This window comes from Mesoplodon mirus, assembly GCF_964341445.2.
Source record: "Mesoplodon mirus genome assembly, chromosome: 13".
Taxonomy (NCBI): Eukaryota; Metazoa; Chordata; class Mammalia; order Artiodactyla; family Ziphiidae; genus Mesoplodon; species Mesoplodon mirus.
In genome coordinates, this window is record NC_138989.1 from 47,297,438 (window position 1) to 47,358,385 (window position 60,948).

General features: G+C 39.5%; 1 protein-coding gene across 1 annotated transcript; it reads left to right on the forward strand.

The window, feature by feature from the left end:
• Nucleotides 1-3,441: 3,441 nt before the first annotated feature.
• On the forward strand, nt 3,442-60,584 carry MEP1B (meprin A subunit beta; the record flags this gene model as incomplete). Its single annotated transcript, XM_082640605.1, has 15 exons — nt 3,442-3,504; nt 5,545-5,563; nt 6,408-6,452; nt 6,537-6,580; nt 9,928-10,006; nt 16,222-16,339; nt 17,049-17,227; nt 19,004-19,222; nt 19,923-20,075; nt 21,428-21,643; nt 23,696-24,139; nt 25,622-25,801; nt 26,558-26,684; nt 27,309-27,513; nt 60,123-60,584. 15 exons carry the CDS (start codon nt 3,442-3,444, stop codon nt 60,582-60,584), a joined length of 2,553 nt encoding a protein of 850 aa, XP_082496731.1.
• Between the last annotated feature and the right edge of the window lie 364 nt (nt 60,585-60,948).

Below are 60,948 nucleotides of genomic sequence, written 5' to 3' on the forward strand. Positions count from 1 at the left end.
TCAGATTCCATGATGAGCTTGAAAAAGTTTCCTAGGGGTGGGGTACAAGTGAGGGAAACTGGAGGTGTGTTAGACAAGCCAAGTGTAGCTTCTGCATTAAAGAGCATCAATGACAACCCCAGAAAGAAGGAAATGTAAAAGATATCCATTAACTGTAGTCAAAACACATTATAGTTGGATTTCAGCCATGCCTCCATGACTATGTGAGATTTGTAAAAAGGCTCTGTCCATATGCTGTAATTAGGGTCCAAAACAGACTCCAACAGTCCTGTAGGAACTATTGCTTCTTATCTGCCGCTTCCAATTTGCTAACTTCGAATGTGAGCTGCTTGTCCCGACACATAGAATGCAGTCAGGAGTCTCAGTTTCACATCTCAGCTCACAAAAAGAGAATTATATAATAAATACCTTTATTTTTTTGTAACCATAACTATTATTTTGGGTCCCTATCCATATAAGTGAGAGATATTTAATTGCAGCCAATTCAGGATTTCCATCTTTTACCCCTAGGCTTGTGCCTAAACTTAACAGCTGAGGTCCCATCTGCTCCTGATGTCATGTGTCCTCACAAGCATCCTCTGAAACATCCATCTGTCTGTCTGGTCCCTTGTTGTCATTCTGTGCATTCTGCTGTGGAGACATTCTTTTTTTTTTTTTTTTTTTGATCTTTATTGGAGTATAATTGCTTCACAATACTGTGTTAGTTTCTGTTGTACAACAAAGCGAATCAGCCATATGCATACATATATCCCCATATCCCCTCCTTCTTGAGCCTCCCTCCCACCCTCCCTATCCCACCCCTCTAGGTCATCACAAAGCACTGAGCTGGTCTCCCTGTGTTATGCTGCTGCTTCACACTGGCTAACTATTTTACATTCGGTAGTGTATATATGTTGATGCTACTCTCACTTCACCCTAGCTTCCCCCTCCCAACCTGTGTCCTCAAATCCATTCTCTATGTCTACGTCTTTATTCCTGCCCTGCCACTAGGTTCATCAGTACCATTTTTTTTTAGATTCCATATATATGCGTTAGCATACAGTATTTGTTTTTCTCTTTCTGACTTACTTCACTCTTTATGACAGACTCTAGGTCCATCCACCTCACTACAAGTAACTCTATTTCATTTCCTTTTATGGCTGTGTAATATTCCATTGTATATATGTGGCACATCTTCTTTATCCATTCATCTGTCGATGGACATTTAGGTTGATTCCACGTCCTGGCTATTGTAAATAGTGCTGCAATGAACACTGTGGTACATGTTTGTTTTTGAATTATGCTTTTCTCAGGGTATATGCCCAGTAAGTGGGATTGCTGGGTCATATGGTAGTTCTGTTTTTAGTTTTTTAGAGAACCTCCATACTGTTTTCTATAGTGGTTGTATCAACTTACATTCCCACCAACAGTGCAGGAGGGTTCCCTTTTCACCACACCCTTTCCAGCATTTATTGTTTCTAGAGTTTTCGATAATGGCCATTCTGACCAGTTTGAGGTGATATCTCATTGTAGTTTTGACTTGCATTTCTCTAATAATTAGTGATGTTCAGCATCTTTTCATGTGCCTCTTGGCCATCTGTATATCTTTCTTGGTGAAATGTCTATTTAGGTCTTCCACCCATTTTTAAATTGGATTGTTTGTTTTTTTGATATTGAGCCCCATGAGCTGTTTGTATATTTTGGAGATAATCCTTTGTCTGTTGTTTCATTTGCAAATACTTTCTCCCATTCTGAGGGTTGTCTTTTTGTCTTGTTTATGGTTTCCTTTGCTGTGCAAAAGCTTTTAAGTTTAATTAAATTCCATTTGTTTATCTTTGTTTTTATTTCTGTTACTCTAGGAGGTGGGTCAAAAAAGATCTTGCTGTGGTTTATGTCAAAGAGTGTTTTTCCTATGTTTTCCTCTAAGAGTTTTATAGTGTCTCGTCTTTCATTTAGGTCTTTAAGCCATTTTGAGTTTATTTCTGTGTATGGTGTTAGATAGTGTTCTAATTTCGTTCTTTTACATGTAGCTGTCCAGATTTCTCCAGCACCACTTACTGAAGAGGCTGTCTTTTCTCCATTGTATGTTCTTGCCTCCTTTGTCATAAATTAGGTGGCTGTATGCTCGTGGGTTAATCTCTGGGCTTATTCCTATCCATTTGGCCCCTCAGACCTGGTAGCTTTCTTTGATACTTCTGGGCCATTCTTGGCTTCTTAGGAGTTATTCTCCTCCGCTGAAGACATGCTTTCTTTTGTAGAGTATTGCTGTTTCCTTGGATCTCTTTTTTAGTCTTTTTTTAAAAAATTAATTACTTAATTATTTTTTGGCTGTGTTAGGTCTTTGTTGCTGCACGTGGGCTTTCTCTAGCTATGGTGAGCGAGGGCTACCCTTCGTTGTGGTGCACAGGCTTCTCATTGCAGTGGCTTCTCTTGTTGAGGAGCATGGGCCCTAGGCATGCAGGCTTCAGTAGTTGTGGCACACGGGCTTAGTTGCTCCGTGGCATGTGGGATCTTCCCGGACCAGGGCTCGAACCTGTGTCCCCTGCATTGGCAGGTGAGTTCTTAACCACAGAGCCACCAGGGAAGCCCCTACATGTCTTTTCATATCCTTTTTATTAGCACGGAATGGAGCAAAGACCAATCTTGAGTGGGGAAGGACATACTGAGGGGAAAAATTCGTATTTCAAAAATATTACCCTGCATTACACTTAAGTTGAGAGTGAAAGTGTGGGAAATGAGAGAGTAGGTTGTCTCTAAAGAGAAATTACCCCAAGAGGAAAAAGAAAGAATTGAGAGATGGATTGGGGACACTAGTTTTTCAGAAAACCAGTGACCTTTCCTAGTCTTTTACTCTAACTCCCACTTGACTTTGCTTGATGGGAATTTTCAGGAGAGACGTATGTTGCTGTTTTGCTATTGCTACTTTATATGTGAATATCAAATATGCCAAGTTTCTAGGACATTAATGGATTTTGTATTGTAATTCAATACATTTTTATTAAATGAATGAACAATAAACAGCCATGGACATACATGGATATATTAAAGCAGCTCAGGGCTACAAGGGCAGAAAGAGCTTCACAAATGTTTCCATTTGAAAGATTGAGTTTAGAAATTAATTGAATTTTTTTTCCCTCAAATGGCACTTAATAATCTTGGCGACCAGTATTATACATTAGAGAACTTATTAACAGGTCTCAGCCAGGCACTTGGCTATTGAATGTTGACACAGGAGAAAAAAAAAACAAAAAACCACACACAAAAAAACAACCAATGAACTCTGCAGAACAGTGTTAAGGATTCTGGACTTTAACTTTTTGACTGGAGGTATTACTACTGCAGTGGGCTGACCTGCCAGATGGATCATTAAGATCAAAGGCTATACGTTATGATGTTTGCCTTTTAAAAAGTAAATGCTACTCTGAATTTCATAGTTTGCAACTTTCAGCTGGAAGTGACAGCATGGATTCTTGGTATCTGCCTTCATTTCTTTTCTTTGCTGCCCTCCTCCAGGTTTTTGGCTTGGTAAGAAAACAATGTATGGAAAACAACTAGAAAAATTGGGGGTAGTTGATACCGATTATTAAAGAACAATCTGTTTGTTCATTTTTTGTTTTTAAAGGAATTTCAAAGTGTCAGTGAAATAAACGTTTCTTTTTGGTGAGCAGGGACAGGCAGGGTACTGGGAGTGAGAAGAAGACCCACCAGAAGAAAAGTCAGGGACACTGACATAAAGTTATGTTTTATCTTCAGTTTCATTGTTGTGTGACAAGTTTTCTTTTCATAAGATGTAAAATGTGAAATTTGAAAATCATTCCATTTTTACTGTGAAATGTGACACATATTGCTGTTACAGTAATGTGAGACATGATGGAGTGAATGATGAATGTCACGGGCACAGCAAATACTTACGTTTTGTAGCATGGGATTTGTTTTCTGCTTCTTCATCAGGTTAGACCTATCTTTCTACAGTGACAGGTAGTTGGTACCACAAACCGACTTGAGGTTTGTTTTATTTATTTATTTTTAATTTTTATTGGAGTGTAGTTGATTTACAATGTTGTGTTAGTTTCAGGTGTACAGCAAAGTGAATCAGTTATACATATATATACAGCCACTCTTTATTTACTTTTTTTTAAGATTCTTTTCCCATATAGGTCATTACAGAGTGTTGAGTAGAGTCCCCTGTGCTATACAGCAGGTTCTTATTAGTTATCTATCTTATATAGATTTGTGTATATGTGTGTATGTCAATCCCAATCTCCCAATTTGTCCCTCCCCACCTTATCCTCTGGTAACCATAATCAGGTTTTGTTTGTTTGTTTTCATAATCAGGTTTTAAATGAAGTTTCAAGTGCCTGGGGGGGAACCTTTAGTTGTGATTTTTAAATAACAATTATTATGTTGAGCTGATAGTCTGTGAACAGAACTACAGCAGTGAGAACAGGAGATACTATTGAAGACTTATTAAAACTGTAATTATGAACAAATACTCGCTGACTTTTTTCAGGAGGTGTGTTGGCATTCCTCTGTGAGTGTGTGCCTGTGTGTGGCCAAGTGTGAGGCAATCAAGGCTCTAATTAATATCAAAAAGGATGGTCATCATCCAACCAGTTATTCCCATGCTTGCCAAACACCCCAACTGATTCTAGTATCTAGATTCTAGTATCTACAGGTAAGTATTTAAATAAAATTGTACCTTACATTTGTATGACAAAGTTTACCAAGTTCTTTCACATTACATCATATAACCATCATAATACCCAGGCAAAGCAGGCACTGACCGTATTATACAGATATTCTAAGTATCAGGAAGGTGAACTGACTTGCTGTTAGTTGGTGGAAGCAGGAATAAAACCCAGACCTACTGTCTACCAGTCCTATGAGCTTTTTAAACTAGACTTCACTAAGAAATCTCAGGTTTACTTAGTTTATTCCGTTGGGTATGTGGTCTGGGTTTCATTTGATCACCTGTAGCGAATCTATTTTCAGAAGTTTTTTTTTTTTTCTTCCACTTGCAAAGTATAGCCATAGATTTTTTTTCTGGAGTATTTGGTATTGACTTTGAAGGTGGAGTCTTGAGAGAAATGTGAAAGTAAACCATGGTTAATGAGGTCTTCAATAAAATTTTCTTTTTAAAGGATCGTGAAAAATTATAATAATATTTCAATATTGGGAATAAATTATTAGGTTTTTCAAGCATAGCTCCATGAATTCTTTAGAATCATGTTCACTTTAAATCATGTTTAAAGTGAACACTTAATTGAGGGCAGGACACTTATGTTCTGCCTTCTTTTCAACCTGTGAAGTTGGTTTCTTGTTGCTTTCACCTTCAAATCCATACAACAGGCTGTTTAATTTTTTGTATGAAATGAGAAGACCCTTGGGTCAAAAAGTTATCTTAGACTCTGATTTAGCTCTCTTGGGTATATGCCAGAAAGTTATCCATAATATTAAGGAAAAAAGAAAACCCCACAAATGGTTAGATATAAATTGGAGTCAATAAGACCATTTATGTCACGGGCATCATAATAATATATCTTTTTTTATGTATTTGTTTCCCAGCCAACCCCAGAAATCTTTGGTGAGTCTATTTTGAGTTTTGCCCTATGTTATAGTAAAAAAAGGTTATGTGAATAATAGAACAACAGAACAGAAGAACTTAGGACACATTTAATGCTAAGCACAGTGCATAATTGCATATGCATTATTGCACAATTGCATTGAACTTTGATCAAGCGCTTGCTTCTTTTGACTTATTGAGGAACGTTTTATTGTTTCTGCTCCGGGGTTCCACCTACTCAGCAAAAAACAAAAAAAGTGGTATAAGAAAGTCCAAACACAGTGACTGACACATCGGCATCCCATAAAATGCCTACTATTATTATTTTTGTTATTTTGTGTCAAATCAAATGGACCTGATGTCTGTCCTATTCAGTTGTACACTTAGAGACTTGGCCATATTATCTACCCCTTTGCAACTTAATGATAATTCAAATATAAATTAGGAATTTTGCTTGAGAGTTCCAAGGTACACTATTAGCAAGGAATATAAATATATGGATAGATTGTACTGGTTTGACCAAATTTAAACATTTGCTTCCTATTTAATCTAGTCATCTAATCTAGTCTTTCAAATTAAGCTTAATATTATATGGAATGACCAATTTCTTATTCCTGAAGTTATTTGGCATACAAGGGACATGGGTAAAACCAGAGTATATATGCAAAAGCCCCATAGCCTCAAGCCTGGCTCATGGAAGGCCTCAATCAATCAATCAATCAATCAATCAATGTATGTTGAATCAGAGCCTTGTACTCTCTTATCTGAGGCAAAAGAACCTTGCTTACTTCTAATTGGTAATTGATAAAGGTTTTCTTCTTTCATAAACACAATGTTCAATGTGTTTTTGTTCTTTTTGTTAAAGATGTAGATGGTGGAATTGACCAGGATATATTTGATATCAATGAAGGTTTGTGGATTTTTTTCAAAATACTTTATTAAGTGGGGAGTTTGAATCCAATTTGATAACACAAATTTTTATCTTCCCTCTTAGATTTGGGACTGGATCTTTTTGAGGGAGACATCAGATTTGATGGGGTGAGTTGAAACAATGCAAGGAAAGACCTTCAATTAACCACTGCAAGCTAAAATAGAGTATCTGAGAATGATGGGACAGCATGGACTTTGTTAAGCCCAACTATCTCTAAGGGTGTAGAATCATAGTTGACACATTTAGTCAATGAATACTTTATACTCTAAGGGATTCATATAATAGTATCTTCATCATTCATTACTCAGATTTCTGTGTGGTTAAAACCACCAACACTCACCTGGTATGCTTTGGTCTTATTGATCTGACTGATTTTCATTATGGGAACAATATGATATTTTCATTTTTAAATAGAACCTCACTGATTAAAGCCAGTTGAAGCAAAATTAAACTGAATTTGTAAATTCAATGAATCAGGTTTTTACCATAAGAGAAAGGTTTTGTGACTCCTACTCTGACAGCTGAGAATAGTGTTGCCACATAAAGATCTTCCCAAACTATCATAAAGAGTACTGGTTCTTAACCTAGCCATCATGACACACAGATGAACACAGGTACCTTACATGTAGGTTTTTTTTTTTTTTTTTTGGCGGTACGCGGGCCCCTCACTGCTGTGGCCTCTCCCGTTGCAGAGCACAGGCTCCAGACGCGCAGGCTCAACAGCCATGGCTCACGGGCCCAGCCGCTCCGTGGTATGTGGGATCTTCTGGGACTGGGGCACGAACCCGTGTCCTCTGCATTGGCAGGCGGACTGTCAACCACTGTGCCACCAGGGAAGCCCTTACATGTAGTTTAAGGGAGCTTAAACATTCCTCAACCCCCACTGTGAACTTCAACTCAAGAAACAGAGCTGCAGTGTCTGAGGTTTAGTCCTTGGTCTGCTCTTCTCTCCTTCTTGATCCTACCCTGTACCAGGGCTTTAAATGTCATCTCTATGCTGATGACTCCCAATGTATAGCTCTGGTTCATTCCTTCCCCTGAGCTCCTGACTTGTCTATCCCAATGCTAATCCATCAGTTCCACTGGAATGTCTACGAGATACCTCAAACATAATGTGTCCTCAACTAAACTCTGATTTCCCATACAAGCTGTTCCTCCCCAGTTTTCCCTCTTAGTAAAGTCATCACCACTCCCTCTCCCCATTCCACTGAATAAGTAAAAAACCCAGGAGTCACCTTTGCTTCTTCCGTTTCCCTCACCCCACCATCCACTCCATCAGCAAGTTCTATCATTTCTATCTCCAAAGTATATATACTCCAAAGAATCCACTTTTCTCCTAATTTATCAGCTTCAAATGCTGCCCTCTTAGAATCTTTTCCACCCTGTCCCTGTCCCCTATCCCCCACAGCAAAGTGAACTTTTAAATAAGCAACACCACCATTTCACTTCCTGGCTTGAAACTCAACAGCTTCCTACCATATTTAGAATAATATCCAGATTTACCCACAGCCTTTAGGACTTTGCATGATTTAACTCCTGCCTACCTCTCCTCTCATCTCCTCTCTTCTTTGATCTCATCTCCTTAGGCCACGGGCCTCAAACATGCAAAATATACCAAGCATATTCCTACCTCAGAGCAGAGCAACTACTGCTTGCTCTGTCTGGAATGATCTTTCCAGAGCCCCTTTCAATACTGGCTCTTTCTTATCACTCTTATTTCACTTTCAATGTCATCCTTTCAAAGAGTCCTATCCTGACCTCTTTATCTAATACACTCCCCTAATCCCTTTATTCTTGTCCACATCTCCCTTTTTCATTTCCTCTGATACTATTAAATATATCCTGTTTAAACTTTTTAAAAAATATTTATTTATTTATTTGCTTGCGTGGGGTCTTAGTTGCGGCTCACCAGCTCCTTAGTTGCAGCTCACTGGCTTGTTAGTTGCAGCGTGTGGACTCTTAGTTGTGGCATGTGAACTCTTAGTTGCAGCATGCAGGTGGGATCTAGTTCCCTGACCAGGGATCGAACCCAGTCCCCCTGCATTGAGAGTGTTCAGTCTTATCCAGTGTGCCACCAGGGAAGTCCCTAGACTGTTTTCTTACATGCTGTTTGTCTCCTCTACTAGATAAGAGCTCTAGGAAGGTAGAGACATTGGTAGTTTGGTTACCAATGGATATCTGTTCTCTTAAACAGTGTTCATTTTGGTGGCTGGTTGAATACATTAATGAAACATTATTAGCTTTCTATTATAAAAATTGGGAGGGGGCTTCCCTGGTGGCGCAGTGGTTGAGAGTCCGCCTGCCGATGCAGGGGACACGGGTTCGTGCCCTGGTCCAGGAAGATCCCACGTGCCGCGGAGCGGCTGGGCCCGTGAGCCATGGCCGCTGAGCCTGCGCGTCCGGAGCCTGTGCTCCGCAACGGGAGAGGCCACAACAGTGAGAGGCCCGCGTACCGAAAAAAGAAAAAAAAAAATTGGGAGGGAGACACAAGAGGGAGGAGATATGGGGATATATGTATATGTATAGCTGATTCACTTTGTTATATGTATAGCTGATTCTGCTTTGTTAAAGCAGAAACTAACACACTATTTTAAAGCAATTATACTCCAATAAAGATGTTAGAAAAACATACTTGATAAAGAATGAATAGACCAGGAAAAAAAATTTCAAATACTTTAAAATTGTTTGAAAACTTTGGCCTAGCTCATGTGTGATTTTTTTTTCTGATATTATGAGATCAAGATGATTGAGGTTTTGCTATCACTTCCTTCTTGTATATTTTTAATCTCTAGTATAGGAAACTAGTCTATGAATCTACCATATTTATTGTCCAGTTTTCCAACAATCATTATTTACATGATTTTGCATGGAGCCTTCTTCAACTTTATCAACAAAATTAATGATAGAAATTAGTGATTTCCCATCAGCCAATCAGAGAATTGTGCATAAGCTGATCACATACCCTGCAACCACCCTCCCTCACCTGGCCTTTAAAAATGCTTTACCGAAACACTTTGGGGAGCTTGGGGATTTGGGGGGCCTGAGCCACCCATCTCCTTGCATGGCCCTGCAATAAACCTTTCTCTCCTCCAAACTCTGATGTTTCGGTTTGTTTGGCCTCACTATGCGTTAGGCCCATGAACTTGAGCTATTACAAGGATATGTAAAAATATGAATAATTGAAATGAAATGATAAGATTAAAGGAAATATTAATGCTTGTCATTCTCCTTATTAAAAAAAACAGAAATTAGTGATTTCCTCCTAAAACCTTTGTTATAATATGATAAAAGTAGGCATACACACACATGTGTATATGCACGCACACACACTGGCAATTTGTTTAGGCTGGCTGGGAAAGCTTAAAACTTCCTTTATTTCTAGATTAACTATTGATTGTTTCATAAATTTTTGACTGATAGATTCAATGAATCCTTTCCCACTTATTTTTGACAGGTACAAGAAAGAAATTCCATCATTGGAGAAAGATATAGATGGCCTCATATTATTCCATATGTTCTAGACGATAGCTTGGGTTAGTATGCACTTTGGAGTGCCCACAACTAATGTATGTTCCTGACAGAATATGATGACAGTATTTCCAAGGGAAGAATCACATGGCCTTTAAGGGTTTTTTTCTTTGTTGTTTTGTGTGGCTAAGTACACTTTAAAAAAAATAAGCAAAATGAAAAATGAACAGAACCTAAATGATTTTGTCTGAAATATTGACTGAGTTTTGACCAATAAAGGGATGAATTCAACCAATATTTATGGAGAGCCTACTCTGTATTGGATGCTTGGGACATAAAGATTAGGGAACTAGTCTTTATTTTAAAGCAGTGGTTTCATATATGTTCAGACTTTACATATGAGTTTGAAACATGAAACAACCAACCAAACAAGACTTTAGGAACTGTCATTATTTTACTAATATTTTATTTGGACAATTGAGGAACTTAAACAACAAGAACCCATTATCATCTTTTATCATCATTTTTTAAATAAAATAAATAATGTTTTAATACTAAAAAGTCAGAAGAACCTAATCCAAAAGAAAGGACAGCTGTTCTATATTAGAAATTTATTGTAATGGAAAACTCTAAACATGGTCCCCATTTAGTAAAAATGATATCCTTGACCAGCATCAGTTTAGGAACTGCCATTTGGGAAATTTTTCCTTACATATCATACATTTTGGTAGAGATTCAGATAAACCAAAAGCTAATTATAATAGAATGCAGTAAATGTAATGATTAGTGATATGTTCAAAATATTATGGGAGCACACTGGAGGACATTTAACTCAACCTAGATATAAAGGCATTTGCATTAGGGAGCAGGTGACCCTATGCAGTAGGGCTGCCATGAAGCTTGTGCAAGTTGTACACCACACATAGGTGCCTGGGGAGGGGGCACAAGTGGGACTGAAATTAAGTTTGCATTATATTCATCAAGAGCATTCATTTCTTTGCATGAAGTACTATTCATCCCCCTGCCAAGCCAGCACTTGCAACATCTGCCCAGATGAGGTGCCCCTCCCTTTCTTTCTTCCTTTCAGGTATATTTGATTTACAATATTGTGTTAGTTTCTGGTGTACAGTGAGGTGGCCCTTTCTAATTCACAGAAGGGAACTATGGGGGCTAGTGCAGCCTCTGACAGCAAGGGAAGCATGCTCTAGGCAGATGGATCACTATGTGCAAAGGCATGGGGAAAGGAAGAAAACCCCTGCTGGGAAGTAGGTTGACAGAGGAGAGATAATGAAGTTGAACAGGTAGGCAGACTTCAGATTGGGAAGGACTTGAGTCTTCCCCATGTTAAAGAACGTGGTGTGTATACCAGTGGTAATGTGAAGCCGCTAAAGGTTTCAATGCAGAAGTGAGATTGTTATCACTCTGGTTGCAGTACAGAAGATGTATTATCAGTGGGACAGAAAGAGAGTAGGAAGATCTGTTAGACTCTTGAAGAAATTCAGGGAAAGATTAAAGAGTTTCTGAACCAAGACTCTCTCAGTGAGGATAGACAAGAGTGGATAATTCTAAGAGAGGCTTAGGAGACAATTAGATTTGGTGATTGGCTCCAAGAGATCAAGAAGAAGGTGAGTCTAGGGAAAGAAGTGCTAGGGTCCAAGATTATGTCTTAGACAACTGGGTGGATGGTAACACCTTTAACAAGAATAGGGAATATGTCTTGGAGAGGGTAGGATAGAGAAATGTGGTGGAAATTGGTTTTTGGCATGCAGAATTTGAAATGCATCAGGCTCACTGTGGTGGAGATATCATATAATGGCTTGGTGTCTGATCTGGTCATTCAAGATAGAGAAATCTAACAGGGAGTTATTAAGGGTATAGGAGATGGTTGAAGCTATGGATATGGATGAGATTCTCACATAGTGCCTTGCATATAATGAGTACTTCATAGATAATGGATCTTATTGGATGACCCAGAAAGATTGTATTGAGTAAGAAGATGGCAAGGAATGGAATTCAGCCTGGGAGAGCAACTTTTTGGAATTGATATAGATGGGAGACCTGATAGAGATTTTTGAGAAGGGAAGATTGGCCATTAAACAGATGAAAAACCAAGAGTAGGGTAGAAAAAGCCAAAGCAACAGTAATTAATAGGATTAGAAGCTATAAAGAGCTTGTGTAGCATCAGGAGAGAATGATGTTCATTGGCTTTTGGAACTGGGGAAAAATCTGAAACATTTTATTAAAATTAAAAAAATTTCAGCTTTATTGAGGTATAATTGACATAAGATATTTAAATTGTAATTGTGGTGATTGGACATATGTATACATTGTGAAAGGATTCCCACATCGAGTTAACTAACACATCCATCACCTCATGTATTTCTCCTTTTTTTGTGTGTGAGAACATTTATGTTCTTCTCTCTGAGCAATTTCAGTTATGCAATACAGTACTATCAACTATAGTCACCATGTTTTACATTAGATTCTCAGATCTTATTTATTTTACAGTTGAAAGTTTGTACCCTTTTACCAACCTCTCCTTATTTAAATATTTATTTTTGATTTTAATCTTTTGATTAAAAATTTAAAAATACTTTTGTTTCAAAATCATATATATGTATGTGTATAATACATATACATACATATATACACATATATATACATATATATGTATGTATATATAGCTTAAAAACTTTATTCTCCTGTGTTCTGTGAAAGATCAGTGAGCTTTAATTTGACTGTATCTCTTAGGCTATTTTTGCCATGTATTTTAACCAAAGTTATCCTAACCTTATGAGCTTTATGTACCTGTTTCTTTTTTCAAAATTTTTGCTTTTTTAAAATTGAAATATAGTTGATGTACAATATTATATGTTACAGGTGTACAATATAGTGATTCACAATTTTTACGGGTTATACTACATTTATGCTTATTATAAAATATTGGCTATATTCCCCATGTTGTACAATATATCCTTGTAGCTTATTTTATACCTAATAGTTTGTGCCTCTTAGTTCCCTACCCCTATATTACCCCTCCCCCCTTCCCTCTCCCCACTGGTAACCACTAGTTTGTTCTCTATATCTGTAAGTCTGTTTCATTTTTTGTTATATTCACTAGTTTGTCCTACTTTTTAGATTCCACACATAAGTGATATCATACAGTATTTGTCTTTGACTTATTTCACTTAGCATAATGCCCTCCAAGTCCATCCATGTTGCTGCAAAAGGCAAAATTTCATTATTTTTTATGGCTGAGTGGTACTCCATTGTATATATACATATACCACATTTTCTTTATCCATTCCTCTGTTGATGGACACTTAGGTTGCTTCCATATCTTGGCAATTGTCAATAGTACTGCTATGAACATTTGGGGTGCATGCATATTTTCAAATTAGTGTTTTTGTTTTTTTTGGATATATAATTAACAGTGGAATTGCTGGGTCATATGGTAGTTCTATTTTTAGGCTTTTGAGAAAACTCCAAACTGTTTTCCATATGAAATGCTGCCAGTAAGGCTTTAGTCTTTTAGCTTAAGCCTCAGGTATTATCTGGCTGTTAAGATGCAACTCACCTGAAAGGGGTAAAACTTGAAGCAAGGGTGTATAGCTTCCTGTGAGTGAGTTACAGTTGCTTGCCTGAGTGCCAGATTTGAAGTGAGTGGTAGGGGGAAGTAGGGAGAGGAGGAAAGGGGTAAAAGGTGGGAATAGAAATGAAGACCAAGGTGCTAGGAGCAGGAAGGGGCTAACAAGGGGAAGATAATTCTAAACAGCTGCTTGCTTAACTCCTAGGCTTGTCTGGGACCTGCGTTGTCCTTCGGAGCCTGGGAATTTAGGTAACAGGATCCCTGGTGGAGCTCTTCTGCATCTGTGATGCAAAGTGAATTAAAGCCCTTGGTAAATAAAGGCACAGGGTAAAAAAGGATTTTATCTTGGTAGAAAGCTATACTTTTTACAAAACTTTCACATTTATTCCTTTATTTGGGTCTCCAAACAATTCAACGCAGGATAGAAACTATCCTCATTAAGCTTTGATAAAAATCGAAGGCAAGCAAGCTCCTTTTACGTTCAGTTCAAAAACAGTCATGTGGTGGTTGGTATCATCATGCCTTATTTTAAGGAAGTGTTAGATCTGAAATAGTGACCCAAATGTAATACTTACAATACAGAAAATTTGTAAACAATTTAAATATTTGACAATAGGAAGTTAGTTATGTATCTTACCGTCATATAATGTGGCCATTAAAATGGTAAAAACAAAACTTACTGATGAAGGAAGATTTTAAGATATATTATTTAGTGAAAAAATAGTTTATAAAATATTATGTAGGCTGTGACTTTATTTTTTATAAAAAATATGTATATTATGTATGTATGTATTCATAAGAAAAAAGTATGATAAATGTGGTTGATTATTTCTAGGTAAGATTTTATAATCTCTTTCTTCTTGTTTATATTTTCTAACTTACAATGAACATGTATTATTTGTGTGATATTGTAAAAGGTTGAATTCTGAGTGCCTCTTATAGATTCATGGATTTTAGGTCCCACATGTATCTTGTTCTTTACTTTCACCTAGACAGAGGCATTCTGAATAATGTCTTTAAATGTTTGTGCAATGGACATGTAAGAAGGTAGGAAGGAAATAAACATTTGATAAATGCTCACTTTACAGTAGTGCCCCCTTATGCTCAGGGGATATGTTCCAAGACCCCCAGTGGATGCCTGAAGCTGTGGGTAGTACCAAGCCCTATATATAGCATGTTTTTCCTATACTACATACCTATGATAAAGTTTAATTGATAAATTAGGTACAGGAAGAGATAGTAAGTAATAAGAAAAGAGAACAATTATAATACACTGTAATAAAGTTAAGTGAATGTGGTCTCTCTCAAAATATTTTATTGTACTGTACTAACCCTTCTTCTTGTGATGATGTGAGATGATAAAATGCCTGCATCATGAGATGAAATGAGGTGAATGATGTAGGCATTGTGATGTAACGTTAGGCTACTATTGACCTTCTGATGACACATCAGAAGGAGGATCATCTGCTTCGGGTGATGCTGGGTTACTGACCCATGATGATGTTGATGATTGGGTATTGGGAGCAGATGATGGATGTCCAGGGTTGGGGAATCCCTGGTGGGATGGAGCGGCATGGCACAAGATTTCGCCAAGCTCTCAGAGTGGCGTGTAACTTAAAAATTATGAGTTGCTTATTTCTGGAGTTTTCCATTTAATATTTTTGGACCTCGGTTAACTGCAGGTAACTGAAACTGCAGAAAGCAAAACTACAGATAAAGGGAGACTACTGTACTTGGAACTTCACCTCTACTTTCTCTGCTATCCTCACAATATCCCTGTGAAGTTGATTTTAATTCCCCACTTAGCTGATCTGATGATAATACCAAAGCTCTAAGGGTAAATTAAATTGGCAAAGATTATGCATCAAAAATAAGTGGTGAGGATAGGGGAGAACTTAGCTGTGACTGGTTCCAAAGTCCACACACCATCTTCTCTGCCATACTGTCTCCCACCCCCCAGCAGACACCATCCTTCACTTCACTGTACTTGACCCCAGCTGTGACTGTCTCTCCATATGCACCTGATACAGCTCCTTCCTCTGGGTTGCCCTCTGAGCTTCCTTTCCTGAATGTCTTTGTTGCTTTCACACCTCTGCCTTTTTTGAGCTCCATTCTATCTAACCTGTTAGCATCACTCAACTTGAAAGTAATGGTTCTTATTTGTGTTTTGGACCCAGAACTCACTTGCAAATCTTATGAATGCTCTCCCCAGAAAATGCACTTTGCAGAGATAGATATATATAGATAGAGACATAATTCTTTGTCTACTATTTCAACATATTCATGGTCCCTCTCATCTCAAGGTCCTCAGATTAAGAACTCTGCTGTGAGGCTTTAAATACATATTATATCTTCTTAGATGAAGCATGTGACAGTGATTGTTCATTTTGGTTGCCTGCGAACCAATGTATGTGTTCTCTGAGGTAAGGAAATGCCCTTTTTGCTATTTGCACCTCTAATGACTCCAGGGAAATATATATGGGGTGAAAAAAAGCTACCTGAAGAACAACCAATTAATTACATGTGATACTTGATTGGTACTGTATACTAAGTTTTTAAAAAATAAAACACTAAATATTCATGGAGGAACTAACTCATGATAAACAATATATTGCGTGGCCTGTTTCCATGGTGAACTGTTCAGTGGTGGTAATTTTAATATGTTTATTTTTGTTTGTTTTCTTCCCTCAGAAATGAATGCCAGGGGAGTTATCCTCAGTGCGTTTGAACGCTATCGCCTAAAAACATGCATTGACTTCAAGCCTTGGTCTGGAGAACCCAACTATATAACAGTGTTAAAGGGCAATGGGTAAGTTGAAGAGTTGGTCTTCTAAGTGTTCTGATGAGAACTGTTGTGGCTGGGACATTACATCACAGCAGTAGCCCTCGACCCTAACCTTGGGGGGTCAGGGGCTTCCATTGCTCTTTGCTGGATCTGTTTTCTCTAGCCATAAAAGAATATTTTCTTACATGCAACCAGACCACCAATGTTAAGACAAGGAAGGTGGGATCGCATGCCATCCACCCTATGACTCTGGGAACTTCAGCCTCTTTGTCGTTTCTATACTCCTTATTTCTGCCTTCAAGTAAAACCCATCTGTATGCATGCACACACGTATATTTAAATTTATTTTAACCTAAGAACTCTTACTACTTCAGTTAAGAAGATGATAGTTATTTGACTCAAGGTCAGCAGTTCTGAATGGTTGTATACCTATAAAACCCTTATTCAAGGACCATCTGAAAAAATTTGAAATTTCCAGAAAAGATCAGGACTAGGCTGCCTGGAGGATGACTCACTCCTTTTTAAACATTTGGGTCAGCTCAAGTTCAAAGATCATCTGGTCTGGAAGGCTTTTCATACCGCACTGGGGTTTTGAGAGAAATACATGGTGTCCAAACATAAGTGAAGGATCTAGGTGGGTACCTAAGTGCATTAGGTATTAGGGATTTTGCCCTAGGACCTCCACCTGCATCAATATAAAACCCTCTCCCCCTTCTGTAAACTTTCCTGTAAGCTGCTGGTCTTCAGTGGGAAATCAGCGCAATGGGAAACAAGAACTTTCCATCGGAGAGCGCTGTGACAACATAGCAACAGTTCAACATGAGTTTCTCCACGCACTGGGATTCTGGCATGAACAGTCTCGTTCTGATCGGGATGACTATGTCAGCATAATTTGGGACAGAATTATTTCAGGTACATTTATCTTGTTTTCTCACATTGTTTTTAAGTTAAATACTGAATTTCTAAACATGTGCCCTCTTCTGCCATTGGTGCTATTAATAACGGGAAAACACTGATGTTTTGATCTTACTTGATTTGGCTCTAATTCAATAGGAGTTGAAGTGCCTGAAGGTTTTGGGGGAACCAGAACCCCAGTTTGAGCTGGATGTGATCTTAGAAACCAGTGTTTCCCAAAGATTATTTTATGTAGTGCCACTGCACAATTTGTTCAGGGGGGTTGTGTGGAATGGAATCTGTGGTCAAATTAATGTGGGAAATCTTAGGTTAAAAGAAATTAAACTTAGAGTTATTTACACTGCTGTACTGTTCAGTGTCTTTGCTAGACTAACATGAATTGTAAATCTCCAAGAGGAGCATTTCCCAAAATGACTTGATCATGTTTTTTTTTTTTTTTTTCTTTTTGTGGAGTATTTGGATTTACTGTTCTTTTCTAAAAAATTTTTTTATTTTTTATTTTTAAAATATCTTTATTGAAGTATAATTGCTTTACAATGGTGTGTTAGTTTCTGCTGTATAACAAAGTGAATCAGCTATACATATACATATATCTGCATATCTCCTCCCTCCTGCGTTTCCCTCCCTCCCTCCCTATCCCACCCCTCTAGGCGGTCACAAAGCACCGAGCTGATCTCCCGGATTTATTGTTCTTTGGAGCCCATGTTGGGAAACACTGCAGTAGTTGAACAGCCTGAACTTTTTGTGACTTTGTGCTCAAAGTCAGAAAGGTTTTAATAACCCTGTCCGACTAGAACTCACAGTTTCTGCAGTGACACTTAGTTTCCCCATTCGTCCTGCCTCCATAGGGTATGGCGGGGGTGTGGAGGGGGGAGGGGGAGGGGGAGGGGAAGGATGGCATCGCTGTCAAGTGAGGCCAGTGAGGGCTGCTCTGTGCTGAGAGCCCCTGACATCACAATTCTAACATCACATTACCTGCCCCTGGCCTCACCCCTACCCAGAGTCTGGGGGAAGACACTGAAGCCAACTGAAAGATTTCTAGAACAAGAGAAGTGTTGAGCTTTAATCTATGGCCTCACTCTTTAAGATTTCCAACGTCTTATTTCTGTTAGAAACTTCTGCCTCGATTTGATAACACATCTTTATGCTTTGTTGATCAAATCTACCTTGTTGTGTCCGCAAAATCATTTGATTTCACAATGCAATCAGTGGCCCATTGGTATGATGCTAAGCGGTCAGGAATCTTCTCTAAATGTATTTATTTACATACATCTACACGTATTCCAGAAACTAAGAATAACTAAGATAACTAAGAAATCACTGACGGTGTCAGTCCTTTCTGATGACCACGTTATCATTCCCAGGTCCTACCCCACCACACCTCCCAAAGTCCTCTTATTTTCATCTCCATCCGCTGAGGATACTCTACCTCTCCTCATTGCCAATGACCCTGAGTGTTTCAACAACACCTTTTAGAATCCTTCTTTCCATTAGCAGTTCTTAGAACCTTAGGCCAAATGCTAAAGTTCAATTCTGAGCTGAAATGAAACCTTAGATAAGTTCAGCATGACAGCTGGTATCACAATTCTATGTTTGAATAGTCTATTCTAAGATAGGAATATATGAAACACTCTTGAAATACCATAGAGTGTCAGTTGTAGCCAAGGTTGCACTGTTTATTGTAGTCTTTATTTCTAAGTTAACAGTCTTTGGAGTAAGATAAACTAAATTTTGTGAACATCAAGTAATTAAAGATTTTTGTCTATCATTTAGGCAAAAAGGAAAATTTTGAATCCTATGATGACCGAAAAACAGACTTCCTGAATGTTCCCTATGATTACAGCTCAGTGATGCACTACAGTAAAACTGCATTCCAGAATGGATCAGAACCAACAATTGTGACAAAGATCCCAGACTTCATGGATGTGATAGGCCAACGCATGGATTTCAGTGACTCTGATCTCTTAAAGTTGAATCAACTGTATAACTGCTGTATGTGACAGGTTCTTTGAAATGACTTCTCTTCCTCTCTGCTCTGTAGGAAAACATTCTGTTCTGTGCCATTTTGCCAAGCATTGCTGGGTTTTCTGAAATTATAGTTAGATAATTGTTTGATAATAATAGTTTGATAGTTGAAGTTTGATATTCTGAAAGAAAGAAAACAAAACAAAACAGAATAGCCCCCAGATACCAGACTACAACATGGAAGCAGCGTTTTTCTTCTCACAAGTCTGGGCTTTAGATATAAAAACAAACTGAGTCCTATAGCAGCATGAGCATGCCGCATTCAAGTTTTTGAAGCTGTTACTAATGCAAATGTGGACCAACTTGATATTCAAAACTCTTTACAGCCCAAATGAGGTGTACAGTCATAATATAAATGGGATCAAATAATCCAGGTTGTGGTTTATTACTCTGAATAACTAGGGGAGTGTAGACTCAGGTTTCTATAATTAGTTAGCCTGATAAACAAGACTTGGGGCAGGCAGCTTATATAGAACTACACAGTTGGTCGATTGTCTTGGTTTTGCAGATATCAAGAGATCTTGAAGCCACCATCACCCAGAATCAGTGACGAGTCCCCTTTAATGTCATCCTAGAATTCCTAGTGCTTCTGGATAATCTCAGTTTTTTACTACTTAGATTATCATGTTATATATGAGCGTCAATCATTGTTTTTTTGCTTTGGTAGCCTCTTCCTTGAGCTTTATGGAGTCGTGCGATTTTGAACTGGAAAATGTGTGTGGTATGATTCAAAGTTCAGAAGATAATGCTGACTGGCAACGGGTCTCCCAGGTTCCTGAGGGGCCAGAGAGTGATCACTCCAACATGGGCCGGTGCAAAGGTAACAGGAGTGAGATACTTCCAGATTTTACCCAGATTTTACTCTCAGTGGTTCTAGCCTCTTTCTTTGCTGTGAAATACTGGGATTTCTGTTCTTATTTTTATTAGAATTATTAATGATAACCCACTTGTTCTACTCAGGAATTGGTTCTGTGCCTTATAAGGATATGGTTAATTTCTTTGCTTTTTACTGTCCGAGTTTGCTTTTTTTCCCCATGAGTCAGCGCTGGGCTCTGTGAAGCCTCTACCCATAGTATGTGCCCACAGCAAGAGGGGCTGCCCCTCCCCGAAAGGACTCTTTTCTCTGGAGCAGTGGGGTTGTTTTCTTGAAGGCTGAGGAATCCAAGAGAACTTCAGTGAACAGCACCAGGCTGTGAATTAATCAGTTTCAGAATTTCAGCTGGTTGTGATTACACGTTCCTGTTACAAAAATACTTTAAATGAAGGTAGAAAGTACAATTTATTTAATTTTACTCAGATGAGTATTCTTTTCCATTGAAATTTTGTTTTGAATCAAATAGTCATTTATTTGGCTACAAGCACCACATTTTTATTTATTTGCTCATTTCTGGCAGCAAATATGTAAAAGTAGCCTTCAGAACCCAGGGCCATTGCTTGACAGCTCAGATGATCTGGGAAGAGGTAGAGATCTCTAAGAGCATGGAGGTGCTTTTCCTTTTGCCTTTTTGGGGGATTGGTGGGGACAGGACAGATGTTGTTTAAAGGTACAAACTTGTAATGAGTAGTAAAAAGCCCTAGAGATCTAATGCACAGCATAGTGAATATAGGCAACAATATTATATTATAATCATCAAACTTGCTGAGACTAGACTTAATTATTCCCACCACCAAAAAGAAATGATATTATGTATTGTGATAGAAGTGCTAATTATTGCTACAATGACAATCAGATGCCAATATATAAATGTGTCAAATGAACATGTTGTGTACCTTAAATCTACACAATGGTACATGTCAAACATATTTCAATTAAAAAATATTTTTTAAATGTAGATTTGAATAGTGGATAGTGGTTCTACATAGATCAGTAGGAGGGAGGAAGGGAAGGGACGGGTGGAGAGAGAGAGAGAAAGAGGGAGAGAGAGAGAGAGAGAGAGAGGCTAAACCAAACAGGTAACACTTTTTCCCATTTATGAAAACTAATGTGTAGTAAGAAAAAAGTGATCTAATGTTGCTTTTCTTCATAGACTGCCTGCTCCGAGAACTGCATTTAAATGCTCAAAACAGTGTCCTGCATACAGTGGGAACTAGGTGGAAATAGAGTGCCCGCGAGACACGCATTCCTGTATCCGGTATCTGTTTTCTCAGTTCTGCATTTGTCCTCTTTAACAGGTTCTGGTTTCTTCATGCATTTCAACAGTAGCTCTGTAAATGAGGGGGCCACAGCAATGCTGGGAAGTAGAATACTATACCCTAAACGAGGATTTCAGTGCTTGCAATTTTTTTTGTATAACAGTGGAAGTGAATATGACCAACTGAACATCTATATCAGGGAATATTCTGCAGCCAGTGTGAACAGCCCTCTGACCCTTGTGGAAGAAATAAAAGGTACACTATCAACATTCTTATTCTTGGGTTCAGAATGAGTCAGTCTTAACCCTTTACTTTATGCAAAACCATTTACAACAGGGTAGGGGCTATGGACTTAGTACTTTTCAATGTAGAACTTGATCCTACTTGTTTTATGCGGTGGTTGGGAAGCTAAAATGAGAGTCCTTTCTGTGCTACAGAATATGTGACACTTAAGAAACTGTAGATGAGTCTCTGGCGTTGGGGAAGTCCGTTCTTGGCAACTAATAAAAATATAATGGAAACTAGCTTAGGCAAAATGTGAAGAGTTACTGGCTCAACATAACTATATTGTAGAATGGAGAAGAAAGGAACTGGCCTCAGGCAGGATGGGACCTGTCCCTGAACATGGTTGGGGACCTTTCCTATTATCTCAGATGGGCTTTGTGCGTAAAACTGGTGCTTTGGCTGTTTCACTTCCCAGCTTACATTTTACCAAATGTGCCATCAGACTAGAGAAGGGACTCTTCCTCTAATTTCTAGCCTAGAAAAATAAATTCCAGCGAACGATTCTAATTGTTATGACTTGAGTTAAATGCATCTTCTGGAGCAGTTCTGAGTGGAGAGAGGGCAACACTGATTAGGTGGCCACACTTCCTTCTAATCATGTGTCTGGGAGGTGGGTCACGTTGACCACATATTAAAGCAGATGGTTCAGAAGGTCCGCTGAGGAAGGGAGGAGCTGTGGCCTGGCGGCTGTATTACTGTCTGCTCCACACAATGGCCTCTTGGTTTGAATGAATTGACTAAAACCTATTATAAAATGGATCCACATTATGTCATATGTCATGCCATTTTCCCCCTGTTTAACAGTGAAAAACAATCTGAAACATAGATGATGTTTTCCTTCATGAACACCTATAAGCTGAGGTTCTTAACCTTATTATATATATATATATATATATATATATATATATATATATATATATATACACACACACACACACATTATACATGTACATTTTATGTATCTAATGCATATATAAAAGATTATAAATAAGATTATTACACACATATTTGATTATACATATATAATCCCTTGCATTAGCAATCTGTGGGTGTTATTATTGACAGATAATAGCACAAAATGTACTTAAGAAACCTGCTTAGGAGTCCAGAATTTAAACTGAAAGTACTGGTAAAAATGAAGTGGAGGCTCTCATGAAAGTTTTTTGTTCAATCTGGGGTCCTTCCACGGAGAATAGCATTTTCTGTAATTTGGATCTTTCTAACTTATTTTCAAGCAACATGTTTCTCATTAAGTGCCAATATATTTAAGTTTGAAGACATTGAGTTAACTACTAGTTTGCCATGAATTCCTGAGCTATTCTCTACCTGGGAGGCTTCTGAAAACTTTTAAATGGACTGCTTCTTATTTGGGTATGTGACATCAGAAAATAAGACAAGGTGTCATACAATGTGCTGCTAGCTAGGGGTAGGAGTAATAGTGGAGGGGACGTGTAGTCTGGGAAGAAAGGAGATGGTACCAAATATTAGATATGTAACATCGAGTCAGTTGTAAGATGTGGGCTTTCTAGGGTTTGGTGAATTCATACTTAATACTGCCAAAGAGTTGACTAAAAATTTTGCATGTGAAGGAAGTATTCCAATCAAAGTATAAATAGATTAAAAGAGGCTTTGGCTGAGTATCACAGGAATCTGGGGTACAAGTGTAGAGTATTGGGCTTGCTTGTCTGTTTAACTAACTGAATGGGAGGTAACTTGTAAGTTGGGCATGGAGTTCTCATGAGCTAGATGCTATCGTTTGCTCACCTATCTCTGGGAAAGGGTGATCTATCTAAGAATCAGCTAGATAAGCATCCAAATATTCCAGAGAGCTGCGCCATCCCCACAGAAATGTCTTGAAGTAACTGGGCCTGAGCTGGAGGCATAAGAAAGCCATACCTCATACCCGCAGGAAGCAGTAGGTCTAGAAAGACCCTTTGTCCATGAAGGTTAGAGCTCTAATGTCGATTTGCACATGATTCATAGTCCTTTGTCCTCTTTGGAATAATAATGTCTCTTTTGCAGATATACCCATTGGGAGCTGGCAACTTTACCACGTAACACTGAAAGTGACCAACAAATTTAGAGTGGTATTTGGAGGGGTCAGAGGTGCTGGTGCCTCACGGGGTGGCCTGTCTATTGATGACATCAATCTTTCAGAAACACAGTGCCCTCATCATGTCTGGCATATAAGGAATTTCACACAGCTCATTGGCAGCCCCAGTGGACCTGTCTTCAGTCCTTCATTTTATTCTTCTAAAGGCTATGCATTTCAGATTCGCTTGAATCTAAGTAGTTTGCCTAATGTAGGAATGTATTTCCACTTGATCTCTGGAGCCAATGATGATCAATTAGAGTGGCCATGTCCTTGGCAACAAGTCACGATGACCATCTTGGATCAAAATCCTGACATTCGACAGCGTATGTCGAACAGGAAGAGTATAACTACAGACCCATTTTTGACCACCGGTTTGTGACTCATCTTTTTTATTGCTAATACACAATCACTGCTCTAGGAGAGATGATATGGGAAGGAGAGACTGCATAACCAGGTAGCTAGGGAATTTTGAGCCCCAAATCTAAGGATCAGAAGATATTTAGGGGAAGGGCTTCAGCAGCTGTGGACAGAGTCTCCCAGGCAGGAGACTGTCAGAAATGTCAGCAAAGATGCCAACAAATTGAGAAGATAGTGGCTATATTTTTGGAAACTGCTGACAATACCTGAATTCCCAGGGTTGTACGAGGAGTGTTTTAGTTTTAGAGTCCGACGCACCTGGGCTCAATCCAAGGTTTGCTTCTTATTAGCTATGTAACCTTGAGCAGATAATCTCTTGAAACACCAGTGTCCTCAGAAGTAAAACTGGGACAGTAATAAAAACCCCACACATTTATTAAAAGTATCTCTACAGATCAAGTAGGGAAGTTTGTGGAAGGGCCTGGTATGGAGAGGCTCTCAGATGTTGAGTTCTCCCTACCCATGCTGTCCTGGTCTTGCCTCTGAATTGTCAAAAACAGCTCAGCTTTTGTAATGGGGGTGGTTTTTGATCAGAACGAAGATGTTGAGTAGGTGCTCCGTAGTGTTGGGAAGGGTATGGGAATGGATTGCAACTACTTATTAAAGAATTCTGGAGGACTTGCCAATGGTGACACCATCCCCCCTCTTTCTAGTCTGAAAAGGAAGCAGCACCCAGAAAGCAATGATCACATTTCTAACTGTAATAATCCTTTGCCCTCTGGGAACATAATAAAGTGAAAAATGGAATTGTGGCGAGGTGAATATTATTGCCAAATTTGAATTCTGTATATGACCTGAGTGACTTGGGGAAAAAAAATAATCTGATAGGAAAAAAAATAGTATTCACAAAGAGGTGTGGGGATTTGATGTTCAGAATTTCTTTACCTTTTTCCAAAACATTTCTCCCTGAATGATGTTGAAAATGGCTCAAGGTTGGGTGGGTCACCACCTTTTCCCAGAAGCAGTGCTTCTCACTGTCTTCTACTCCTGAAGGACTTTACTCTGTTAGGTGAATAATTCAGTTACTGAGGTGAATTGTTCACTGCTAATATTAAAAACTCTCTCAGTAACACATTGATTTAACTCAGCTAAAAGGACTACATGTAACTCAGAAGGCCACTAAAGAGTGATTCTAATGGGCAACGGAGTTTCTACACTGCTCATTCAGTAGAAGTGTGACACCCCATGTAGGAAACTTTTGATACCTCTCCACTCATATTCCAGAATGTGGTCCTCCCTGCCATGTCATCTCATTTCTTTAGGACAGCATAAATGAACAAACTCCAGTGTCTTGCCAGGGAATACATTACAGGTCAATAGCATCACCGAATTATTTTGAGCTCTATCCTAATTGTGCTTCACATTGCCTGTGCTTTCCTACACCAAAAGCTATGATGATGCTAAACACAATCCATTAATATAAATTGCTTTTTCAGGTAATGGAAACTATTTTTGGGACAGGCCTTCCAAAGTGGGAGTACAAGCTTTTTTCCCTAATGGAACTCAGTTTCGAAGAGGTAGGGGCTATGGATCCAGTGTCTTTATGACTCATCAGAGGCTGAAAAGCAGAGATTTTATAAAAGGAGATGATGTTTATATCCTCCTGACAGTGGAAGGTAAGTCAATAAAAATAGTTTTATCTAAGCTGCTTTTTATTTGTGGTCGTTGATTATTTACTGTGTTTTTCTGGATTCCGTTTTGAGATATATTAGAGACGTGGGAGGAAATGAGCATGAGTGAGATTTTTTTTAGTATGAATCATTAACAATATGAAAATAATTTAAATGGAAACAGGGACAGTTCCAGGATAAACTTGCACTGCAAGGAGCAATACTGCGTGGAGCAATAGTGGAAAGCTTTAGTCCAGAACACTTCTTTAGAAATAAGCTGAAGTGTAGTCATTATACCCTAGGATTCCAGAAGTAAAAATATCCCAGAAACACATAAAATTAGAGTAGAAATGATCTGGCTTTTTTGTCTCTTTCAGATATGTATACATACATATATAGAGATGTGTGCACACACACATATATCTTGTCAGTAATAGCATTAATCTATTGTCTTCTAAAATTTCTTAGCCATGGCAGCCAATAATTACATTTTCCAGGAATACCATTGGTTTCCATGCCAAGGCCCAGGCAAGCACATGTTCAGTTGCAGCCCCACAGGCTGGTTCAGCTTCCCTTTGTGTCTAGATTTCAGCCTGCCTGTTTATTTTTTCACTGCCTCTAAACGTTACTGAATGGTGCTTCAGGAGTACCTGAATTTCTCACAAACCTGAAGCCTGAACAGTTTATTTTGAAACTTAAAGATCAAATGCTTGTTAAACCCCAAATTGATTTCCCTCCATGCTCTCCTCTCACCCTCCTTAGACATATCCCACCTTAATACTACACAAAATGAGCCAATCCCGACCTTGGGCATCAATGACCTTTGCACAAACTTTAAATGTGAGAATGATGGCGTTTGCATTCTCCATGATGGCAAAGCTGAGTGCAGGTAAGGATGCAATCTACCCATTCTTTTGTTACATATTTTTTCATTCCCACAATGTAGGATTCATATGATATTTCATATGAATGAAATCAGTTGATTCTCATCTCAAAACTGTTCATAAGATATTTATCTTTTGCTCTCCATTTGGGACTTTGGGTTGCCAGCAGAACGACAGAATTATTTATGCAAAGATAGCACGTTATTCTAATTGCCTGAAACAGTCCTCATGAGTTACATATCTTATTAGGTCCTCACAGTGGTCTGGTGTGGTTACTGTGACTGTCCCCGTTTCCTAGATGGAGATACCTAAATTCTAAGAAGAGCTTGACCATGGCCATAGCTGGGATGTGGAGGGACTGGGACACTGAGAACTAAATTTTCTCCACTACCTATGCTACCTTCCTTTCCCAACTGGGAGCTGCTGTGTTAAGTCCCAGATTAGGAGTAATTCCATTGTTCCTTTCCGTTGGCCCTGCCTGTGCTAGTCTAACCAACCCTTCTAGTCCAGAATGGGTGACAAATAGTTCCATCTGCCAATGACCTGACTGTTGACTCACACCTTCAATGGTGAAGATTTTCAGATTAAAATATCAACTCATAACTCTGAGTCACGTTCCGAACATGTAGGTGTCCGTCAGGGGAAGACTGGTGGTACATGGGAGAAAGGTGTGAAAAGAGAGGCTCAACTCGAGACACCATTGTGATTGCCGTGTCTTCCACTGTTGCTGTGTTTGCCCTGATGCTGATCATCACCCTCGTCAGTGTCTACTATACCAGGAAGAAGTATCATAAAGAGACAAGTTCAAAGACAACAAATATGACTCTGGAAAATGTAAGTTTGACTCTCATATTTGGTTATTCAAAACCTATTGATGGAATTATATAAAGACAAATTAGGACTTTTTATATATCCTAAAAAAAAAAAAATTCTCTACTCCCTATGCTGGGGACAACAGCTTTGAGACTATGAGTTCTTGTTATGTCACTATAAAGCAACAGGTCTTAAATTGGGATCCATGGAGGGTTTTACGGGGGATTTTATTATCCTTCTGGAACTGTACCCAGAATTTTGTATGGTTGTGCAATTTTCTGGGGTGGGAGTCTGTGACCCTCCTGAAAGGCACAACTGATTTTGCCTACACATTTCAACCTTCCTGGTTAAGGGGAGAGGTGACCTGTAAGTGTCATCGTTCTAAAGGTTGAGCTCAGGCTTGTAGGAAGGGGGTGCTAAGCACATTTGGGGCTTTTGCATGAAAGAAGTTTCCAAATGATTCTGGCTTCATGTGTGGTAACTAACTTTAAGGCAAGATTTTCAAGTAGAAGTTTTAAAGTCTTGCCTCAGAAGGTCTCTAGAATGGCAATACACTCTTGAAATTACCCTGGGGAAGCAGACTATTTGAGATGGATATTTGCACACAGGACATTTACTCTGCGTGCTCTTGGGAACACCAGTGATGGAGTGAGGGAAGGTGGCAGGCAGAGGGCGAGGTTGGATTGTGCTGTGGTTGCAGCTGAGGCCTCAGCATCCTCTGCAGGGAGCTCTGGAGCTGGGATGGCCCTTAGAGTGACCTGAATTGAGGCAAGGGGGCCAGGCCATTGTACTCCCTACATCAATAGTCATTGGATTGGGGCTGTCCCCGGGGAGGGAGCAGAACATTAAGCAAGGCAGCACCCTTTGGGGTAAGGCATGTCCTGAGGAAAGCTTTCATTTTGAAGGGCAGGACTAACAGAGAACCCCAGCACCCACAACATACCCCAGTCATAGAGAGCACAGTTTCATATGCAGATTCCTATTCTCACTCACAAAAGAGCACTTCTAATGGAATAAAATCTGAACATCATTTAAAAGTGAAACTTAAAAATTCTTCCAGTTCTATTTCATTCAAAACAGAGTCTCTGAAAATTACTAGCAAAACTGAAGACAAAACACGCCCAATGAACACATCTCTGAAACCGAAAATACTGCAATTACCTTAAGCATGAGGATATTTTCTTTAAAAAATGATTATTCAAGACATGCTGTATCTTAAGTTTTCAATTTTTTTAAGTAGACAAACTTATTTGTTTAAAGACACTTGTTTGTTAAAGACAATAAATTTGTGAAGTTATTCAAAAGATGGACAATGATAATGAACAGAAAGCAAATAGTTTTATTCTCATACACTGCTGTCATGTTTCCTCAACCTCAGGAAGATGTTTAAAGCTAGTCATAGGCAGTGGATCAATTACTTCACAAGCTTATTAGAAAACTACTTAAAATATATATAGGTTTTTTTTTTTATTTTTAAAAACAGGTATTTCCAGCTTACTTTCTGTCTCAAAATAAAAGGGACAGATCAGCCAATGACCCAGTAGGTCAACCTGGTGGAAGCTGTGCCCACCGACATGGTCCTCTGGGCTAGTAGGGATGTACTTGGGGGCTGGAGTAGGAATGGTGGGGGAGTGGTTAGGGAGGAGAGGACCAGTTAGATGGTGGATGGGACTGCCAGGATATTCCTCTGGAAGCTGGTAGATGTAAGTGCTATTATAAAGGCTGATTTATCGACCTAAAATTGGAATTAAAGAAAATGATAAAACAAAGAGAAGAGAAAGAAGGAAGTTAATTCAATAAAGGAGAGAACTATTAGAGTATCAGGGACATGGTAGGGCCATTAATTGGAAACACACACACACACACACAACCACCATATTATAAAAACAGAACTGTTTTGCCTCTAGGTCATTTAAACACATGCCCAAGAGCAAGGAGTCAACTTACATTTTCCTTAGTCTAGGCATTTCTACAGTAAATTTACTGATAGCAGAAACTCCAGCTCTAGTTTAAATCTTAAATCAGAATGACCTTTTTCCTGAGACTGAAGTGTGTGCTCACCCTGATGTTTTAGCATCTGAATAAAGTGGGATAGGCCAGAGCATGTTCCTGGAGATGGAGGCTGGGGTCCCCTTGCCAGTTGGGAGGGATGCCAGGAGACTGCTCATGGCACTTCATTTAAACATTACAATGTTTCATTGGATTCATTGCAATGACAGTTTTTAAATTTAGAAATTAAGTGATCGATTGTTCTTCCCCCTTTTAGCAATATGCACTTTGAAGATTAACTCAGCAATACAGCCAGCAAATGAAATGAAAAATTCTTCATGATGGTTTCACCTACAATATATTACAACAACTTCACCTTCTATAAACGGACCTTCTCTGTACATAGCTGGATATACTACAAATCATTATTTTGGTAAAGGTCTAATTGGTGAAATGTTGCTTGTGTTTTTGTTTTTAAAAGAGGGGAGTAAGAAAATAAAAAATAAAAATAGATAAAGGTGGAGAAGAAATTCAGGCTGTTCTGGAAGCATAATATTGTCTATAAGACGGAGAGCAAGAACTGGGGGTAGCTTTCCAAATGACTGCCTTCTCTTTGGGGGCCAAGTATGTTGGCCTCACAGGTGATTCCCTAGAAACCCACTGGAAACACCCAACGGGAATGATCTTCCATGTGGAATCTCAGCATTTCCATGCTGTCATGTCCCGATGTAGGGAGGGACAGCGGGCAGCTCCTTTCTCCCTGGGGACATGTGCCCCCCACAGCTCTAAAACTGGCCACTCTCTTGTTTCCTTTATTATTATTATTATTACTGACCATGTTTGTGGCTTGTGGGATTTTAGTTTCCCGACCAGGGATCAAAACCAGGACCTCAGCAGTGAGAGCGCAGAGTCCTAACCACTGGACCACCAGGGAATTTCCTCTCTTGTTTTCTGACTTAAGCCCCACAGTATGTGAGTCTGGTTTAGAATCTGTTTGAACATACAACTACAATCAATAAGAACAGTTTAAACTCCTAGAACAGTTCTCAAAGTTTTGGGTTTCAGGAGCCTTTATACTTTTAGAAATTATTGAGGGCCCCAAAGAGCTTTTGCATATGAACATTCCATTTATCAGTTCTTACCATACTAGACATTCAAACGAGGAAAATTGAAAACTATGTCTTTATTAATCCTTGAAAAATAACAAGCCCATATGTGTTAACATAAATACTATTTTCTTGAAAAATAACTATATTTTCCAAAACAAAAGAAAATTTAGCAAAAAGAGTGTGTGTTGTGTTACATTTTTTGCAAATCTCTAATATCTGGCTTAATAGAAAACAGCTGAATTCTTACATAAGTGTCTGCATTCAGTCTGTAGCAATATATTATTTTTGTAGAAGAATATAAAGAAAATCTAAACTTACACAGATATGTAGTTGGAAAAAGGAGGCATATTTGAATAGCTTTCCAAGTCATTGCAGATATTCTTTTTGAATATCCTTTGTTAAAAGTGGACAAATGGTAATTTCTTAAAGGTTAGATACAATTGGAATCTGAAAACATATCAATGAATTTTGGTACTCCATCCAGTAAATCTATTGGTCTATCTCATATTTTGAATGGATCTTTCATCTATGCATGATTTTGTCATATCGTGCATTGATTATTTAGAAAATATTGGTTCACTGACTTATGTAGCTCTTACAACTTTTGGTACATTTCATCACACAGTATCAAAACATAACATTAATGTCACCATCGTCTCATTAAAAAAGTCTTTAAGTCTTGGAAGTTGATGCTCATGGTGTCAGAAACAAATTTTCCAAAATGCTAATTTTTGCTTGAAAGCTTAACGTTTATCATTGGCAATAAGTACTATCCTCCTTGTAATGACAGGTACATGACTTCACTGAATTTTTAAAATTCAAGTTTTATTTTGAGATCATTGTAGATTTACATGTAGTTGTTAGAAATAATACAGAGATAACTGTGTACCCTTCACTTAGTTTCCCTCTACGGTGACAACTTGCAAAACTTTAGTGCAGTGTCACAACCAGGATGTTGATATTGATACAAACTACAGAACAGTTTCATTACCACAAAAATCCATCAAATTGCCTTCATATAACCAAGTCCCTTTCCATCTCGTTCCCACCTCCTGTTTAAACCATGGCAATCTGGGACTTCCCTGGCGGTCCAGTGGTTAAGACGCCAAGCTTCCACTGCAGGGGGCGCAGGTTGGATCCCTGGATGGGGAACTAAGATCCCGCATGCCAAGCGAGTGGGGTGGCGGGGGAAAAAAAAAAGCCCTTGGCAATCATTAATCTGTTCTCTATTTTTATAGTTTTGTCATTTTAAAATGTTATATTAATGCAACCATACAGTATAGAACTTTTTGGGATTGATTTTTATTTTTTTTAACTCAGCATAATTCTCTCTAATTCATCCAGATTGTTGTGTGTACAATAATTTGTTCCTTTCTGATGGCTGAATAGAATTTCAGGCTATGGATGCACCACAGTTTGTTTAATCATCCACTTGTTGCAGGACATTTGGGTTGTTTCCAGATTTTGGTTATTGCAAATAAAGCTGCTCTAAATATTCATGTACTGGTTTTCATATAGATGTAACTCTGCATTTTTCTGGGATACATGCCCAGGAGAGCATTGCTGGGTCATATGGTAGCTGCATGTTTAGATTTTTAAGAAACTGCTACTAATTTGCCTTGTGCCTATACCATTTTACATTCCCACCAGCAGTGGTGATGCAGTTTCTCTGATCCTTACCAGCTTGGGTGTTATCACTTTTTTTTTCCTGTTAGACTCTATTATTTAGAGTAGTTTTAGAGTCACAGCAAAACTGAGCAGAACTTAGAGAGATATCCCCTATACCCCTTGTGCCCACATACACACAAGCTTCTCCCACCATCAATATCCCCACCAGATAAATTTGTTATAATTGATGAATCTACATTGATACATTATTATCACTGAAAGTCCATAGTTTACATTAGGATTCACTCTTGGTGTTCTACATTCTATGGGTTTTGACAGGTGAATAATGACATGTATCCACTACATGTGTCCTGTAGAATAGTTTCACTGCCCTAAAAAATCCTCTGTGCTCCACTTATTCATCCCTCTCCCTACCCGCCCCTCCCCACAACCACTAATCTCTTTACTATCTCCATGGTTTTGCCTTTTCCAGAACATCATTTAGTTGGAATCATACAGTAAGTCACCTTTTCAGATTGGCGTCTTTCACTTGTCACTAATTTTTTTTTTTTTTTTGGCCGTGCTGCATGGCTTGTGGGATCTTAATTCCCTGACCAGGGATTGAACCCGGGCCTCAGCAGCGAAAGCACCGAGTTTTAACCACTGGACCGCCAGGCAAGTCCCCTGTCACTATTTTTTATTTTAGCCATTCTGATTAAGTGTGTAGTGATATCTCATTGTGGTTTTACTCTGCACTTCCCTAGTGACACATGATACTGAACAACTTTTCATGTACTTATTTGCCATCTGTATATCATCTTCTGTGGACTATCTCTTTACATCTTTTACTCATGCTCTAAATGGATTTTTTGCTCTTATACCATTGAGTTTTGAGACTTTTTAATATATTCTAGATCTGTCCCTTTGTTGAATGTATGGTTTGGAAACATATTTTCCCACTCTGCAGCGTGTCTTTTCATTCTCCTAAAAGGATATTTTGCAGAGCAAAAGTTTTTAATTTTGGTAAAGTCCAATTTATCAGTTTTTCCTTTTAGTGGATTGTGTTTTTGGTATTCCCAAGTCTCAGAACTCTTTGTCTAGCCCTAGATCCTGAATATTTTCTCCTGTTTAAAAAGATGTTCTATATATTTTTTGTTTTATATTTAACTCAGTGATACATTTTGAGTTAATTTTTATAAAAGGTTTGAGGTTTAGGTTGAGTTAATTTTTTGGCTTTGGATGTTCGATTGCTCTAGGCATTGTTTGTTGAAAAGGCTATAGTTCCTCTATTGAATTGTATTACATTATATATATATAATTATAAATAATTTATATATAATGTAACAATTTTTAACTTATAATTATATATCTAATGTAATACCTAGAGAACCACTATAAAAGCTGTGCAAAGGGACACTAAAAATCATATATAATGTATTAAACTATATATATTAGATTATATATGTATATAAAATCATAGTCTTCATTCAATTTTGAAAAAAAATCTGCCAGATAACTAAGTCTGAATGACCATTATTTATCCTCTAAGTGTTTTTTAAAGTAAAAATGGTATTCTATGAAAAAAGTGGCCAATTCATCTAACTCAAAAATCTTACAGGTGCTTTTCCTTAAGATAATCATTGTACTTCATTATGCGGCAGAAGTGCTTTATTAGTACGTTCCATTTTATCACGCAGAATATAAAAAAGATGTATGCTCAAGGTTTGAGGTTTTGTACAGTTAATAACGGTGACTGCTTCATTAAGGATATTCTTAAGTAAAATTGGCTTTAAAATTATTTACTCTTTTATTTATTTACTGAAAGTGTGTAACAGTGAAGATTACAATGACTATTAGTTCAGTTTGATACCACTGCCTTGATTTGTGCTAAGATACCAGCAGTTCTATCCATGATTACTTTTTATTCTCCAATTTTTTTATTGTGTTAAAATTTTAAAAACTATAATAACCATTTTAAAGTGGCATTTAGTACATCAAAATGTTATATAATCACCAGCACTATCCAGTGCTAGATTATTTTCATCAGCCTAAAGAACATTCTGTATCCATTAAGCAGTTACTCCCCTTCCTCCTCGCCCCACCTTGAAGCCCCTGGCAACCACTAATTTGCTTTCTGTATTTATGGATTCGCCTATTCTGGACATTTTGTATAACTAGAATCACATAATATGTAACCTTTTATGTCTGGTTTCTTTCATTTAGCATAAGATTTTCAAGGTTCATCTACATTGTATCATACATCAGTACATCATTCCTTTTCACAGATGAATAATATTCCATTGTATGAATATACCACTAATCAAAGGAAGTTGTAGGTAGTCACTTTAGCGACAAAAGAGGAATTGTTGCCCACACGCTGGTGGTTAAGAGTGTACACTCTGAAGCCAGACTGCTTAGGTTCAAATCTCACAACACGGGGCTTCCCTGGTGACGCAGTGGTTAAGAAGTCGCCTGCCAATGCAGGGGACACGGGTTCAAGCCCTGGTTGGGGAAGGATCGCACATGCCGCGGAGCAACTAAGCTTGTGCGCCACAACTACTGAGCCCGTGCACCTAGAGCCCACGCTCCGCAACAAGAGAAGCCACCACGATGAGAAGCCTGCGCACCGCAATGAAGAGTAGCCCCCGCTCGCCGCAACTAGAGAAAGCCCACGCGCAGCAGCGAAGACCCAATGCAGCCAAAAATAAATAAATTAATTTTTAAAAAAGCTATAAAAAGAAAAAATCTCACTACACACTTTCTGTGTGTCCTGGGACAGTTATTTAATCTCTGTATGCCTTAATTTCCTCATCTCTATACTAAGTAGTAATATTATTTAGCTCACAATGTTGTTGTGAGGGTAAACTACATAATATACGTAAAGTGCTTAGAACAGCACCTGGCACATCACAACCACTATGTAGGTAAGAACTGCTATTGTTAGAAGAGGAAATACAAAGGGAAGGTGAAAGGGAGGGTAAGAAAGCAGGAGAGAGAATCTCGGATGATAATGGATTATTCTCAGTGATTTTTTTTTTTTAGTTAAAAATAGTTTTTTAAAATAATTGTATGTGTGCCTCTCCTCACAACACATGTTCATGGTAGTTTACAATTAAAACCTTGGATAAGAGAATTCGGTCCCTCAAAAGTTGATATCATCATTGTTTTCTTCTATGCAGGGTCACGACCATTTGTGCTGCAAATGTTATTTGTCTCCCATTGTTTGGTTCTTGGATGATTAACACTACCAAGTTATGGGCAAGCTGTTACTATTCCATAATCAGGAATTCCCTACTTGAGAATGAGATAAATTTTTGAGAAGTTTGTATTATCAATTCTAGGAGCAATAGATGAAAACCTCTCCAATTTCTTATATATGAATATAGTCATATTACTCATATGTAGTATATGAAGATATCATGAGGACAAGGGAGTGAGTAGGTATGTATACAATTTAGCAAAATGCCATTTATTAATATCATGTAGCCATATTGGGTCCAAATTTGAGTTACTGGTTAGTCTCAGGCTTTAAGCTTTTCAATAGTATATGGATTTTTATTTTTACAGTGGTTTCCAAAGGTTATAACTGGAACATATAACAGTTTACATAAATGTTTCCTCTTTTCCAATTCTACAAAAACTCCCACCCCACACCCAGTTTTCTTTAAAGTAAGAGGGGAAATGGAGCCATCTCAGTCTGTTGTGATCCAGTACCTGCCATGATTCTCATACCAGGATATTTTTCTTTAACTACTTTTTTCATCATCTCTGTATCCTGTAATTATTTAAGATACATGGTCTGAGGTATTAAATAACTAACTACTTCTCCGGTGGGGGGAGTTCAAGAATTTTCATCATTGTTTCAAGGCAGGGAGTAGGGGGACTTCCCTGGCAGTCCAGTGGTTAAGACTCCATGCTTCCACTGCAGGGGGCACAGGTTTGATCCCTGGTGGAGGAACTAAGATCCTACATGCCACCAGGCGCAGCCAAAAAAAAAAAAAAAAAAAAAAAAGCAGAGAGTAGGTCCCTTTAATGGAACTTTGCAATCCTATAAAATGAGGGAATTGGATTTGATCATCTAAAGACCTTTTCCCGTGGAAGCATCATTCTGTGGTTCCATGCCCACCATTCAGCACGGTTGTCAAGTCAGACTTGTGAGGCCTTTGATTGCAAGTTTGTGATGCCATTTGTTTCTACCAGTTTTGACTGGCAAGGGATGATGGATATTTCTGAAAATCAGCTAAAGTGGCAGTGCCCTATGGTTAGAGCATAATCACAGTTTTCAATTCTCGTGGGCCACTAGCTTTAAAATTATGAGATTCTTAAAGAATTTTAAATTTAAGATGTTTCACATTATTTTAATTTTGCACAGAGAGAGAGAGACAGACTTTTTTTTTTTTTACAGCTATGCAGCACGGCATGTGGGATCTTAGTTCCCCGACCAGGGATGGAACCCATGCTCCCTGCCTTGGAAGCCCGGAGTCTTAACCGCTGGACCACCAGGGAAGTCCTGAGAGATTCTTTATTAAGACATTTAATACTGTGCTATTTCAAATTAAGAATTTCACATTTTGCATAGAATTTAATTACACCTTATTCCATAGGCAAAATCATGCCCATGTTGTTAAACACTCACATTTGCTCTTTCATTCACTCTTTTGGGCCTTTTTGTACCTGGGGATTTTGATGAGTTAATCAGTTCTTTTAAATACCTGGGAGAGAGTGAACATCATTTAATCTTAGGGCTCAAAATGACATTAAAATCCCTCTATTTCTATGGACACCACTGCTTAGGGCCTGGAAAGAATGGTTCCATTCAGATTATCTTTATTTATTAAATTTTTTTTTCAGTTTTTAAAGCCCATACATCTGTATATAAATTTTTATTTTGTTTTTCTACTGTCCTATTATTTGTTTTAGAACATTTCTATTAAATGTTTCCACCCAACACACACTTATATACACACACATACACATGTGTCAAGCTTGTGCTCATAGAAACTTCGTTCCCATCAGGGTTCTAGAGCCCTCTGCGGCACATACCAGTTAGAAACTGAGATCTTTAAAAGTGAGACTCCAGCCTTGACCCCTGAAAGACTATATTGAGGACAAGAAATTTCTGTGAAAATTATAAACTTATATCAAATGTTCTCCTTTGGCATGATGAGCTTGTGGCATTGCTTTCTTCTAGGAAATCTCTCTTTCTTAAAAAATTATTAAAAATTAAAAAATATATATTTTAAAAACGTTTATTGAGTTTATCTTTAATATCATATTTAAATAAGAACATGGACTGCAGAAGGTACAAACAATTATACTTCGGCATCTAGAATTTTACCATAAATCCAAAGTTCACCACTGAAGTCATGTCTGACTGCTAAAGCCATTAGACTAGAAGCCTTCTAGAACATTGACTCCAGTGCTCAGATGTAGTTTACATCAGAGACAAAGTGCTTGCCATCATTAGAGTTATCGATTATAGGAAATTTTCATCAGAGCTCTCAGTGGTTGGGAAACGCTGTTATGGAAACAATCACTGGCCAGTTAAACGCCCATTTCAAACCAACCTAGCAGGTGGAAACAGGCCCCTGGAGGTGGACAGTTCATAAATCTCTTTTGGGATTTTGGAGATTAGCAAGATCAGAAGAAGAGAACTAACCTTCTTCTTGGTCAGAAGAAGGGAACTGATATTTTCCGAGGGCCCCGTACTCAATTCTAGACTTTGTGAGGCATTTTATATATTTAATTCTCACAACAGTCCTTTGTGGTAGTATCCTTATTTGGCAGGTGAAAAATATTATGTTTAGAATTAGGTCAATCTGGCCTTGAACTTGTGATTTTTCCAACTCTGCTATGTACGTGTGGTGCCGTAGGCAGGGTGTGCCACCTGTTCGACAACAGAAATTCAACGGAGTAAATTTAAAGCTCAGATTGGCTTTATTAAATGATTCATGAATTGGACAGCATCCCATCTGGCAAATTGAAAGGAATTCCACCAAGCTCTAGAAAATGGAAGAGTTTTAAAGGTGAAAGGGGCAGAAGAAGAAAATTATTAGCAAAGAATGCATTGTTTTCGGCAAGGTCACCTTCCTAAAGGGAACGGGAGGGGCAGATGACCTCGCCAATGCTAACCAGGTGATTCCAGGTTGACTGGTTAAAGGTTACCTTTCTGGCGGGGTGGGGCGGGCAGGGGAGCGGTGGGGTTGAAACTGCAATTAAGTTAGGTATTAAGTCTTGGTTTGTTGATGCAAGTTTAACACAAGTGACTCCAACTGGGGCCTTCTGTCTCTTTTTTAACACACTCCACTGAGGAGCCAGCCATACCTCAGGAGTGGGAGATGATACATCTGATCTGCCCTTTAAGTACTACCTATACAGAACATACGTTAAATCTTTAAGGAGAAAATTATCAAGCAAAGCCAAACTAAACCAAACCTCTACTTGTGGAACAAACAGAAAAGAAATGGTTCTGGTAAGTATGTGTGATAATGTGATTTCTAGTAAGAAATATATATTTGGTCTTCCTGTTCCTGCCACAGTGCTCCTAAAAATCTTGGAATTTCCTAAGCGATGAGAACTTATGTTAGTGAGGTGACTTTTGGAACTCACCTAAGGATGGGGGCTGGTTGCCAGGGGAACTGAGCAAGATTAAAAGGTTGGAACTTTCATCCCACTCCCAGATTTCCAGGGAAAGGTGGGACTGGAGGTGGAATCAATCACCCATGGCCAATGACTTAATCAATTGTGCCTATATAATGAAGCTTCCATTGAACCCCAAAAGGCTGTGGTTTGGACAACCAAACACATGAACACATGGCAGGATGGGGAGAGTGGGCTGCTTAGGGAGCATGGAAGCTCCGCCCCCTTCCCCCATACCTTGTCCTACACATCTCTTTCATCTAGCTATTCCTGAGTTATATCCTTTTATAATAAGACAGTAATCTAGTAAGAAAAATGTTTCTCTGAGTTCTGTGAGCTCCTCTAGCAAATTAATCCAACCCAAGGAGGGGGTCATTGGATCAGAAGCGTGGGTGGTGACCTGGATTTGCAACTGACATCTGAGGTAGGACTAAGTCCTTAATTTGTGGAGTCTGATGCTATTTCCGGGTAGATAGTGTCAGAACTGAGTTGAATTGTAGGACAGCCAGCTGGTGAAGGAGAATTCCTTGGTGGTGTGGGGAACACATGCCCCTCCTGCCCGCACGCCCACTCCTGACATCGGAATTGGGAGCAGAATCATCAGTATGGGAACGTGAGGTAAAAATCTAACAGTGTGACTGAGACTATAAAGGCGTTCCTCAGACTGAAGAGTTTGCTTTACCAAGGAATTTATTATTTGACCTGCCAATCCAAGGACTAAGCCTCAGACTTAAGGCTCTCCTCATCTCTGCTTTTAACTGCTCTTGGCCTCCTGAAGACGTGAGGCCTGGATTCCAGTTTCTGCCATTCAGTAGGCCCTTCTGTTCCAGAGCTGATGGCTAGAACAGGTTCCAAGAATATCTTGAGTTCCCCTCCCTGCTCCCTGTCCAGCCACACGTGGACCCCACAGAAACAAGTCTTCCAGAGGCTTGGAAAAGTCATACACGGGCAGGCGTAGGGGGAAGAGGGAAAAGGTTAGATATTTTTAATTTTATAAGTGATTAAATTGTTTGCATGTTCCCAATCACTACATTAGGACATCTAAACTGTGAGGAGAATTTTTAAAAAAGGAATCTTATTTGTACATCTTTCATATAACTACCTCAAGCGTATATAGCTCAGATAATGTGTTGAGTTAGCTATCTGGGTTTTTTTTTTTTAATAAATAAATTTATTTATTTATTTATTTTTGTCTGCATTGGGTCTTCATTGCTGTGCACGGGCTTTCTCTGGTTGTGGCGAGCGGGGGCTACTCTTTGTTGCGGTGTGAGGGCTTCTCATTGCAGTGGCTTCTCTTGTTGCAGAGCACGGGCTCTAGGTGTGCAGGCTTCAGTAGTTGTGGCATGTGGGCTCAGTAGTTGTGGCTCGAGGGATCTAGAGCACAGGCTCAGTAGTTGTGGTGCAAGGGCATAGTTGCTCCGTGGCATGTGGGATCTTCCAGGACCAGGACTCAAACCCATGTCCACTGAATTGGCAGGTGGATTCTTTTTTTTTTTTTTTTTTTTTAGTTTCTGCTTTATAACAAAGTGAATCAGTCATACATATACATCTGTTCCCATATCCCTTCCCTCTTGCGTCTCCCTCCCTCCCACCCTCCCTATCCCACCCCTCCAGGCGGTGGCAGTTGGATTCTTAACCATCGTGCCACCAGGGAAGTCCCAGTTTTTTGTTTTCCTTTTCCAAGTATTTTCAAATATTACATGTTTTTTGGAGTTGACTTGTGTTCTTACTCTAATGGTCACAATAAAAAGATTTAAGTTTTTGTCATCATTTTCTGATGATTGTATAACCAGCAAAAACAAAGTCATCCCCAGGTCCTTAAGGACTACCTTTCTGAATGAGTAGCTTTAGATCAAAGGTGTCCCCTTTCTGGGGAATGACTCAGTCTTCATAAACCTTAATGAGAGTGATTTGATACCCTCCAAAGCAGCTAGGATTATGCAACATTTCCTTTTAGATGGAGCCTTGGAAAACTATCACATGTAAGGAGCACGTGGGGTTGTCAGGATGGTGTGATAATGCACTAACTTATAAGGCAGCTGCACTGTTATCAATGTACTTGCTTATCTGTAAACCTTAGCCAGACCCCTCATCTGACTCACAAGGGTGTTCTCCGATTCCATAGTTCGGCAGTATTTCATGAATTAATTTTCGTAGCCTGAAAGCTTCTAAGCTAATATTAAGATAACTATAAAAAAAGGTAGTTAATATCAGAAAAGAACTGAATACACTTCTCTCCTTGGAAGCACTAACAATCCCAAGAAACATCTATTTTCTATTCTTAATCCTCTTAATCTGCCTCTAATTTGTGTCTTCTTTTGGCTGCGGCTGCCTCTGGTTATAATTTCTTGGATCATTTATAGTAACAATATAAGAAGGAACAAGGAAGGAAGGGAAAGCTAAAGAATGATGGCCCTGAGTGACAGATGGGAATGTTTTCTCGAGATAATTCTATCAGAGTGCACTGACTAGTGGCATTCATAAACTATGTGATATGCCAATCGACAAGTAGCCCACAAAAAAACCTCCCCATTAAATAGAACCCATTTAAACAGACCACTTCCTGCAGGTGTCACCCCTGGGCTTTGATCTCTCAGCTAGTAAATCCTCGAGCTGAGATTTTATAAACAGATAGGGTAGGGGGTCCCTGGAGAAAGAGAACCAGGCATGGCTTTCCTGACATAAGAGAGGCCATTTTTGACCTAAGGCATTTTGTGATCTAAGCCTGGCTGCATGCACGCCTGCCCTTGAACAGGTCTCAGTAATTAATGATCTTAACGGAAGTGAGGGAATTCAGGAACAAGGGAAAAGCAGTCAAGAAACAGTAGTTCAGCAGTAAAACAAGGTCCTGATTCCTCCTCAAGTGATATCATACCAATCTGATACATATCCGAGTTCTGCAGGAACTAAGGTCCCCCCATCCAGGTGGAGGATGGTAATGACCTGCTGAGACCCCAGACTGGTTGGAACTTAAGGGATGATGATCTTAACCTTTTCTGACCCTCTTGACTTCAATCAGCTGAAGCTTGGACACTGGTAAACTTTGCCCCAATTCTATGCTGAATTCTCTTCTGCTCAAGCCCCTTCATGAATATGCATATACCACCCAAAACCCTTCATGAATATGCATATACCTTTAGCTTGAAATTTCCCCAGTTTTGCTGTTTGGGGAGGCACTGCTCTGGGAAAGATCCCTGGTGTTCTCCCTACTTGCTGCAAGAAATAAATCCTTCCTTCTCCTGCTCTTTGAATTGGTTACGTCTTTTGGCTCGACACCCACCAAGAGGCGAACCCAATTTTGGGGTAACAATTTGACCAGGACCTTCTGACTCAAGAGTCCAGGCATTTAACCAGTGCTCCCTGGCAGAGTCTATGAGAAATGAGAAAGTGTAGCTGTCTTTAAGGAAGCACAACTGCTGTTTAGTCACAGACATCCCAGTGGAATTCCAGAGAAGTAAGAAAGATAAATTCTATTTTTTAATTTATTTTTTATTTTATTTTTTTTTTTTTTGCGGTATGCGGGCCTCTCACTGTTGTGGCCTCTCCCGTTGCGGAGCACAGGCTCCGGACGCGCAGGCTCAGTGGCCATGGCTCACGGGCCTAGCCTCTCCGCGGCATGTGGGATCTTCCCGGATCGGGGCACGAACCCGTATCCCCTGCATCGGCAGGCGGACTCTCAACCACTGCGCCACCAGGGAAGCCCGAAAGATAAATTCTAGAAACAGCTGAGTTGAAACTTGACTTTTGGTTGTATAATTCAGGACTCCTTGGCTTATAAGTGAAGAAGTGGTAAGTTTGCTTAAGCAAATGGGAACTGTATTGGCTTGCAAATTCTGACCTTGGGAAGGCTGGGTTCGAGCTGGCCCCAGGAATGAACGGAATCAGGAACGTGTGTGCTACCAAGTCTGGTTCTCAGCCGTCCCAGTTCCACCTCTTTGTGTGTGCTGGTTTTGTTCTACCAAACCAGCTCCTCTGTGGTAGGGGACGGGGTGCTGGTGCTGCCAGACTCAGGTCCTAACGGCTCTGCCGCAGCAGGATGTGGTGCTTTCTGCCTCCAGCCCCATTCTGCAGTATCCCGGGGAAGGGTTTTGATTGCCATGGCTTAGCTTATGTGCCAGTTTCTTGCGGCCAAGGGTAATGTGCCCTGTTCAGCCCAGTCTGGTTCAGTGCACACACTTGTGGCAAAGGAGTGGGATGGAATGGATGCTGGGAAATCACTGTGGATTGGATGCCCACTCTATTTTGTGCCTGCTATAGGTAACTGATGTTGGAATGACCAAAAAATTTAACAAAAATTTTTAAAAATTTAAAGAAAGGATAAGATTGTGTTTTATACAGTTATGCTACAGGCCAGGTTTGATTCCTTAACCAGATGACCGTGCAATTAGACTCATTAATTATCCTCTTCTCTATTTGAAAAACCACTAATATAACATTATATGTCAATTATACTTTAAAAAAAACCCTTAAAAATATATCAAATTATACACTTAAAAAAAAGAAAAAAGACAAAAAACACAGGTACTCGGGAGGGAGTTGGGGGGGTGATTTCCTGCTACATATTCTTCTGCAAGACACAATCAACCCTGGTATCAGAACCCTCTTCCCACCACGTCCTGCCTTCCTCCCCTGCTCGCCACCCCCATTCATAGGCTGCATTATTCTGGAAGACTTCAGGGGAAAAGAAAGTAGTTAATGACCCCCCAAAGTTGGTGATTATGGGATACATCCCACATAGTTATTCTTTAGAGATCTTTTTCTCATTCATTAAAAGGAATGAAAGACTGCCACTCTATTTAGCATTTGAATTTCTTATACTTAATCACGTTTTCTTTCCATTTGGTTTTAAAAATTGCATATGTTAAGATTTGTAGAAATAAAAACAATTTGCTTAATTTAGCACTAGAGATAGTCTTATTAGACAAAAAAAAAAAGCCTTAGTTATGATCTAAAAATTCTGATGAAACAGGAAACACTAATTGTAAATAATGGGAATAAAGAAATAAACATTTTGGGCTTCCCTGGTGGCGCAGTGGTTGAGAGTCCACCTGCCGATGCAGGGGACACGGGTTCGTGCCCCGGTCCGGGAAGATCCCACATGCCACGGAGCGGCTGGGCCCGTGAGCCATGGCCGCTGAGCCTGCGTGTCCGGAGCCTGTGCTCCGCAATGGGAGAGGCCACAACAGTGAGAGGCCTGCGTACCGCAAAAAAAATAAATAAATAAAGAATCTAGAAAAAATTGCCAGAGGTAATAAGTTCTCCTAACTGTATATATAACGTAAATATTGAAGATTTATTACTGTGTGTGTGTGCCATAATGCTAAAATAAACAATGATAATGAAAGATTCTTTTTTTTTCTTTGTGCAAATATTGAATTACTGAGAATTAACTCAGGACACACAACATTTAAGAAAATCATAAAAAGCTTAACATGAAAAATAAAAGAGGACAAGAATAAATGGACAGGTACATAATATTCCCAGTTGAGAATTTTAAATAAAGGAGACAATAATCCTAACTAAATATAATACATAGGTTTATGCATCATTGATGCATTATCAAGGGAAGTTATAACAATAGAAAATAGAACTTGACAATCTGATAGTCACCGAGAGCACTAAAAGGACTCAATATGAATGTATAAATGTGTACATATTTTCATAAAATTGATCATATTTGAAACATTTTAGAAAGTAATGAAAACCAAAACATTATAGTACTGAGTTAAAAGAAGAAGAATTGCCCAAATGATTCTATTCCATTGCTCATATATTATAAAATTAATATATGACAGAACAGGAGCAATATGGCAACCAGAGGGTAGTTCTGCCCTCCGCTTGCCTCTCTGCCTCCTTGTTTCCAGGGCTGAGTATCTTCCATGTACTTGGCTAACTGGACTCAGGGCCTGCCAGGTCTCTCTCTTCTCTACATACACATCTACAGGTGCAGATCACTACGCTGCTGTACCTTGCATCTGGCATCATCTCAGGCTTTTGGTGCAGGCGTTAGTTGAGAGGTCCCAGTTGCGTGCTCCAGCCCAGTTTCATCGCAGGGATACACTGGGAGTATTAGACACTAGCTCAGTTCTATCACAGTGATACTTTCTTCTTTGCTATTTCTTATAGCAAATTTTTGGGAAGCCTGAGGGAAGGCTTGGATGGATATGGCTGACAGAGGTGGACTTGAGAATTCCTGCTTCCCTGACTATAATACAATATAAACTCACTATAAATTCTTCCTAAGTCATTACTAAGATTATTGTGGTAAGTGGATAGCAGGATAGGGAAAATTAATTTAGATTTATACTTAGTTTATATACTGCAATGAATTTGAAACTGTTTAGAGGCTTAAACATTAAAAAGTATATGAAAAACTGGAGAAAAACAGGATAGCATGTATTTCCCTAGCCTGGGCAGTAAAATTAAGTTATCGTTAACCGTAACGTCAACATAATAAAGGCCATATATGACAAGTCCACAGCTAAGGTCGTACTCAATGGTGAAAGGTTGAAAGCTTTTTCTTTTTCGTGTGTGTTACGCGGGCCTCTCACTGCTGTTGCCTCTCCCATCGCGGAGCATAGGCTCCGGACGCGCAGGCTCAGCGGCCATGGCTCACGGGCCTAGCCACTCCACGGCTAGGAGCGGGTGGGATCTTCCCGGACCGGGGCACGAACCCATGTCCCCTGCATCGGCAGGCGGACTCTCAACCACTGCGCCACCGGGGAAGCCCCGAAAGCTTTTTCTTTAATATCAGCAACAAGACAAGGGTGACCACTCTAGCCACTCCTACTCAACATAGTACTGTAAGTCACAGCCAGAGAAATCAGGCAAGAGAAAGAAATAAAGGGCATTCAAATTGGAAAGGAAGATGTAAAATTGTCTATGTTTGCAGATGATGTGATCCTCTTTAAAGAATATCCTAAAGACACCACCAAGGAACTAATAAACAAATTCAGTAAAGTTGCAGGATATAAAATTAACATACAGAAATCAGTTGAGTTCTATGCACTAACAGTGAAATATCTGAAAGAGAAACAAAGAAAACAGCCCCGTTTATAATAGATTCACTTTGTTGTACAGCAGAAACTAACACATTGTAAAGCAACTATACCCCAATAAAACAAAACAAAGCAAACAAACAATAAAACATTTGGGAATAAATTTAACCAAAGAGGTGAAAGATTTGTACACTGAAAACTATAAGACTGATAAAAGAAACTGAGGAAGACACAAGCAGATGGAAAGATGTCGTGTATTCATGGATCAGAAGATTTAATATTGTTAAAACGTCCACATTGCCCAAAGCCATCTATAGATTCGATGCAATACCTATCAAAATTCCAATCCCGTTTTTTATAAAAATAGGAAATCCTAAAATTCATATGAAACCACAAAAGACCCCAAATATAGTAGGGAAAAACTGTGTGTTCTGTTACAAATTAATCGTTAAAGGGATGTTGCCTATAAGCTTAAATTATACCTAATGGCCCATCTCTGGGAAGCCTGCCTTCCCAGGTAATGAGCATTAAGCGAAAATACCTTTGTCAGTTTCACAAGAAACATTCTGACCAGGCCCACCTGTGAATAACTGCAGGGAGATAGAAATCATCACATCCCCTCCGGAGGCGGACCAGAACCAGGAAGTGTTTGGCTTTACTCCCTCCCCTTTAGTATAAAAGAAGCCTGAATTCTCACTCAGGCAAGATGGTTCTTCGGGACACGAGCTTGTAATCTTCTCGGTCTGCGGGCTTTCTGAATAAAGTTGCTATTCCTTTGCCCGTACAACTCATCACTGCATTTATTGGCCTGCTGTGAGGCAAGTAGTACGAGCTTGGACTCAGTAACACATTTTGGCCCAGCCAGCCAGGAGCCTTGCTGCTTGTGGCTAGCCAACCCCAGTTGGGCCCTAGCAGCTGCTGGAACCACTTGTCCTAAGGATCTTCTCTTCAAAATTTCCTAAGTGGCACCGGCTCCCCCAGGGCTTGGCAGTGGATTGAAGAATCGACATTTGGGATCCGAGGGGCTTCATACAATAGGGTAAGTTGCTCTGGTGTGAACAGCCGGGAACTTTATTTCCTCTCCGGGGCTTTTTGTCCGGAATAAACCAATTTCTTTTGTATTTGAGTGGGGTACCCTGTTGGAGAGAGGAAAGAGCTGTTGGACTTGTGAACCGGTTTGTTGGTTTCTTTGGACGCTAGCATTTGTGTGTGCCGTTTGTGTTTTTCTGGCTTGAATTTCTGTCTTTTAAAATAGGGAACGTTTCGGGCTTCCCTGGTGGCGCAGTGTTTGGGAGTCAGCCTGCCGATGCAGGGGACACGGGTACGTGCCCCGGTCTGGGAAGATCCCACATGCCGCGGAGCGGCTGGGCCCGTGAGCCATGGCCGCTGAGCCTGCGCGTCCGGAGCCTGTGCTCCGCAACGGGAGAGGCCACAACAGTGAGAGGCCCGCGTACCGCAAAAAAAAAAAAAAAAAAAAAAAAAAAAGTAGGGAATGTTTCAACTATCCTTAAAGAAAGTACTCTGAGGCGCATTTTGGATAAGTGATCTGATTACAGCTATGAACCCATGGGTGAGAAGAGGATGATATCTTGTTACATTGTGTGGCCGCAGTACCTGTGAGGGTCTCCACAAGGGGTTTAGGCGGGGTTATCTTGGGACTCTGTATACCATGTACTGCTACCCTTGCTGTGTTAATTACATCGTTTATGCTCTCCTGTGTCACAGGAGATTGAACTTGAGGGTTTATTTAGGATTTTCTGTTTGTCCTTTAGGTTTTTTGTTTCATTTTGTTTGGTTCTGTTTCTCCATTTACAGCCAAATCGGTTTTGCGATATTTAAAAACTTTTACTAATGTTGAACTTAAGAAAATGAATTTTAAAGGTAAAGTGGCACAAAACCTGAATTTGGTTCTCTAAGAGGACAAAGTTATCTTAAAATATTGAACTGCTTTTGGTAATAGATTGCGAGTTTCTTTGTTTAAGTGATCTGTACTTGCCTTTGAGCTCTTTTATTATCGGTGGTTAAAACTTTTTGATATTTTTGACAAACTTCCCAAAGATCAAATTCAAAATGAAGTTCACCTGACCTCTAGCTAACTTTGAGGTTTTCCAAAGGGTCCCTGGAACAACTCAAATTATTTTCTCTCCATCTCAGAGAGAGAAATATTAAACTAATTAGGCTTATTTGGTATGTTAAATTATGTGGGCAGCATCATCAAATAAGTGGTGATAAAACTTCTTGTATCATGTGGGTAAATGCTGTTAATGTACACATTCTGGAAATCATATGGAACTCCTTAAGTTCTAGTATATCCTGGTAAACGATAGCAGTCATAATTTTATTTTATTAAAATTTTTAAAAAAATTTTTATTTTTATTTTATCTTTTGGCCGCACTGCGCAGCATGTGAGATCTTAGTTCCCTGACTAAGGATTGGACCTGTGCCCCCTGCATTGGAAGCACGGAGTCTTAACCACGGGACCACCAGGGAAGTCCCATCAGTCATAATTTTAGTAATTATCTTAAATTGTTGTATGTCACAGCAGTAACCAAGTTTCTTTTCAATTGCATTGTAATCCCAGTTGGTTGATGCCAAAGCAAAAAGGCAACCTTTTAATGGTTAGAGGTGATCAATTGCTCTTTAAGGTTTTACAGCGGCTTTTGAATGACTCTTTAGCTATTTTGTGAAGAGCAGGGAAGAATGATGAGATTCATATGTGCAAACATTTGTGCTATTACATCGGGGAAAATAAGAAAAGGAAGGGAACAAGAGTGAGGATATGTTGCTTCAAACCTTAACCCCTCCCTTTGAGCTAGCTGTCCCAGCCTCTCTGGCCATTATGCCAGTCTTAATCAGTGGTGGAAGAATCGTCTCAGAATTGTCTCAATAGGCCATTTAAGTTTAATAGTAAAAGACTGATTAATGATAACAATGCATCGTAAAACCTTCAGAAGGAAAGGAGAATATTTTGTGAACAATGTGTTTTGTGTGTAGCAGTTTTAAGTTATTTTTATTTTTTTAATTATTAAAAAACTTAATTGAAATATAGTTGATTTACAATGTTGTGTTTCAGGTGTACAGCAAAGTGATTCAGTTATACATGTATATATCTTTCTTTACATTCTTTTCCCTTATAGGTTATTACAAAATATTGAGTACAGTTCCCTGTGCCATACAGGAGGTCCTTGTTTATCTATTTTATATATAGTAGTGTGTATATGGCAATCCCAAACTCCTAATTTACCCCTCCCCCTGTCCCTTTCCCCTTTGGTAACCATAAGTTTTTTCCTATGTCTGTGGGCCCATTTCTTTTTTGTAAATAAGTTCATTTGTATCATCTTTTTAGATTCCACATATAAGTGATATCATGATATTTGTCTTTGGCTTACTTCACTTAGTGTGATAATCTCTAGGTCCATCCATGTTGCTGTAAATGGCATTATTTCATTCTTTTTTATGGCTGAGTAATATTCCATTGTATGTATGTACCACATCTTCTTTATCCATTCCTCTGTTGATGGACATTTAGGTTGCTTCTGTGCCTTAGCCATCGTAAATAGTGCTGCAGTGAGCATCGGGGTGCATGTATATTTTCAAATTATGGTTTTCTCCAGATATATTCCCAGGAGTGGGATTGCTGGATCATATGGTAGCTCTATTTTTAATTTTTTAGGGAACCTCTATACTGTTTTCCATAACGGCTGCACCAATTTACATTCCTACCAACAGTATAGGAGGGTTCCCTTTTCTCCACACCCTCTCCATCATTTATTGTTTGTAGACTTCTGACGATGGTCATTCTGACTGGTGTGAGGTGATACCTCATAGTTTTGATTTGCATTTCCCTGATGATTAGTGATGCTGAATGTCTTCTCCTGTGCCTTTTGGCTATCCCAATGTCTTCCAAGTTATTTTTTAAAATCGGTACTTTTTAATTGGTTAAAGCCCTTCTTAAGGAAATTATCCCCTGATTTGGATTAAGGCACTGGAAATACATTCATCCTGGAGACCACAATCAACTGGAAAAACTGAGAAAATGAATACCAACTTAACTTGGGATAAGGCCTTGCCAGTTGCCTTGCTCTGGATCAGTGGCTCCCAGAAGCAGGCTTAAATTAAGCCCCTTTGAAATATTGTATGATAGGCCATTCCAGGTGTCTGCCCAGGTGAGAGAATCTGTAAATGCTCTAAAAGAACTAGCAGTTGCCAACTTGTTAAAACTTTGGGCTCTATACCAGCCTCTGTTCACGCATTTGCCTCCAGCAGGTCTGCCCATCCAACTGAAGTAGATGGTAATTTCACTGTAGCTGGAGAAGCGTCAACCAATTTGTGTAATTTTGTCCAGATAAACAGCACAGGAATTTAGTACATGTATTGGGAACTGGAACCAAAACCCCAAGTTGAATTACAAATGAACAAAGTGCTAAGGGGGTTCATCACGTTCAAATAGTTGTAGATAAAGGACTGACTAAAGATTCTAAGGAATATTTGTAGCTTCTGGAAGTAGCCAGAGTGGTCTTTGTCCCTTTTCCCACAAGATTATGGAATAGACATTGACAGTGGGGAATTGTAGTAATAGGGAAGAACCTTTGTATTCTATTACAAGTTAATCCCTAAAGGGATGTTGCCTATAAGTTTAAATTATACATAATGGCCCATCTCTGGGAAGCTTGCCTCCCAGGTAATGAGCATTAAGCTAAAATACCTTTGTCAGCTTTATAAGAAACATCCTGACCAGGCCCACCTGTGAGTAGCTGCAGGGAGATAGAAATCATCATGTCCCCTCCTGAGGCGGACCAGAATCAGGAAGTGTTTGGCTTTACTCCCTCCCCTTTAGTATAAAAGAAGCCTGAATTCTAACTCAGGCAAGATGGTTTTTTGGGACACAAGTCCACCATCTTCTTGGTCTGCTGGCTTTCAGAATAAAGTTGCTACTCCTTGCCCCAACAACCTCTCTCTCCATTTGTTGGCCTGTCATGCAGCAAGCAGTACAGGCTTGGACTTGGTAACACAAATAACATTTGAATTTCTTATACTTAATCCTATAAAAGGCAATCCTGAGAAGAACAAAGCTGGAAGCATCACACTACCTGATTTCCAACTATACTACAAAGCTCTAGTAATCAACAGAGTATGGTACTTTCATCAAAACAGAAACATAGATCAATGGAACAGAATAGAGAGCCCAGAAATAAACCCTCATAGAGGGCCACGAATACTCAGTGGGGAAAGGATAGTCCCTTCAATAAATGGTATTGGGGAAACTGGATATTCACATGCAAAAGAATGAAACTGGATTCCTATCTTTTACCACTCACAAAAATTAACTCGAAATGGGTCTACTGAAGGCTTAAACATAAGACCTGAAACTGTAAAACTCCTAGTGGAAAACATAGGAAAAATGCTCATTGACATTGGCCTTGGCAATGAATTTTTGGATATGACACCAAAAGCCCAACCAACAAATGTAAAAATAAATGATCAGACAACATCAAACTAAAAAGATTCTGTATAGCAAAATAAATCATTAACAAAATGAAAGGCAACCTAGAGAATGGAGGAAAATATATGCAAACTATCTATCTGATAACGGGTTAAGGAACTCATACAACCCAATAGCAAAAAAAACAGTCATATTTAAAAATGGGGAGAGGACCTGAATAGCTGTTTTTCCAAATAAGACATACAAATTGCCAGTAAGTGCATGAAAAGATGCACAATATCACTGACTGCGAGTGCCCATAGACTCTGGTGGTGGTGCAGCTGTGTCACGGTGGCTGAGCGGTGATGCCAGGCTGGGACATGGCTGTCCTGAAGGTGCCCTTTCATGGAAGGTTGCTACTGCTGCTGATGCGCTGGAGCTGCCCTGTGCTCTCTGAGACCATGCTAGAGTGTGGTGGTGTTACCTGTGTTGCATAAGGATCTTTTTTATATTTTATTGTTTTATTATTTATTTTTGGCTATGTTGGGCCTTCATTGCTGTGTGTGGGCTTTCTCTAGTTGTGGCGAGTGGGAGCTACTCTTCGTTGCGGTGGGCGGGCTTCTCATTGCGGTGGCTTCTCTTGTGGAGTACGGGCTCTAGGTGCACAGGCTTCAGTAGTTGTGGCACACGGGCTCAGTAGTTGTGGCTCGGGGCCTCTAGAGTGCAGGCTCAGTAGTTGTGGCACATGTGCTTAGTTGCTCCGTGGCATGTGGGGTCTTTCTGGACCAGGGCTCGAACTTGTGTCCCCTGCATTGGCAGGTGGACACTCAACCCACTATGCCACCAGGGAAGCCCAGGATCTTATATAAGGATAATTGTTTTGGTTTTTCCTTTGCATTTCCCCATTTCCCTAGGACTTTGCTTTTTTTTTTTTTTTAACATCTTTATTGGAGTAAAATTGCTTTACAATGGTGTATTAGTTTCTGCTGTATAACAAAGTGAATCAGCTATACATATACCTATATCCCCATATCTCCTCCCTTTTGTGTCTCCCTCCCACCCTCCCTATCCCACACCTCTAGGTGGACACAAGCTATCTATTTTACATTTGGTAGTGTATATATGTCCATGCCACTCTCTCACTTTGTACCAGCTTGCCCTTCCCCCTCCCCGTGTCCTCAAGTCCATTCTCTACGTCTGCGTCTTTATTCCTGTTCCCTAGGAATTTGATGTGAGTTCATGAGAGCTTCCCAGAGGAAAAATATTGGACTTACTAAGGATGTGCAGAACTCAGTTCTACCTTACCTATTAGAAACCTGGTACTGCTTTTTTTAAAGCCAGTCGTGGGGTCTGATCACTTACCCTTTAGGGTCCTCTCAGAGCAGGTGCCCAGTGACCATTAATGACAGTCTCTTGGTTGGCCAATCCCACTGCCCTCTAGACTTGATTCATAATGTTCAACCCTCCAGGTGAGGACCGCCTAAGTAAAGCTGTGATCCCAACTCACATTTCAGCGCCCAAGGGTGTCCTTGTATGATGGTATTGCAGTGTAACTTCTGTTTCCAAGCTCACTCAGAAATTCTTTTCAGTGCTCCTGAATGCAACTGTACAATCCATTTCATCCACCCATTCATTCATTCATTCAACAAATAGTTTCAAATGAAAAAGTTTTGGTTCTTAAAATAGCAAGATTTATCACCTACAGTTCATTGCCAAATGGCAGCGAATGAATAGTTCTTTTGTATTTCAACATACTGGAGGTAGACAGTTAATTGATTAATTTCATTGACCTGTATTTGGGTTTAGAGTCTTATAAAATGCTGATGTATTATAACTCAGTGTACAAAGTGATAAATGCTCTCTGAAATTTATGGAAAACATCCAGTACTCTTACCCATGGACTTCTTATCTATATCTTTTTACTAGCATCCCCTAGCCCTCCTTCTCTGACAGCAAATGGAAAGAGATGAACTTTAAAAATCTTTCAGAAAGCAAAGAAGTCCATCTGTAGAAATATAGGTTATTGTTATCTTTTAAAAAAAACCTCAACCTAAAAATTCCATTTTTCTCCTTCTGTTCAAATCCAATTGTCCATCTGCTCTGCATTCCTTGCTTCCCTGTGGCTTACTTTGCACCTTTTCCCGGGTTTATTAACACTTGTCATTCATTCATCTGCTCTCAAATCGGCAGCAGCCGTGGTCTAATTTAACAGCTATGACAGACTCTTCCTCTGGCTTTCATGTAGCCTAATTTGAACAATCTGCAGCCCTGTTTATTTTATTTTAATTTTCAGCCTTCTGTGGATGTTATCTCCAAGAGCAGCAGAGGACGTTCGTTTCTGAGCTCAGTGCAACAGATGCTCTGCTCATCTTCCCATAGAGAAGGTGACCAGGAAAACTAGAACCACGACAGTTTGGGGGGCTGGGTGAACCTGCATCGGTAGAGGTGCTTCTGGGACAGGGAGAAGTTTTCTCTGACCTCTTTCCCATTTTGAATACTGAAAACACAAATGAAGAGAAGCATGCTCTTTTAAAATATAGAATGTCCATATAAAACTATTCTGTAACACATGGTAAGATACTAGGTTATAGGACTCTTGGCGTTCCTATTCATCTTTACAGCATTCCTAGACTTCCCCTCATCTCTCTACCCCTCCCCCCCACATGCTTGAAAGTACTCAGTTAATATTCATAGAATTGAATTGAATAGATTAGCATAATCAAAGCCCTGGTAAATAACACATTTCAAAGAATTAGTTTTCAGAAAGAAGCTTTAAAACAGACAATATCTTGTCTGGATCATTATGAATAGCTGGTTAGGCCTAAATAATATTCAGGGTACATTTTTCACTTGCCTATCAAATATAATTGTGTCATGCTCCCTCTTCTCAGAATGGCAGTCGTTCTGTTTGACATATAACGTTAGGCAATGAACAAAACCCATCACCCCAAATTCCAAATCCTTGTGAAATTTGATCTAAAAGACTATAAACTTATAGCAAAAAGATAAAACCTTTATTATCCAGAATTTATTTTCTTACATAGTTTATACTATTCCTTGCTTAAAAATTATATTACAGCACCAACTATTGGGTGTAAGACAGGCTCAAGGATGTATTATACAACAGAGGGAATATAGTCAATATTTTGTAAACTGTAAAGCTGTGTAAAATAAAAAATTTTTAAAATTGTATTACAATTGGATATTTGTGTAGACTTAGCACAAATAGTTTTGCAATTGTCACAGGCCTTGGTTCTAACTGTAACCCAGTCTAAAGCATCAGGGCCTGTTGAGAGGGTCTCAGTGAGGGTGTGATGAGCATTCTGTAAAACCTTTCCCTGGGGAACAATACTGGATATTGAGTCAGGGCTGATATGGATGGAGGGAAGGTGGGTGAAATATGAAGATTTGAGAAAGGGAAAATGGGCTGGCCACAAGGCCAATTTGAGAAAATCCGGTGCGTTTACCATTCATCCCTTCATAAATACTACTGAGCACCTTCCTTGTGGCAGACTCCATTTTAGGCTCTGGGGATACAGCAGGTGACAGAACAAAGTTCCAGCTCTCTTTGACTTTACATGCAAATCAGTAAAACCATAAGAAAAATGTTAGGCAAAGGATTACAAATCAGCTTAAGTACAAGATTGTGATTGTGTGGCTACGCTATTCTGGGAAGTCTGGTCATGTCTCTTGAAGGTGACAATTAAGTGGAAATCGGAGTAATTTATAGCACCGAACATGGAAGATACTGAGGTATTCTTCAGGAATATTTTCTAATAAGTTCTTAAAATGACAGTTCAAGGGAAGTGTTGAAAGCTGAAATCCTTCTCTTGGAAACGTTTCCACCATTGCCCTCTTAACATTCTGCTTATACTTCTGTCATAGAGCCTAAAACACTTCGATGTACTGATAATTTCTTTACATGTCTATCCTCTTGTTTTTTCCTGTAAGCCCCTTAAGGACAATCTTTGTGTCTTCCTTTTTTTTTTTTTTTTTGTCTGTGGCTGGCAATTCTTGGCATGGAGTAAGTATTTAATAAATGCAAATTCAGTAAATTTATTTGTCTCATCTCCACAACTAGACAGAGAGGCAGATATTGCACCACATGTATTTCTGTATCCCCCTGAGTGCCTGGCATCAAGAGGGACAGAGAAAGTGGTGGATAAAGCTTTGCCAATTGCAGGTTCTTGTATAAAAGCACCTTGAAGTCTTTGCTCAAATTCCAAATGGTCTTTGAGACTTTCCTTAAAGGATAAAATGGAAAGATGGGGGAATAGCCTAGGTTAGAGGGAGATTTAGACAATAGTCAGGTTTTTTAGGGTGTTTATTGGATTTTTGAGTAGATCAAATTTGGGATTTAGAGCTGGATAAAAGGAGGGGTAGTATGGAAATATGTGGGGAATTTTGGGTCGGGGGTTGATGTATTGGACACAGGATATTTCTGAAAAGGTCATATGACGTTCTCAAGGATAAAAAATGTTTTCAGTAAAAGGCAAGCACATTTTTTATACAAGAAAATGATGACAGTAATTGTGCTAGTTTGGCTTTTTGTTTTCTTGCTAATATTATATCACTGAGTCACACAAGCATGGTGAGGAGAGGACAATAAAAATACGTTATCAATGCACTATTAACTCAGCGTGCTCTTACCTATTAATAAGACATTGATGCCTCCTCTTATGCGTGTCCCATTGCGAAGCATTTTCTCATTACCTCCAAGTGGCATACACAAAATGGCTTTTTTAATATACTCTTGCCTGTGGATGCTTGGTGCTAAAGACTTGTTTAAATGGTCAAAGATATCCTATTTAAGAAACAGGAAACACTTACATTGCACATTATCAACATTAGAACAGAATCTCATTATCCATTAGCTGGTATTTGTACGATTTATAACTCACTTTAGATTGAGTTTTGCAGGATTTCATGATCTTTGCCACATCATCAGCTGAAAACGTAGGTGCTGCGTCCTTGTTCATCAGTTGATATTATTAGTGGGGATTCTGGCCTCGTGTTTTCTAGCTGGAGAAATCTTTTAAGAGATGCTGCTAATTAACTATTAAATAAATGCTTGGATGAAGTTATCTTCATAACAAATAAGCTACTTGGAAATTGCTTTCAATAAAATGGGATCATAACAAATAAGCTACTTGGAAATTGCTTTCAATAAAATGGGATGAGTTAAATTTCTTTCTATTTTTGTTAACCTTTGCCTGTCTGCTCTAAATCCCAGGCAGAACACTCTACTGTGTGTACTTTTTTTTTTTTTTTTTTAAGACTTGTGCTCTCTAAAAACTTTTGAAAGAAGGAACTGGTAAAGAGATCTTCTCTGAAATAGCCTGTGGGAGATGCTCCAAGTGACTACTGATGTTCTATCTGCTTTGAGATGAATCTGGCACAATGCATCCGGTTGTTCACACAGAGAGAGAAGGAAATCTAACAGAGGCAAATGTTTCAAACCATAGAAAGAAAATCATATTATAATTTAGCAAGAATTACATATTAAGTTGCAGACTTTTTCAATGAGAAAAGAAAAAGAAAAACTAAAAAGCTAGGAAAATTGTGTGCCCTGTATTTTTTTAAGCCAGGACCTTATTTCACTGGACTGAAAACTAACTGTAGGCTTCAATTGTAAGACTCAATGTAGGCTTCAGTTGTAAATTTAAGAAAAAGATTTAAATAGGTAAATATGGCTATCTCAAGACATATCTTTTCTAAAAATTCACTACTTGAAGCGTTTGTTTTCAAAAGCAGAATGGGAATGGTTAACTTGTTTATATTCACCAGTCCAACAACAGAAATATTTATTGAACCTGACTAGGGTGGGACAGGCTGAGGGGCAGGTGGGGCAGTCTTGGGACCAGGACTAAAGTAAGACATGAGAGCGTATTAGAGACAAAACAAGAAGCTTAGACCCCAGATCACCTTCTGGAGGAGAATGGCTCTTATGGTCCTCATATGGGGACTTGCATGCTGGTTCAAACAGTGTTGGGGATAGAACCAGCCTAAGGCATCACAGAACAAAGACCAGGAAAATGAGGAAAAGGCTGCTATAACATCGGAGAAGAAGAGGATTTGCTGAATTAAAATCCACCAACCAACCGATGCACTCACTCACCCACTCACCCGTCAAATAACCAACAGATAGTACGAACACCCACTACCAACAAATGGCTATGGTGGTTGCCACGGGGGAGACCCAGTTCCTGACTCAGAAAAGGAATCGAAATGTCAACTCTTTCTTCCAGTGAAAAGGTCAATCCCTGATGGTTTATTATCTTCTCATTTTACATGACAAATAATAACAAAGAATCTCCCTCTTTCTGCTAATATATGAGTTTTGTTGCTTTCTTTGTTTTTCTGTTGGGATTAACTTTCCTCTTTCAAAGAAATGAAAGTGTGGTTCTTGCTTCCTAAAGGCAATTTTATTCCTTCTATACTGCTCCCAAGACTCTGTTTAAGCTTTGCAAAGTCAAAGAAAGTTAGATGTGGATTATCCTAGACAGAGCAGTAAACTGACTCATCAACCATCCTTTGTGGAAGATAACACTTCGTTTTTCCTGTAACACCTTGTTGCATTCCATTCATGGGGGTTGTGGTGATGGGGGCTGTTGGTATAAATACATTTTAGGCTGGAAGTGGCAGAACAGGGAAAAATAAATTTTAAAAACTATACACATTTGTCTGGAGCTAAGGATAAAGAAATCAGCTTTAAAAAAAAAATCATTTCTTGGTTGACTTGTGGGTAAGTCTCTTTCTACCATCTTATCTTTCTTGTCAACATTCAGAGATTTCAAAAGAAATTCCTGATGGAGAGGAACTCCAATCCAGCTCTAATTATACCAGTTTTGTTCCTGTTTTTAGGTATTTCCTTCAATGTGGAGGACCAGTTTGATTTGTGGTTGTGGCTCTTATATACTGGGGAAGGGGGGCCCTTCATGGTCACGAGATAGCTGCTACTCTGCTAATAAGTTTAAATTCCAGAACCCCAAACAAACTACACAAAAGGATTGATTCAAGGTAGAAAACAGATCCTGGCCTTCACCAGAGTCTGCAGGGGGTGCCTGAGTCTTGGCTCTGGCTGTCTACAGGGTTTCTCTAATCTCTGGATGGGCCTTGTCAAATCCATTCACTCATCAAGCTCTATTTCAATCAGTCAGCCAGCTGGGCATCCACTATAGGCCATGTACTGTACTTCACGTTGAACATAATCGATAAAATATGACTCCCTTCCCCAATGCAAAGACTAGTGCCTTTGTTTTACAGTTTAAAAAAAAGTTTGTTTTAAATTCCCATTCATATCCATTTATGATAAAGTGAGGCTAATTTCTTTTTTCACTACGTTTAATACAAACTTGACTTATCCATCCCCCGCCCCCGAAAGAAAAAAAAAGGAGTAGGGGAAGGGTGTTAACAGGAATGAGAGAACAGTTCTATGTTTTAATATTTTCATATATGTTGATACATGTCAGCAAGAAGGGCAAATGTATTTCAACTAGCAGGCAACTCCTTCTTCTGAAATAGTAAAAAGCTAAAAATATGAATCACGTCTATCTGTTCTTTATCCTGTTTGCCTGAGACTGGCTACATAGTTTGCCGGGCTCAGTGTAAAATGAAAATTTGGAGGCCCTTGTGGAAATTAATCTCAAGATGGCAACAGCATAGCATTAACCCAAGTTTGGGGCTTTTTTTTTTTTTTTTTTTTTTTAATTCCCTCCGGTACTTAATAAAGTAGGGGAGACTGGTTACAGCAGGGGTGGAGGTGGAAGACCCAGACCCTACCCCAGCCATAACCACCATGTGACACTAAATAAAAAAAATAGCTGGGCATGGGCAAGGCTGAGGGTGGTGCAGCAAACACTGGCAGCCCAGGAGGGACACAATCCCCCTCCCAAGCTATGCCCACCATCAACCCTGGACCAGTACTGTGATCAGTGAAGGGTGGTGGGGCTCTTGGCTACAGAAGTCCCCGCAGCCACTGAGTGGCCCACTGGACCATGGAGAAAGGGTGTCTTTGGTATTTGGACCCTTATTTATTGACAGAAATCTGGACCCCTAGCTGGTCCAGTCAGACCCAGATTAAAAAGAGGCCACTGTATCTCAGACTTCTGGATTGTTCTTTTCAAGATCTAAAAGACCAATGGGTCATTGTTACCTGGTTCACCCAGGACAGAGGCCACGAAAGGGTTATTGTCACTTAGTTTTCTGATTGGTTTACTCAGGCTCCTGGACATCAAAGAGTCATTGTTACTTAGGCTCCCAATTGGTCCACTCAGGACCCAACATCAATGAGTCATTATCACTTAGCCTTCTGATTGGTCCATTCAGAGCTTAGGACTATAATGGTTCCTGCTACCAAGACCTCTGATTGGTCAACAGGAGCCCATGGTCAGGACCTGAGGGACAGGTAGGGCCCTAGAAGCCCCTGGGATGGGGAACGGGATTAAGTGCTTAGAGTTGTGTGACTGCGTAAGTTGCTTGCCCAGGAAACTGGTCTTGTACTTACAGTTATATGGCATGGAGATCCCACATTTCTTATACCCTGCCAACAGCTTAATGCAGGATGGCCTGCATTCCTATGGTCAACACTGGGGTAATGAATACATATTGCATAAGTGCCCGTGAAGACACTGCTGGTTGTTTTTCATCCAGTGTCTCTTCTTCTTTGTTCATAGTTCTGATTTGCTCAGCGTTGAAAATGCCTAAGTGACATTTGCCCCTGGGGTGGTCATGTGACCTAGTTCTGGCCAAGTGGAAATCTATAGGGATTTGAAAAGGGCAGAGTCAGCGGCATGTGTCTTTTGCTCTTTACACTTCCAAGCTTGCTTTCTGCTTGGAAGTCAGGAAAAATGCTTGTGACTACAGGATCCAAGTTATAATCACGAGGATGAAAGCCACCGGGGTAGTGCAGCAGGAGACCTGAACGATCCTGGTTCCGGGATGGCCTCCTTGAGCAGCTGCACAAGCCCTAAATGCCTTCTCTGGGCTTCTTGTTACCGAGGAAAACAAACCCCTTTTCGACTAAGCGGCTGTAGTTGGGTTTTCATTCTGTGCAGCCAAACAGAACCCCACCTGGTGGACGGCCTGACATGCAGCACACCCAAAGCTGAAGCAGCATCCCCTTCCCGCCCTGCTTCTCTGTTTCTTTTCTATCCAGTCGCCCAGGTGGACAACCTGGAAGCCATCCTCAGTCCCTCCTCGCCTCAACTCCCAGGAGCCGTGAGCCCTGTTCCACTGGTGCTCTGGGTACAGCTTTCTGCTCCACAGCCGTGCCCAGCGGAAGCACAGCCTCTAGCGCCCCTGGGGAGCGAGTTGTGCAGCCTCTGACTTTGACGAGGTCCCAGGCTCACCGTGGTTTCAGAGGCCAGTGTGGCTGGTGACAGATAGGAGGGTACCCCGGTTAGGGATCGCCCCCTTGGTAGATCCCCGCCCAGCTCTGCTGAGGGATGCTTTGGGACTGAACTCCTGTTTCATCCTTCCAACCAGGATAGGGTCCAGTGGAGATTCTCGATTAGGCACCATCATTTATCATTAAATTCAGACTCTACTGTTTATTCTCATATCTAGGAGCCCCTGAAACACTATTATAATATCAGTCTTTTACTTTCAGGTCCCATATTGTATTAGGAGGGGGAATGGCGGAAGTTTGAGGGTCATAGGCACCTGGAGCTTTAGGCGCTTGCTTCCAAGT